The sequence below is a fragment of the Coptis chinensis genome, chromosome 5 (genome assembly GCF_015680905.1).
Source record: "Coptis chinensis isolate HL-2020 chromosome 5, ASM1568090v1, whole genome shotgun sequence".
NCBI classification, from domain to species: domain Eukaryota; kingdom Viridiplantae; phylum Streptophyta; class Magnoliopsida; order Ranunculales; family Ranunculaceae; genus Coptis; species Coptis chinensis.
Window position 1 is genome coordinate 27,618,775 of NC_141460.1, and position 72,089 is coordinate 27,690,863.

Sequence of the window (72,089 nt, forward strand, 5' to 3'; positions counted from 1 at the left end):
GCTAGTTTCTTATAAAACTTACAATGCGATCAACAGTTTACATTACAAACTATAGGATTTGTCATTTGTGAAGCCATATAATAGGAATGGTGCAGATCTGTGGACATGGTTTGTAGTTTCGAAAATCCCAAGCATGTAAACATGTTGGAATTAGAGAGTTTATTCCGCTTGATAAATAATTTATTAGGAAACTTGTATAGCAGGGCTTGAGACTCAACATCTTCTTTATCTCAATGACTCTGATTTTTGTGTTTGTTTTTGCATTAGTTGCTCTGCATCCAATTATAAGTTGCTAGCTTTCAATTATTATCTCATTCCAGTTATTATATACATGTAAGATGGTGTCCCTTGATGTTTTTATTGTAAATGAATCTTTATTACTAATTATTCACCTAAAAATTCCCAAATGAAAACTTGTATTGCAGTTTGTAAGCGGCAGGATGCTATCTCTAAATTGAAAGTTGAGGTTAGTGGGTTAACCTAATTTTTCGTTTTTCTTACTATATAAGGAGTATCTGAAAAATGTGATATGTTGTTTCAAAAGAGGGAGCAATTAGTGGAGAGGATGGATTCATTTCTCAGAGTGGTGACTTCCATACCTGGGATTGACAAACATAATGCTAATGCGGTAATTTTGTTCTGTCATTATGTTTAACTGGTGAACTGAATAAGACTTTTACTGTACATGCATGTTTATAAGAGGCAACTGCATCTATGAGAGGAATGAATTTCTTATCTTTCATAGTTGACCTGTACCCCAATAGGGGACTCACTTATGAGTTATCCCCGATGAAGAAGCCATCCTTAGAATACTACGGCAAGTAACTTATCTTTTTATATAAAAATTAAACTATATAAAAAAATTGTTTAAAAACATTTGACATATCTTTGTTTTCTTGTTCCAAATATAATGATTTGGGAAGTCAATATCGATTTTTTCTTGTTCAAGTATCATTGAATAATGTCGTAGTGGTGTATTGACCTATATTATTTCTTGCCAATTTTAATCATAATTTATAGACTAACTTAATTATTTATTTGAAATCCTTATACCACACGTCAACTTACCTTATCTGTCAATCCCATGTAGTCTTCATAAGAAATAGTATTCTGGTTTTTCTTGTAGTAACAGAGTCTATTTTGCTCAATTGTATTCCACGATCATTTAATGTTTCACTAATCATCATTCCAAAGATTTATTGATCCAATTAGTTAAGTCCCACATCTATGGTATCCATGTGGTTTACCTGCAGTATTTTAAATAATCTTAGTAGCTATTGATAGAAAATTATAATCTTATAATACTATAATCTTAGTACAATAATAATTATTAATTCACATAAAAAAAAAAATCTTGGTACTTTTGCTTTGTAGCTCTTATTTTTGGTTGGACTTGTACTTTGATTAGAAGTTTTATTAATTAATACTTATCTAAATTAGATAGATATCAAAATTAGATATTTCACTTTGATTAGAAGTCTTATTAATTAATACTAATCTAAATTAGATAGATATCAAAATTAGAGGTTATCAATTGGTAAAAGATAGATTTAACAATAAAAAAGCTACTTATTGACATTCTTTCCTTTTTTATATGGCAAATATTGTTTGAGCATTGTTTGGATTATTTTTTGGATTATTTGATATTGAATATTTATATCATAATTTTCCAAGGTTTATGTGTGATAGATAACACATCTTTATTGTCAAAGATGTATGCTACTTATCATAATGGGATCGGAGTCTGAACTGCATTATCTTCATTCTATATAATGATCTCGACTCTGACATTATTATCAAAAAAGTAATGAATGTATTATAATATCTTAATGATTAAGATAAAATCCTAATAAAAAAAAAACAATTATTCAACTACTGAGAATTATTTATTCCTCTCCAAAAGATTCTTCATTTGCTTGATACTCTGCTGTCCTCATCACTTTACTCTTTATTTTTTTAGCTTTCTTTGATGGTCGAATTTCTTCAGTAATTTCTTTGGAAATCTGCTGCTTCATTTTAACATAACAATATATTGGTTATTTATTTTCTTAAAAATAGTAAATAAAATATTTAGAAGAGGAATTCTAATAAAATTTGAACATACCTTTGCATTTTCTGTCATTGATTCAACATCTTTATTATCTTCAGATACCATATTTGTTATGGTAAATGATGGAAACTTTTCATGCATACTATATTTATTGAGTTTGACTTGAAATATCCAATGACTACCAGTATTTTTTTCAAGTTCTTTTCGAATGTCATCAAAATCTTGACCACCGCAAATTATATAATAAATAGTTAATAATAATTTAATATTGAAATAAAATTAAATGTGTTTATGCTTTACTTGCCTTTTTCTCTAAATCAAGAACTTTTGCAATTGGTACTTTCACAATATCTTACGCTTTTGTTACCAAAAGCTACGAAAGCAGTCATTTCAGTTTCATCCTCAACCCGTAGTTTTAAAAGATATCTGTAAATTAAAACATTTAGAATATTTGTACTCAATATCCTTTTTATTAGACATTTGTTGGAAGACTTACCTTTTTTTTGGTCTTAAATATTTGGCTCCACAATCTGTGCATGTATGTTCTGAACCACTATCAACGTGTTTTATAGTACATTTAACGCAAATTTCGTAGTACCAGTTGGTCCCTAACAACTTAACAAATTTTCCTCTGCATGTGAAGACCTTTCCCTGTAAAAAGTTATAGATTACAAAACTAACTATATAAATCATATGATATTTGAAAATATATGACAAATAATGTAATAGTAAATGGCTAACCTGATTTGTTGGTTCCATCCCATATCTTATGAGTTCTTCTATTGTTATCCCTCGTCCTTGCTCATTTTTTCCTCTAATGAAATTGGTTCTTCGTTGTATGCGTTTCTTCTATTCCAATTTTTTTTTCGGGGGTCTTCAAATCTTCACAATTGAAAAAGAGAATCATTATAGAAAATATGAATAATTGAAAATTTTGTAAATAAAACTGATCATAAATTACCTTTTTCTCATTTCATGAACATATTTTAAATCCAAATTTATGTAAAGCTTTGTTGCTGATGAGACACATACTTGGAATTGCACTATTAAATTGGAAATAGTTTAGTATGATAAGAATTATTTTGGAAACTAATACAAAGATGATGTTAAAGCTTAAACTTACTTCCAATCTTTTTGAGAAATAGGGATGTCAGAATGACAATAACATTTTCTTCCTTATTGCTTATATTAGCAATTGTATCAGACATTTCTCCCCATAAAGCCACGGTCTTCTCATAACCCCTGTTAATTATCTCAAATTGTCAAATACAATTTAATAATAGAAGAAAAAAATTGTGTACTTATGAATTAATGTTTACCTTTAGTCTACCAAAGTAATTTCTCTAAACCTTGTGGTTTTTATTACCAATTTTTTTCAAAATTGTTATGATATCTGTATTACAAATATTGTTAGATCATTCAATATGCATTATTAAAATATACAACAGATAATAAGTTTATAAAATACCTTTCAAGTCACATGCTGAGGCATCTTCTGTTGCAAGGAATTTTTCGAATTCAACAAAAGTGAACTTGTAATTTTCAATACTCTTGTCATCTTCATTGGTAGGAGTTACTATAGTTGCTTTTGTAAACAAAATTTTGCAATTAAATCGTACAGGACGGTAACTCTTGTCTTCTTTGTCCACTTCAAATTTCTCAAAAGTATAAATTTTTCCCTCTTCCAGTTTTTCTCTAAATTTGTCTTTTAGGCTGTCCTATACCTTGGCATGGATTTGATCTCCCTATGATTACAAAATTAAATTATTAAGTAAAAAAAAGTGATTATTAATTAAATGTATATTTCTGACCTTTTCATCAATGAGAAGCATGTCTATTCCAAAAGTTTGTTTTCTGTTTCAACGGATTAAAAGGGAACCACAATCTGGCGACACGCTTTTTACTATACACTTGTCTGTTTTTTGGTTGAGCTCGGCAAGTCCTGTGTATTTATTTTCCATAGTGTAATGCCTGCGAAACAATATTATAACATTGTGAATTAGTTCCTTAACAAAAAACTATCAATATATATTGATTGAGAAATTATTAGCGTAATAAATCACAAATAGACACTTGGGCACCGCCATCTTGAAGTTTGATGACTGGCATAAGATTCACGTCCAGTTCAAAAAGGTATTATTATTGTTTAGTGCTTGTGCTAAGGAGTTAAACAGCTTGACCATAGGGAAAGTAGTCAAACTGGATTGAGATCGGGTCGCATCACCGTAAGAGATTGAGCTAATTATATTTGAATCATCATCGATTAAGCAGAGGTATGGGGAAGGCGAGGAGTAGGAGTTTACCCGGTGGGTTCGAACTGACTGTGTCTTGCTTGCCACAGATCTTGTGATAAAACTCACCGCTTCGAACTGCAACTGGGATTGATGTGACTCCTTTTACACCTGATGTACCTTCAAAGACGCATCGATGTGCCACCCAATATCTGATCCGGTTCTAACACGGTATTTATATGTGTTTCACGGTTTTGCTTTGAAGCCGGGCTAGTAAGCTTTTTACAGTTGTCATATTACAATTGATCGACACGCCTCGATTGGGCCTTAATTTGATATTTCTTTTTTACGCCCACACACAATTTGTAAGAGTGACGCAAACTACTAAGGTCACTGTTCTTAAAATTGGTCTAGGTGGTCTCTTGGCGCTAGCGGTGTCCAACCGACTTGCCTATGCCCAAATCATTTAAAAAATTTGTGGACCGATTCGACGGGTCTAGGTCGACTGATTAGGCGGGTCTAGACGACCTCTAGGCGGTCTAGTCATTTTTTTTTATCTACTGTGATATAGCCAAGTAACTCAAAAATGACCACTTAGAGTAGTAAAACAAATGTTATGGTTAGTGTGTTTGGCCTGAGTAGGGAGGTTACCTGAAGTCTATAAACTACATTTTGAGGCATCGGTAAAAACAAAAAAATGATGGCACAACAGGGCAAAATAGAAAAACCACAATAACAACATGACTACGAAATCCAACTAATGCTTTTAATATAGTAAGACAATAGTCACCAAGCATCCGGCTTGTGAGCACAAATACTCTAAACAATGCAAATGTAAAAGTAGCAATGGTGATTGTGAGGCATCCATTATACCTCATTGGCAGCAAGCAATGGCGAGAAAAGTGATCAAGCGTTATAGTGGACCTGCACCGGGATCTGGTTCCTCTTCCCGAGGGTAAGAAAGTTATAGGGCTTAATTTGATACTATTCTCACCTATCCTTTATTGGCAGTTTGAGAGCACATTGCGGGGGCACTTTTAGCGTCCTGTGGGGGGAGGTAGCAAGTGTGTCTCTCCCAAAGGATTACGAATTCGATGCTTTGAACGGGTATGTAAAATTTATCCTTGTTATTTTCTAGTTATGAGATATTATTTTTACTACAATCTACACTTGCAATTGTGGCTGTAGCGTGTAATTAAATCTAGGTATGATACAAAGTCTATTAGAAATTTAAAATAAGTTACATATGTTATCCTAAATAAAAAAAGTTACATAGAAGTTACATAAACAAAAGTTGAAGAAACAAAAGAGGAACATGTTACTTTATAAATTTTGTTAATTAGAGGAATATGTTGTACCTGTATGATTGCTTAACTTGAATTATAGAATAACCTGCAATATACAATAGAAGAATTTAGAAACTGTCAAAATATTTTGATTAATCGTAGGATTTATATTTATAGTTCTTGTTTTTTCTAATAATACCTTTGTTAATTTGAGGAGAGAAGCTTTGTAGATTAGTGGAGTATGGTTTTTGGTTGTGATTTATAGTTGTTTTTTGGATAAACATCCGTAGGTAGTAATAGAGTTCTAATACTTCTAAGACTGTGAAGTGTTGTGTTAGTTTTAGAGTTTTAATTGTTTAAGACTTCTAATTGTCTAAGAACTGAAATGATAGATATCTGGAAAAACTGAAATGATAGATATCTGGAAAAACTCACGATTCAATTGTAATTTAGGACAGCTTACAATTGTAATACCTAAAGAAATCATTCCAAGGCATAGTAAAAGACCTAGAACCGATAATAAAGACATTATGTTCAAAATAAAAGGGCCAACACTGGAACTGAACAATTAGTATAAATTATGCTTAATTAATCGGTTATCGATTTTTCAAACATAATGTGAACATGACAAGAAATTGTATTACAACCAACGGACCGGATACCTGAATTGATGCCTAAGCCCTATGTAACAAATAAGTGCCTAACAATTATGATTCGAGGAAAGCTCGATTAATCTTTTCTTCGGGAATCATAACAGGCCAAGTCTCATTATTATCCGCGATACATTTGCTTTCGATCTCTAAATCGCCCCTTCTCCAAAATCATCTATCTAATGCTCTGTGTAGATGTGTTGGCGGCATCAAAACTTGCTCAACTCCGTTAACAAATGTGACTTTGATTTACGGTGGATGGTCATCGGTTCATCTTTGCACTTGAAGTTGACAGGCTGGGTTGGATTCCTTGGCTTTTCTAGCATTGCATTGGGTTAAAATTCCAAATCTTGATAAGAAATTTAAATAAAAACTCACTTACGGGGAGTGATGTGCATTGTTGACTAACTTGTTTAAGATGAACAAATTTATTACGATTAGAGAGCTAGGTTATTGGTTAGAGTAACTGATAAAATAAACAAACATTAAAAAATCAAGTGGCGAGATAAAAAAGCAAGCAAAAAACAAGTAAGTACCGATTTCGCAAACTCAACATTATGTCACATTAAATACAATATCGATGCATCATATATATACATATATATGATGTTCACTGAAATCCCTTTATATACAGATATATCTTGTATTGAGTGTAATGTTTCTTGCCTTAGACCCGCTTTACTTGGGTCGACAAATGAAGAGTAGTTCTTCTTCTTGAAGTTACAATCGGAGGATAGATCATTTCTTTCGTCAGAGCTATGAATTAAGGAAAAATATGGTAACCTTGTATAAGATGGTAAACTTGGACTATCGCTGTAAATGTAACTAAAATTGAGCAATTGTGCGAACCCATCATTTTGACCACACGTGAAAACTTCAATAATTTGTCACTCTGGTCGGTTTTCATGTATGCGTATATCTCCTCATGTACTTGTCGGTTGCTAGTCTAATAAGAGTGTGTCACTACATGGCACACTAATATTTTGCTCATAGTGTGTGAAAAGACTCTACTTAGTAATTACTTAAGGTTTACCATTAATCTATTATACTTGAGAAATCATTGAACCCGTGGATTGGACAAAGACATAGGAGGTTGTGTCCCGTGATTCTAAATTTTTTTGAGCCATTGCCCGTGGTTTGAGGAGTGCATTAGTCCTTACGGTCGCGAATGTAAGTGGTCAGCTAGTGTATGCATCCGATATTTAATTTAAAACCTTTGGGAGCACCGTGCATGTGTGTATGATGGTGGTTTGCTACCTTTGGGACGTCTTGGACCAACTCTTGTGGTCCCATAATAATGCCGGGAAATTCAAGATTCTCGAGACACGGAAGGTAAAACCAAGTAGATTAGTTTAGAAATTTGTCTCATTACCCGGTTAAATTTAAGTTTCTTTATTTGGATATGCATAGCACCTTGAAAACCCTCATGCACAGTTCTTGATGTCTAAATTGGATTGGGCAAGGCTCGGTTGAGTACACAGTCAAGTTATTGAAGTACTCTTTTGAGTTCTTTGATTATCTAGAAACCATAATAACTGCCCCCATCCTTAACTATCTTTGAAGACTATAAAATAAACAAACATTAAAAAATCAAGTGAAGCGAGATAAAGAAATTCCAAAAAATATTGTGATATTGTACCGATTTCTAAATTTTGCAAACTCAACATTATGTCACATTAAATATAATATCGATGCATCATATATATACCGATTTAGGCACAATATATATATTATGTTCAATATCTGATGAATCCCTTTATATACGGTATATATCTTGTATTGAGTGTAATGTTTCTTGCCTTAGACCCATTTAGATTTGGTCGTTCGGACAAATAAGAGTAGTTCTTCTTCGCGAGTTACAATCGAGGAGGATAGATCATTTCTTTGTCGTGAGCTATGATTTAAGGAAAAATATGGTAACCTTGTATAAGATGGTAAACTTGGACTATCATTTGTAAATGTAACTAAAATTGAGCAATTGTGCGAACCCATCATTTTGACCACCGCGTGAAAACTCGGTAATTTGTCATTTCTCGGTCGGTTTTTCACGCGTCGTATATCTGCCTCATGTACTTGTCGGTTGCTACTCTAATAAGAGTGTGTCACTACATGGCACACTAATATTTTGCTCATAGTGTGTGAAAAGACTCTACTTAGTAATTACTTAAGGTTTACCATTAATCTAGTATAGTTGAGAAATCATTGAACCCGAGGATTGGACAAACATAGGAGTTTGTGTCCCAGATTCTAAATTTTTTGAGCCATTGCCGTGGTTCGAGGAGTGCATTAGTCCTTACGGTCGCGAATGTAAGTGGTCAGCTAGTGTATGCATCCGAGATTTAAATAAACATTTAGGAGCACTGCATGTGTGTATGATGGTGGTTTGCTACCTTTGGGGCGTCTTGGACCAACTCTTGTGGTCTGTCGAGTGCGAGGGAAATTCAAGATTCGAGACACGGAAGGTAAAACCAAGTAGATTAGTTTAGAAATTTTTCTCATTACCCGATTAAATTTAAGTTTCTTTATTTGGATATGCATAGCACCTTGAAAACACAGTTCTTGATGTCTAAATTGGATTAGGCAAGGCTCGGTTAATTACCGGTCATGTTATTGAAATACTCTTTTGAGTTCTTTGATTATCTAGAAACCATAATAACTGGCCCTGTCCTTAACTATCTTTTCGGAGCTATAAAAAGTAAGTTGATTAGAATGGTTTCTTGCTCTTTGCTTTAGAACTGTGCTTTTATCCACTTTGCAACATGAAAGGGAGAAAATAATAAAACAAAAAGTAGTGGAACCATTTTGGTTTATTTGCCAATTGAATAAGAAGTCGGAGGTTGTTGAGTTCGACCTTATGTAATCATCTGCTTGTTATTAATTCAATTAGAGCGAGAATTCACTGTTACGTTCAAGAAGAAGTGTAAAAGTACCACTATACTGCCTGCTGCGGCATATGCACTTTGTAGAAGTTAAATTAGTGGTGGTACATCTTTGTAGGTCAATGATGAGGAAGTTGAAGCCATCCCGCTTGCTGCGTCATATGCACTTGCAAAAATTCATATGCATCTTGTATACATGGTTAAGACCACCATGAGTTAGGGGTTTTCGGTTACTTTGCGATGGGCAACACTTTTCTGGAAGGTCTGTTTTCATTGTAGATAGTGACATGACCTTATCGGGAGAGAGCATGATCGTTATCACGATCTTGGTTTTACTGATTTCATTTACATTCCATCTTCTTTCTTTTTCTCGGTACCTATTAGATTACATTTACCACAGCAAGGGGAGGGTTCTACTATTCAGAAGAGAATGTTTTCGAATTTGGCACAGGTAACATCCATTTTCCATCTTTACTTATATCTTCTATGTGGTCCCATGTATCTTAGAAATTAGTTTTACCATTTCCTTAAATTGTTAAGCAAGGGGCATTGGCTTCCAACTTGAAATAACAAATCGTTATAATAATACAACAGCTACAATAAGGGTTTACAATATAATTGATTGGAAAAATTAACTATTCAAACTACTGATATTCTCTGAACAAATAGTTAGAACTAACTTCAACTCTCCAAAAGCCATGTAGTTGACATCTTTGCAACCCTTTCTCTATAGCTTCTAGCTCCTGAAAAATAACATAATTCCTTCGGAACCACCACAAAAGCCAAGACAACTTCACCTAGATGGTAAACTTGCAGCACCACCATATCCAACGCCAGATGGACACTGTTTAGATTAAAGTAAACACTTTTTTACAAATTGTATCCTAGACTTCTGAGATGAGACAATCAATCTAATTACCGGAGATCTGCTGCCCATGCCATTGTATGATGCAAGAAATTAATATATATTTATTTAACTTGTTTTATTTTAATCTTGTATGTGATTCATCTTGAATGTAAAATAGCTATATTAGGACATACCTTGAGTTGATATGTTCATATTGAATTGAAAACTTCTTTATACACGATGTTCTTCTTGTGCACCCTTCGTTCATTTCAGATCCTTTTTATTAGAATTTCAATCCCTTTCTTGAGGTGGTTCGCGAGGCGACAACATATAACTGGCCATGTGTGAAAATTGGTCTTGGTAAATAAACACCAACCTTATCAAAAGTCTGACCTTGACTTTTGTTTATAGTCATAAGCTAAAACAAACTTTGACAGAAACTGTTTCCTCCGAAGGCGAAAGGCCATTTTGTGTCACTTGGAGACATAATCATTCTCAGGAATAAAACCTGGTTCTCCTATCTTTGTTCTAGTAATAATTGTTGCTTCTATGACTTTTGGAGCAATATTTGTCACCGTGAGTCTAGTACCATTACCGCGTCCTTCACTTTGATTCATGTTTCGCATCAGCATAATAGGGACTCCACGCTTAAGCTTCAGATTGTGGTTTGGTACTCCGGAAAATTCCAAGCTGTTTAAAAATTCTGTTGGATACAGAACATCTTGTTCTGCGCACTTTCCTGGGATTGGACATAGAGAGTCTGCACTTAAGTAGCTTTTTAAATCTCCAGGAATTTTTGAAACAACTGCAGAATTTATTTCATCTACCGTGTCATTCTTCGGTGCTAGAATACTCCTCTCTTTCAAGTACTTAACTTCTGTATACTTATTCACCAAATCTGGATAAATGGTGCTGATGATATCTTCAACTGAGTTGTCACTTTCTGAAATGAGTAAGTCATCAGGTATTTTGATCCAAGTCGGCTCTATTTCTTCATTCATCGCCTTTGTAGGTAGGTTCCCATCTCCTAAATCTAGAACCCATTTGCTAAACTCATCTACAGAACTAATAGTGTCATAGTCCATCACGTCACTCTTGAGTCTTATGTTTTCACTCAAGTGAAAAACTTGGCAGTTTTTCTAAAGTTTTGATTTGTTAATCGAAGCTTTAACAACATCAATTCTTTTACCTCTTGGTATGGTAGCAAAATTTGTGCGAAATCTCCACCCATGAGAAATGTCTTTCCACCAAAATCTCTAGTATCTTGGTTTCAATAAGTCTTTCAGAGTGCGGTCAACGGCCTCAAAGCCGTGCCTATGAGTCATTGGAGCTTAGGTCCCACACAATAAGGTCAGACTTTTGAAATAAGCTTGTGTAGTTTTGAACCATGAGAAATATCACAACTTGTGGTCTCATCTGTAGGTATCATAATTTTAAACCTTGAATGTGTTTGTTATCCACCTCGTAAAAGAAGTGATGCTATTCGAAGAAGCAACTGCAAGAACAATTTTACTTTCGAGCGGAGTTTTGAAATGATAGTCTTAATAGATATGCTTTCCCCAGTTCCCCACTTCCGAACAAAAAAAACACCTCCGGTTAAGCCTCAACCGCATTAGTTACACGGTTGTAAACATTTTTTCTGTTCATTGTTGAGACCGTTATAGAGTTTGATATGTTAGTTGTGCAACTTTAAGTAGTTGTAATCAATTCTTTAGCAATCAATTTGTTACCATAGGATGCTTGTGAAGAAATATTGAATTTAGGAAAACCTTCAATATCGTAAGTGTTTTCCCCTGAACCATGATATTCTCAATCTAAAAAGAGTATCATTCTTTATCACGGTCATCACTTAGGCTGGGAGACTTTGGTTGTGGTTGGTTTTTCTGTAATCTAAACAAAATATCTTCACCAAGGCTTTTCGATGATTTTCAAAAGTATTTCTAGAGATGTAACCTCACCACGGCAAGATTAAAGTGACAAAAAGTTCTCTTAAAGAAGCCGGATTTGCCCACTCGCTTGCTTGCTTCATAGCATCATTCCATTCACTATAGATCCTCTAGCAAACCGTATGCACAGAATCCAAAAATGATATAATATAAAATGAAAAAAAACTTGATATTAAGAAATAAAGTAACAGGACTTAAAGTAGACTCTTCAGGAATGCCACATCTCAGGCAATGAAAGATTATGGACTAATGTCCTCATTGCAATCAATGTCTTGTGAGTATAAAATATTTTGAAATTGTATTGTTGTATTTCTGCTATGATAAAAGTTGAAGTGCACTTGATTGAGTTGGTGCTTCAGGGGCCATTTTTGGAGTGGTATGTAGTCTTGATTCAGTTTTGTTGCATAATTCATACTTTGTTTTATGAGAATAGGAGATATCATTAAGTAATGGCGAATATATATTTTGTTGTCAAATGACATATAACTTTAATAATAATGTTAGACTTTTATTGGAATATAATAATGGTCCTTGGGATACTTTACTTAATATGTTACTTACTATATCACAAAAAATTGTTAGTAGTAGATGGACAATTGAAATAGTTGAAAGATTACGACCGACACTTTTACTTTAAAAGTTGGATGTGGGGTTCCATTAACTGCACGGTAATATCTTCATAACTTCATAGGTCCTTTAACAATATTAAGCAACATTCTTAAGTAGAACTTTTCACGATGTAGGATGTGCGTAGTAAACTCGGTCCAACTGATATTCCTCGTTTTCGTAGAGTCCACTTATTATACTTTTTTTTTTTTTCCAAACAAATTTAGTTGGGGAAATCAACATATGTAAGTGTCTGGCTAATTCATACTCTTCATTTGCCTTGAACCATTCGTAAAACTTTGTTTTGGGCTTTTTCTCGGCCTTTACTACTTTTGGATCATCTTTCTCATTTTGTAGTATACAATATTCTCACCTTCAAGATGGAATGGCGGCCGCTCGACACTCGGATTTACATCTTGTATATCAAAATTTAAAAGCCTCCAAACTCCTTGAAAGAAGAAAGAAATCGACGATCTAAGAAGTTTGATATTTCATCAACATCCCCGACAATTTGTTCCCTTCTTCATTGTCGAATCCACTACATTCTCAACAATCATTGCGGATGCTCTATCCTTTCCCTTGTTAATATACTTGAATAGGTACTTGATTGACCTTGCTTTGTTGCGGTGTTCAACATTTATGTGGGCTTGGAACTTCACAATCAAGTCCACATTGTGTGGAATGACCCATTTGTTATCAAGAGTTATTCGTCTTTTTGCGCTCGACCATTGTCTCTCCCTCATATAGGCGGGTGAAGTCATTTTCGTCAATCGTTGTCTCGCTTCTGAGAATGGTTTCGATAGTGCCTAGAACATTTTGATTCCCATCATCGGTTTTACCATGCAAGGAGAATCTGGTTTTAGATCGCCACATGGACCGTGAATCATGAATTCCACAACCGCATTATCTGTAACTTTGTCGGCGAGGTCGGGCAATTCGCGATATAACTCGTTGACTTGTGAAGGGGTGGAAGGCTTTGCTTTGAATTTTCTAAAAAATAGCAAGATATGAGCATGGGGCAATCCTCTTTTGGAACTCTATTGTGTAGAGAGCTGCAATTAATTGGAAGTTAGTATCGATTTTTCATACTTTAATAATATAATATTTACTAAAAGTTAATAGTAAATATAAAGACTTTGCAACAAATTGTTTACACATGTTATGTAAAGAAGTTGCAAACTAACAGAAGCAATGGAAATAAACTAAGAAGTAGACCACTTCACCACTCTTTGATTGACTGTTCCTTTTGGTATATTAGTTTCAAAATGATTAATTATTCATTTTAATTTCTTATGTTTTCGATTGATTCTCAGCATTTTAGAATTTTCTATTCATTCCCTATTGAAGGGGTAGCTTTTCTGTTGCACTTATGAGTTTTGACAATTATTTGAAGTATGTCGAAAGGAATCTAAGAAATAACAGGGTACATGGCTATCGTGTTTAAATCTTCTTGATCTGTCTTTGGTCAAAGACAAAAAAGGTGGACTCGTCCTATTCCTTTGGAGATTGCATCGGCACTTGTTTCCTAATCGACCTCTATTCTTAGGTACCCCATGCACGTGGATTAAGAATATAACTCTTGTTGGTTCTATGTATGAGAGGTCAAGTGAGGTAAAGCCCCAAGTCTTGAGAATGGTGGTGTAGTCTAAACCCCTAAAACATTTGTGTCTAAGTCATGTTGGATTTCAAAATTGGATGCTTTGGTAGTAGTGTGCTAACCTCCTCCTACTCTTTATTTGCTATATAAACAAAGCCAGCATCAATCTGAACAGAATGGATCATGGTCACTCGCTGCCTCTCAGATATTCTTTTGTTCTCCTGTAAATCGGGAGAATATTCAACCTTAATGAAAAGAAGCTGCTCAGTTTTTATTATTCAAGATTGATTTTGTATCCAAGAGTTGTTTTTTTGTTATTCTAGTGTTCAATCTATTGACTATTTTATTTGATTTTTTATATAGGTACGGTTCCTTGGTGGAGTGTGGACTTTGTAAAGATGGTGGTGTCCTTAGGTACTTCATTGTTAATAAACTTTATAGTTATTACACTAAGGCAATGATAGAGCTAAGTTATTATCAGCCAAGGTGTATTAAAAAATTTCAAGTGCTTTGACTGCAGTATTTGTACGTCAAATTTGATAAACTATTAATCTTTTCCAGGGAGTGAAGGGAGCAAGGTACAACATGAAGATAGAGCTAGAAGACATGTAAATTGGCATTTGTTAAGTTTGTACACTACTTTTGGTATGTCATAATCTATGAAGGCTAGTATGTGATGGTCAAATCATGATCCTTTTATCGAGTATATTGGATATATACTTTTGATAGAAAACTGTTTAAAATGTTTTTCTAACTGTACTGTTATCTGGACAGTTTACCAACAGTTCAATTACTTATGTTATTAAAACTATAGTGAAAAGGATGTTTATTTTCTTTATATGGAAACGAAAATTTGTGCTGTATGCCTGTATCTTGATCATTGCTATAATATATTTAGGTGTCTCTACTCTCAAGAATACATCATAGAAATCTGGTCCAATTCCTTGTCTACTGCCAAGAAGAAGGAAAAAGTATCCTTGTTTATGACTATATGCACAATGGAACTCTCAAGGAGCATCTATATGGTGAGTGTGTCCTATCTCCAAAACTGCCATCTTATTTCTATGGTCTAATGATTATTTGTATTCAAAGGACCCTTGTACGGGGAGAGAAGTATCGATTAGATCAAGCGTCTTGAGATTCTTTGAAGATGCAAAGAAAGGTTCAGATCATAATAATACTTTACTATACCATTTTTCTTTTTCCGGTCAAAGGAGCAAGTAAAAGTCTAATTGGTTTGCATCAACTCTGCATATAACCATATAGAGAGGTCTATGTAACTCTTTAAAACCCTCAAAATTGTTTCAGGATTGAGTACTTGCATCACGGGGTGTGTTCCACCCATTATCCATAGGGATTTGAAAAACAACAACATCCTTCTTGACAATCACATGAGAGCAAAAGGTGTCTGATTTTTTGGTCTGTCAAAGCTTGCAGTAGATGGAGCTACATGTGTCAAGCATATCGAGGGACTGTTGGAGTAATGTTGACATGGCATCCTAATGCATGTTATTACACTTGCAATTTTGAGATTTTAGTCACACTAATTAGCTAAGTAACATGGACACACCATATTTTGAAAATAAAATTGCGTCGGACATGACACACGGATATATTGTATGTGATATACCTCAATTTTTAGTATTTCGCTGTGTTGGATACTGATACGCATACACATGTCAATGTACCTCAGCTAATAAGTGTATAGTAGGGAATGGAGATAAATTGATTAAATTGTGGGTTTGGTCCCAACTTTTACATTTGAAGCACACATCGAGGTCACTTATGTTTCTTATTGTTTGTAGGTTTCCCCCTAAATCCAACAACTAACCCAGATGCTGAATTGGGTTATGGTGGTGGAAATATTGATCCTGTAAAGGTTGTAGGTCCTGGCTTAGTCTATGATGCTATTGAAGGCGACTACCTAAAATTTCTATGCAGCATATGGTATACTACTTGGACGACAAAACTCAGATCATTCATGTATATTTCAAGATCTCAAAGATAGGTATGTGCCTGCCTATATTACAAATAGTTATCATAGATCTTTCTTGTTTGGATCATTTAGGGCATTTTTTTTTTTCTATATTCAGCATTTATTTATAGATTAATTATATATTTGAAGGGGAGATATTTTTTCTTAGCAATATGATAGCCATAAAGTCTACAAATGAACTAAAAGTTAAAAATTACGTAAAGAATAAGTTATAAAACAATTGAATTAGTAAATACTTAGAGTAGTAAAACAAATGTTATGGTTAGTGTGTTTGGCTCGGTAGGGAGGTTACTCAAGTCTATAAACTACATTTTGAGGCATCGGTAAAAAACAAAAATGATGGCACAACAGGGGCAAAATAGAAAAACCACAATAACAACATGACTACTTAAATCCAACTAATGCTTTTAATATAGTAAGACAATAGTCACCACAGCGACGGCTTGTGAGCACAAATACTCTAAACAATGCAAATGTAAAAGTAGCAATGGTGATTGTGAGGCATCCATTATACCTCATTGGCGCAAGCAATGGCAGAAAAGTGATCAGCGTTATAGTGGACACAGACCGAGATCCGGTTCCTCTTCCCGAGGGTAAGAAAGTTATAGGGCTTAATTTGATACTATTCTCACCTATCCTTTATTGGCAGTTTGAGAGCACATTGCGAGGGGCACTTTAAGGTCCCGTGGGGAGGTAGCAAGTGTGTCTCTCCCAAAGGATTACGATTCGGATCATGCTTTGAGCGGGTATGTAAAATTTATCCTTGTTATTTTCTAGTTATGAGATATTATTTTTACTACAATCTACACTTGCAATTGTGGTCTGTGGCGTGTAATTAAATCTAGGTATGATACAAAGTCTATTAGAAATTTAAAATAAGTTACATATGTTATCCTAAATAAAAAAAGTTACATAGAAGTTACATAAACAAAAGTTGAAGAAACAAAAGAGGAACATGTTACTTTATAAATTTTGTTAATTAGAGGAATATGTTGTACTGTATGATTGCTTAACTTGAATTATAGAATAACACCAATATACAATAGAAGAATTTAGAAACTGTCAAAATATTTTGATTAATCGTAGGATTTATATTTATAGTTCTTGTTTTTTCTAATAATACCTTTGTTAATTTGAGGAGAGAAGCTTTGTAGATTAGTGGAGTATGGTTTTTGGTTGTGATTTATAGTTGTTTTTTGGATAAACATCCGTAGGTAGTAATAGAGTTCTAATACTTCTAAGACTGTGAAGTGTTGTGTTAGTTTTAGAGTTTTAATTGTTTAAGACTTCTAATTGTCTAAGAACTGAGCGATAGATATCCGAAAACTGGCGATAGATATCTGGAAAAACTCACGATTCAATTGTAATTTAGGATGACTTACAATTGTAATACCTAAAGAAATCATTCCAAGGCATAGTAAAAGACCTAGAACCGATATTAAAGACATTATGTTCAAAATAAAAAGGGCCAACACCGAACTGAACAATTAGTATAAATTATGCTTAATTAATCGGTTATCGGTATTTCAAACATAATGTGAACATGATGAAGAATTGTATTACAACCAACCGCACCCAGGATACGAATTGATGCCTAAGCCCTATGTAACAAATAAGTGCCTAACAATTATGATTCGAGGAAAGCTCGATTAATCTTTTCTTAGGGAATCATAACAAAGGCCAAGTCTCATTATTATCCGCGATACATTTGCTCGGTCTCTAAAACGCCCTTCTCCAAAATCATCTATCTAATGCTCGTGGTAGATGTGTTGGCATCAAAAACTTACTCAACTCCGTTAACAAATGTGACTTCGATTTACGGTGGATGGTCATCGGTTCATCTTTGCACTTGAAGTTGATTGAGGCTGGGTTGGATTCCTTGGCTTTTCTAGCATTGCATTGGGTTAAAAATTCCAAATCGATAAGAAATTTAAATAAAACTCACTTACAGGAGTGATGTGCATTGTTGACTAACTTGTTTAAGATGAACAAATTTATTACGATTAGAGAGCTAGGTTATTGGTTAGAGTAACCGATAAAATAAACAAACATTAAAAAATCAAGTGAGCGAGATAAAGAAGCAGAAAAACAATGTAAGTACCGATTTCGCAAACTCAACATTATGTCACATTAAATACAATATCGATGCATCATATATATACAAGATATATATATGATGTTCATCGAAGTCCCTTTATATACGGTATATCTTGTATTGAGTGTAATGTTTCTTGCCTTAGACCCCGCTATTGGCTGTTCGACAAATGAAGAGTAGTTCTTCTTTTGGGTTACAATCGAGGAGGATAGATCATTTGCTGTCGCCAGAGCTATGAATTAAGGAAAAATATGGTAACCTTGTATAAGATGGTAAACTTGGACTATCATTTGTAAATGTAACTAAAATTGAGCAATTGTGCGAACCCATCATTTTGACCCACGTGAAAACTCGATGAATTTGTCACTTCTGGTCGGTTTTCATGTAATGCGTATATCCGCCTCATGTACTTGTCGGTTGCTAGTCTAATAAGAGTGTGTCACTACATGGCACACTAATATTTTGCTCATAGTGTGTGAAAAAGACTCTACTTAGTAATTACTTAAGGTTTACCATTAATCTATTATACTTGAGAAATCATTGAACCCGTGGATTGGACAAAGATAGGAGGTTGTGTCCATAGATTCTAAATTTTTTTGAGCCATTGCCCGTGGTTTGAGGAGTGCATTAGTCCTTACGGTGCGAATGTAAAGTGGTCAGCTAGTGTATGCATCCGATATTTCAGAAACCTTTGGGAGCACTGTGCATGTGTGTATGATGGTGGTTTGCTACCTTTGGGCGTCTTGACCAACTCTTGTGGTTCTCATAATGCCGTGGAAATTCAAGATTCTCGAGACACGGAAGGTAAAACCAAGTAGATTAGTTTAGAAATTTGTCTCATTACCCAGTTAAATTTAAGTTTCTTTATTTGGATATGCATAGCACCTTGAAAAACACAGTTCTTGATGTCTAAATTGGATTGGGCAAGGCTCGGTTAAGTACCGGTCAAGTTATTGAAGTACTCTTTTGAGTTCTTTGATTATCTAGAAACCATAATAACCTGGCCCTGTCCTAACTATCTTTCGGAGCTATAAAATAAACAAACATTAAAAATCAAGTGAGCCGAGATAAAGAAGGCATAAAAAAAAATGAAGTACCGATTTCGCAAACTCAACATTATGTCACATTAAATATAATATCGATGCATCATATATATACAAAGTATATATATATGATGTTCACTGAAGTCCCTTTATATACAGTATATAATGTATTGAGTGTAATGTTTCTTGCCTTAGACCCGCTATTTTTACGTTCGGAAAATAAGAGTAGTTCTTCTTCTGCGGTTACAATCGAGGATAGATCATTTCTTTGTGAGAGCTATGATTTAAGGAAAAATATGGTAACCTTGTATAAGATGGTAAACTTGGACTATCGCTGTAAATGTAACTAAAATTGAGCAATTGTGTGAACCCATCATTTTGACCACACGTGAAAACTTCGGTAATTTGTCACTCGGGCAGTGGGTTTTCACGCCCCAGATATCTGCCTCATGTACTTTTGTCGGTTGCTACTCTAATAAGAGTGTGTCACTACATGGCACACTAATATTTTGCTCATAGTGTGTGAAAAGACTCTACTTAGTAATTACTTAAGGTTTACCATTAATCTAGTATAGTTGAGAAATCATTGAACCCAGGATTGGACAAAGATAGGAGTTTGTGTCCCGTGATTCTAAATTTTTGAGCCATTGCCCGTGGTCGAGAGGAGTGCATTAGTCCTTACGGGTGCGAATGTAAGTGGTCAGCTAGTGTATGCATCCGAGATTTCGTGAAACATTTGGGAGCACTGTGCATGTGTGTATGATGGTGGTTTGCTACCTTTGGGACGTCTTGGACCAACTCTTGTGGTCCTGTCGGTGTGGAAATTCAAGATTCTCGAGACCACGGAAGGTAAAACCAAGTAGATTAGTTTAGAAATTTTTCTCATTACCCAGGTTAAATTTAAGTTTCTTTATTTGGATATGCATAGCACCTTGAAAACACAGTTCTTGATGTCTAAATTGGATTAGGCAAGGCTCGGTTGAAAGTACCGGTCATGTTATTGAAATACTCTTTTGAGTTCTTTGATTATCTAGAAACCATAATAACTGCCCCCGCCCTTAACTATCTTTCGGAGCTATATAAAAGTAAGTTGATTAGAATGGTTTCTTGCTCTTTGCTTTAGAACTGTGCTTTTATCCACTGCAACATGAAAGGGAGAAAATAATAAAACAAAAAGTAGTGGAACCATTTTGGTTTACGCTGCCAATTGAATAAGAAGTTGGAGGTTGTTGAGTTCGACCTTATGTAATCATCTGCTTGTTATTAATTCAATTAGAGCAGAATTCACTGCTACGTCAAGTAAAGAAGTGTAAAAGTACCACTAATACTGCCTTGGCTGCGGCATATGCACTTTGTAGAAGTTAAATTAGTGGTGGTACATCTTTGTAGGTCAATGATGAGGAAGTTGAAGCCATCCCCGCTGCTGCGTCATATGCACTTGCAAAAATTCATATGCATCTTGTATCTGGCGGTTAAGACCACCATGAGTTAGGGGTTTTCGCCACTTGCAAGAGGCAACACTTTTCTGGAAGGTCTGTTTTCATTGTAGATAGTGACATGACCTTATCGGGGAGAGAGCATGATACGTTGTCAGCGATCTTGGTTTTATTGATTTCATTTACATTCCATCTTCTTTCTTTTTCGGGTACCTATTAGATTTCTTTACCGCGGCAAGGGGAGGGTTCTACTATTGAGAAGAGAATGTTTTGAATTTGGCACCGGGTAACATCCATTTTCCATCTTTACTTATATCTTCTATGTGGTCCCATGTATCTTAGAAATTAGTTTTACCATTTCCTTAAATTGTTAAGCAAGGGGCATTGGCTTCCAACTTGAAATAACAAATCGTTATAATAATACTGGCGGCCTACAATAAGGGTTTACAATATAATTGATGGAAAAATTAACTATTCAAACTCTTGATATTCTCGAACAAATAGTTAGAACTAACTTCAACTCTCCAAAAGCCATGTAGTTGACATCTTTGCAACCCTTTCTCTATAGCTTCTAGCTCCTGAAAAATAACATAATTCCTTCGAGAACCACCACAAAAGCCAAGACAACTTCACCTAGATGGGTTGCAGCACCACCATATCCAACGCCTTGATGAGACTGTTTAGATTAAAGTAAACACTTTTTACAAATTGTATCCTAGACCTACAGATGAGACAATCAATCTAATTACCCGGAGATCACTTTGCCATGCCATGTATGATGCAAGAAATTAATATATATTTATTTAACTTGTTTTTATTTTAATCTTGTATGTGATTCATCTTGAATGTAAAATAGCTATATTAGGACATACCTTGAGTTGATATGTTCATATTGAATTGAAAACTTCTTTATACACGATGTTCTTTGTGTGCCCTTCGGGTTCATTTCCGTCCTTTTATTAGGAATTTCAATCCCTTTCTTGAGGTGGTTCGCGAGACAAAGAACATATAACCGGCCATGTGTGAAAATTGGTCTTGGTAAATAAACACCAACCTTATCAAAAGTCTGACCTTGACTTTTGTTTATAGTCATAAATAAACAAACTTTGACAGAAACTGTTTCCTCCTCAAGGCGAAAGGCCATTTTGTGTCACTTGGAGACATAATCATGCGGGAATAAAAACTGGTTCTCCTATCTTTGTTCTAGTAATAATTGTTGCTTCTATGACTTTTGGAGCAATATTTGTCTTTGTGAGTCTAGTACCATTACACGTCCTTCACTTTGATTCATGTTTCAGATCAGATAATAGGGACTCCACGCTTAAGCTTCAGATTGTGGTTTGGTACTCGGAAAATTCCAAGTTGTTTAAAATTTTGTTGGATACGTAACATCTTGTTCTCGCACACTTTCCTGGGATTGGACATAGAGTCCAGACTTAAGTAGCTTTTTAAATCTCCGTGAATTTTGAAACAACCGCAGAATTTATTTCATCTACCGTGTCATTCTTGGTGCTAGAATACTCCTCTCTTTCAAGTACTTAACGTGATACTTATTCACCAAATCACGGATAAATGGTGCTTGATGATATCTTCAACTGAGTTGTCACTTTCTGAAATGAGTAAGTCATCAGGTATTTTGATCCAAGTCGGCTCTATTTCTTCATTCATCGCCTTTGTAGGTAGGTTCCCATCTCCTAAATCTAGAACCCATTTGCTAAACTCATCTACAGAACTAATAGTGTCATAGTCCATCACGTCACTCTTGAGTCTTATGTTTTCACTCAAGTGAAAAACTTGGCAGTTTTTCTAAAGTTTTGATTTGTTAATCGAAGCTTTAACAACATCAATTCTTTTACCTCTTGGTATGACTGGCAAAATTTGTCTGAAATCTCCACCCATGAGAAATGTCTTTCCACCAAAATCTCTAGTATCTGGTTTCAATAAGTCTTTCAGAGTACGGTCAACGGCCTCAAAGCCGTGCCTATGAGTCATTGGAGCTTCGTCCCACACAATAAGGTCAGCTTTTGAAATAAGCTTGTGTAGTTTTGAACCATGAGAAATATCACAACTTGTGGTCTCATCTGTAGGTATCATAATTTTAAACCTTGAATGTCTTTCGTTCAGATCCCGGTAAAAGAAGTGATGCTATTCCCGAAGAAGCAACTGCAAGAACAATTTTACTTTCAGAACGGAGTTTTGAAATGATAGTCTTGTAGAGATATGCTTTCCCAGTTCCCCCACTTCCGTAGACAAAAAAAACACCTCCAGATTGCGTCTCAACTGCATTAGTTACACAGTTGTAAACATTTTTCTGTTCATTGTTGAGACCGTTATAGAGTTTGATATGTTCGTTGTGCAACTTTAAGTAGTTGTAATCCAATTCTTTAGCAATCAATTTGTTACCATAGGATGCTTGTGAAGAAATATTGAATTTAGGAAAACCTTCAATATCTGTAAGTGTTTTCCCCCTATGAACCATGATATTCTCAATCTCGCAAAGAGTATCATTCTTTATCGGGTCATCACTTAATTTGGAGACTTTGGTTGTGGTTGGTTTTTCAGTAGCGAAACAAAATATCTTCACCAAGGCTTTTTCGATGATTTTCAAAAGTATTTACGGAGATGTAACCTCACACAAAGAAGATTAAAGTGACAAAAAGTTCTCTTTAAAGAAGCTGGATTTGCCCACTTTCGCTTGCTTGCTTCATAGCATCATTCCATTCATCGCCGCCCTCTAGCAAACCGTATGCCCTAATCCAAAAATGATATAATATAAAATGAAAAACTTGATATTAAGAAATAAAATTAATGGGACTTAAAGTAGACTCTTCAGGAATGCCACATCTCAGGCAATGAAAGATTATGGACTAATGTCCTCATTGCAATCAATGTCTTGTGAGTATAAAATATTTTGAAATTGTATTGTTGTATTTCTGCTATGATAAAAGTTGAAGTGCACTTGATTGAGTTGGTGCTTCAGGGGCCATTTTTGGAGTGGTATGTAGTCTTGATTCAGTTTTGTTGCATAATTCATACTTTGTTTTATGAGAATAGGAGATATCATTAAGTACGACAGAATATATATTTTGTTGTCAAATGACATATAACTTTAATAATAATGTTAGACTTTTATTGGAATATAATAATGGTCGAGAGGGATACTGCTTAATATGTTACTTACTATATCACAAAAAAATTGTTAGTAGTAGATGGACAATTGAAATAGTTGAAAGATTACCTGACACGCTGCTTTAAAAGTTGGATGTGGGGTTCCATTAACTGTACGAATATCTTCATAACTCATAGGTCCTTTAACAATATTAAGCAACATTCTTAAGTAGAACTTTTCACCTGATGTAGGATGTGCGTAGTAAACTCGTCCAACTGATATTCCTCGTTTTCGTAGAGTCCACTTATTATACTTTTTTTTCCAAACAAATTTAGTTGGGAAATCAACATATGTAAGTGTCCTGGCTAATTCATACTCTTCATTTGCCTTGAACCATTCTGTAAACTTTGTTTTGGACGCTTTTTCTCGACGCACTACTACTTTTGGATCATCTTTCTCGCTTGTAGTATACAATATCTTGACCTTCAAGATGGAATGGCAGCCGCTCGACACTCGGATTTCTGTACTGTATATCAAAATTTAAAAGCCTCCAAACTCCTTCAGAAGAAGAAAGAAATCGACAGTCTAAGAAGTTTGATATTTCATCAACATCCCTGACAATTTGTTCCCATCTTGTTATTGTCGGTCACTACATTCTCAACAATCATTGCAGATGCTCTATCCTTTCCCTTGTTAATATACTTGAATAGGTACTTGATTGACCTTGCTTTGTTGCAAGTGTTCAACATTTATGTGGGCTTGGAACTTCACAATCAAGTCCACATTGTGGAATGACCCATTTGTTATCAAGAGTTATTCCGTCTTTTTTTGCGATTCGACCATTGTCTCTCCTCATATAGGCTGTGAAGTCATTTTCGCCAATCGTTGTCTCCATTCTGAGAATGGTTTGGATAGTGCCTAGAACATTTTTGATTCCCATCATCAGTTTTACCATGCAAGGAGAATCTGGTTTAGATCGCCACATGGACCGTGAATCATGAATTCCACAACCGCATTATACTTAACTTTGTCAGGTCGGGCAATTCGGAGATATAACTCTGTTGACTTGTGAAGGGGTGGAAGGCTTTGCTGAATTTTCCAAAAACAGCAAGATATGAGCATGGGGCAATCCTCTCTTTTGGAACTCTATTGTGTAGAGAGCTGCAATTAATTGGAAGTTAGTATCAGATTTTCATACTTTAATAATATAATATTTACTAAAAGTTAATAGTAAATATAAAGACTTTGCAACAAATTGTTTACAGATGTTATGTAAAGAAGTTGCAAACTAACAGAAGCAATGGAAATAAACTAAGAAGTAGACCACTTCACCACTCTTTGATTGACTGTTCCTTTTGGTATATTAGTTTCAAAATGATTAATTATTCATTTTAATTTCTTATGTTTTCGATTGATTCTCAGCATTTTAGAATTTTCTATTCATTCCCTATTGAAGGGGTAGCTTTTCTGTTGCACTTATGAGTTTTGACAATTATTTGAAGTATGTCGAAAGGAATCTAAGAAATAACAGGGTACATGGTCGGTGTTACTTAACTTGATCTGATCTTTGGGGGTAAGACAAAAAGGTGGACTCGTCCCTATTCCTTTGGAGATTGCATCGGCACTTGTTTTCCTAATCGACCTCTATTCTTAGGTACCCCATGCACGTGGATTAAGAATATAACTCTTGTTGGTTCTATGTATGAGAGGTCGAGTGAGGTAAAGCTCGGGTTAGTGTGAGAATGGTGGTGTAGTCTAAACCCTAAAACATTTGTGAAGGAAGTCATGTTGGATTTCATTTGGATCTTTGGTAGTAGTGTGCTAACCCTCCTACTCTTTATTTGCTATATAAACAAAAGCCAAAGATCAATCTGAACGAGAATGGATCATGGTCACTCGCTGTCTCTGTATATTCTTTTGTGCTCTGTAAATCAGAGAATATTCAACCTTGACGAAAGAAGCAGCTCAGTTTTTTTATTCTGAAGATTGATTTTGTATCCAAGAGTTGTTTTTTTGTTATTCTAGTGTTCAATCTATTGACTATTTTATTTGATTTTTATATAGGTACGGTTCCTTGGCTGGGAGTGTGGACTTTGTAAAGATGGTGGTGTCCTTGGGTACTTCATTGTTAATAAACTTTATAGTTATTACACTAAGGCAATGATAGAGCTAAGTTATTATCAGTTAAGGTGTATTAAAAAATTTCAAGTGCTTTGACTGCAGTATTTGTACGTCAAATTTGATAAACTATTAATCTTTTCCAGGGAGTGAAGGGAGCAAGGTACAACATGAAGATAGAGCTAGAAGACATGTAAATTGGCATTTGTTAAGTTTGTACACTACTTTTGGTATGTCATAATCTATGAAGGCTAGTATGTGATGGTCAAATCATGATCCTTTTATCGAGTATATTGGATATATACTTTTGATAGAAAACTGTTTAAAATGTTTTTCTAACTGTACTGTTATCTGGACAGTTTACCAACAGTTCAATTACTTATGTTATTAAAACTATAGTGAAAAGGATGTTTATTTTCTTTATATGGAAACGAAAATTTGTGCTGTATGCCTGTATCTTGATCATTGCTATAATATATTTAGGTGTCTCTACTCTCAAGAATACATCATAGAAATCTGGTCCAATTCCTTGTCTACTGCCAAGAAGAAGGAAAAAGTATCCTTGTTTATGACTATATGCACAATGGAACTCTCAAGGAGCATCTATATGGTGAGTGTGTCCTATCTCTGAAAACTGTCATCTTATTTCTATGGTCTAATGATTATTTGTATTCAAAGGACCTTTTGGCACGGGAGAGAAGTATCGGTTTAGATCAAAGCGTCTTGAGATTGCTGAAGATCAAACAAAAAAGGTTAAGTATCATAATAATACTTTACTATACCATTTTTCTTTTTCGGTCAAAGGAGCAAGTAAAAGTCTAATTGGTTTGCATCAACTCTGCAGTATAACCATATAGAGAGGTCTATGTAACTCTTGCAACCCCTCAAAATTGTTTTCGTGGATTGAGTACTTGCATACGAGGGTGTGTTCCAACCATTATCCATAGGGATTTGAAAAACAGCAACATCCTTCTTGACAATCACATGAGAGCAAAGGTGTCTGATTTTGGTCTGTCAAAGCTTGCAGTAGATGGAGCTACACATGTGTCAAGCATAGTTCGAGGGACTGTTGGAGTAATGTTGACATGGCGCATCCTAATGCATGTTATTACACTTGCAATTTTGAGATTTTAGTCACACTAATTAGCTAAGTAACATGGACACACCATATTTTGAAAATAAAATTGCGTCGGACATGACACACGGATATATTGTATGTGATATACCTCAATTTTTAGTATTTCGCTGTGTTGGATACTGATACGCATACACATGTCAATGTACCTCAGCTAATAAGTGTATAGTAGGGAATGGAGATAAATTGATTAAATTGTGGGTTTGGTCCCAACTTTTACATTTGAAGCACACATCGAGGTCACTTATGTTTCTTATTGTTTGTAGGTTTCCCCCTAAATCCAACAACTAACCCAGATGCTGAATTGGGTTATGGTGGTGGAAATATTGATCCTGTAAAGGTTGTAGGTCCTGGCTTAGTCTATGATGCTATTGAAGGCGACTACCTAAAATTTCTATGCAGCATATGGTATACTACGGAGCCGACAAAACTCGTATCATTCATGTATATTTCAAGATCTCAAAGATAGGTATGTGCCTGTCTATATTACAGCGTGTTATCATAGACTGCTTTCTTGTTTGGATCATTTAGGCATTTTTTTTTTTCTATATTCAGCATTTATTTATAGATTAATTATATATTTGAAGGGGGAGATATTTTTTTCTTAGCAATATGATAGTCATAAAGTCTACAAATGAACTAAAAAGTTAAAAATTACGAAAGAATAAGTTATAAAAACAATTGAATTAGTAAATTACTTACCCGCCCAAGCTTTTCCGAACCTTTTACGTTTTTGCAAATCCGTCATAAGTTCATGCAGCTTGATCTCAAAAACTCTAGAGACAATTTCAGGGAAATCGACGTGTGAATATCCAGGAGCAATCTTGTCAATACATTTTTGAACTTCAGGCCATTTAGGATTGCAAGTAAAAGTTATGAATAGATCAGGAGATCCAGCCCATCGACAAATCGCAATAGCGTCTTAGTAGTTTTGCAGCATATAACGTGGACCTCCGGTGAAAGAAGATGGTAAAACTATTCGCCTTCCAACAAAACCTGGTTTTGAATCTCCAGAAAGTACTGCATCAATTAATCCTTGATAAAGCTCAGCACGAATAGTCTGCTGGTTATTTCTAACCCAATCAACTCTAATATGTTCTACAGCACAGTAAGAATCAACAATAAGTTGTTGTTTCAAGCGTCCACCAAGAACAATTGTTTTTCCTTCTTGTAGTCTCATTTGCAACCTGAAAGCATAGAACTCCCTCATGCTTATGTTTGTCCTTTTCCCAACTTTGACATTATTCCGACAAGGGATATCAATCCCTGCACCGTCTTCAAAGATGAGGAAACAAAAGAGGATATTGCATGGCCATGAAACTTGGGTGCAATTCATTTATTCTTTTCAGGCCATATCCTTTTTTGTCCACCACAATATCACGGTAATTACCAAATTCACTCTCTTCCTCAACAATTAGTGCAGCAACTTCAGATGATGTCGGCATGTTATAAAGTCTTCCATCCTTTTGTCTTGTACTAATAAGCTTTATAATCGAAATCACCTACTTCGGACTCTTTTAAACCTGTCCCTTGCCATTCTATAAGTCTCAGTAAGTTTGTTTGTATTGTTTAACATATCTATCAGTCCCTTCACAATATCTGGATCCAACTCTTCTTCGGACCCGTTTGTCAAAATTTTCTTACTAAGAGAGTTCATTCTGTTCACAACTTCATTATCAGTATCATATATGTAAAGTTGGGAAAACTTAGGGGTAAACCTTCAGGTGGAAGCAAGGTGCCAATTTTGTGGTGGTTTTGACCTTTTATCTTGTAGACGTAAGGACCATGACCATTGTTTATTGATTCTTGAACATCACCTCCTGTTGATGTGAAAGCAAACATGCTGTTCTATACTCTGATATTTTTCATAAACTTTTTGGATCTGGAGCGAATTGCGATCCATAAGCTCATTTAAAAAATCAGGTGTATCTTTCAAAAAAGGTATTTGAACTTTCCCTCCACCGCAAACATATAGAGAATTTTGGATTTTTAGGATTTTTCGTTCGGTCATTCCTTTCTTCATACCAAACAATGGCATCACAATAAGGACACACTAATGTTGGTTCTCCAAAATCCAATGGTTGGAAACAAATACTGAATTAAAATGAATGTTAAAAACTATAACTAATAATATAAAAATAAAATAATATTAAAACTATAACTAATAGTATAACTAATATATTACTTACTTTCATGCAAAACTTCACTTGGTTTCTCATGGAAACTGCAACTTCCATATGGTCATTTGTATCGTTTTCATCTTCTATACGAATCATTCCCACTGATTTGAGAATCGTAGTCATCGTCACTTTCTCCAACACCGTCTGGTTGATATAAGTGATTTTTTCGGGAATAATGGTTGTCATCGCTTGTTTCACCATCACAATTAACATAACCATGATTTTCAACTGGGTGGATTTTTGTATTACTCAATATACGTCTCCTTTTATATCGGCTATTTTTTGCTTTTTCATTATTTGATTGCGGTCCATCCATTGTATAAGAATAAAACATGTTAAATACAACTTAAAGCCAAGTAAAAATGAACAATGAATTATTTGATTGCGGTCCATCCACTGTATAAGAATAAAACATTTTAAATACAACTTAAAGCCAAGTAAAAATGAACAATGAAGAATGTCTTACCAAGTTCATTAGAAAAAGACGGTGAAGGAAAAAAACCATCAAGTTGATGTTTAGTGGATGTAGCATCTGTTGACAAAATTAAAAAACATTGTAAATAAAAGACTTATACTTATTTGATTGCCATGAAACTTAGGTGCAATGAAGAATGTCTTACCAGGTTCATTAGGAAACGACTGGGAACTGTGTTTATCTTTTTTGTATTTGACTCGACTATTCCTGAACCAATTCTTTATATTATCTTCTGAAATTTGACCATGTATTGATAGTTCAGTTGTCAAGAGTTTGATTTCTTCCTTAGTATAATATGATTTTTTTTTATTAAATGCACTTTCAAGTATCTGAAGCTGCATCGCTGTTGCGGACCAACGTTTCTCATAAGAAACGTCAACTTCAATATGGTCATCCACTGTATAAAAATAAAACATATTAAGTAAACAACTATAACTTAAGTAACAATTAACAATAAAGAATGTCTTAACATATGTTGACAAAATTATAATGGAAGACCTTCCACTGGTCCATTCTTTCTGGATCTCTCCCGTTTGTTATAAAACCACTTATGCACATTTGTTTCTGTAACCTCACTATGTTCTTTCAACTGATTTGTGATATCTTGGATTTGCAGTTTAGTAGGTTGATTGAAATGATTGAAGGTCTGCTCCAGTATTTGAATCTGCATCGTTGTAGGACTCCAACGTTTTTTGGTCGTCATCTAACAAATTAAGGCATTGAAAAATTAAATTAGGGAAATTGTCAAGCAAGGTAAGACAGTGAAGAAAGAATTATATTTTATAATATAATGGAAACTCTATTATATATGGACATATATACACACGAAGTGTTTTTGTCTTAGAAGTCTAATACAATGCGAACTCTATTATCTTGATTTTGTCTTCTATTATATCATTCCCAATCTTACCATCCTGCTTCTTTAACAAACCCACCTGCTGGCTTTGTTTTGGACCCTAATGGAAAGGTTGTTTTGGTGTCGTCGAAGCGGATAGTTACCATTGTAAGCTTTTTTCTTTTTTTTAAAATATATAAGTTTCGTAGTTACTGATTAATACATAAGCTACTATTGGCAGGTTGACTCTATAAACAATTTGCCATTGGAGTGTGTAATAAGGAGAGTGTTTAGAAATATACCTGTTTTTTCCTCTATTTAGGTTTTGTCTTGTAGAGGGTGTGATTGCGGTTTCTGGTTGTTCATTGTCTCTTTTGAAGTTGTTATTGTCATTTCCCCGACTTTCCTATCTATTGGTTTATGAATAATTTTTTTTCTTTGATGTTATGAAGTTTCATTGTCTTTGGCAGGATTCTCTTGAGAGCAGAAGTGAAGCTTGTAGAGACTTTTTGGCCGTTTGAAAGAATCATTGGCAGTTTGGGGAATTAGATTACCAGTTGATGCCAGGTATTTACATTGCTGCTGTTATTTGCATTAAATATTTGAACGGTTAGAAAAGAAATGGAATCAAGCCAGATGGAAAGAAGAAGTTCATTAGTCAACTTCAGAAAGATCAGAAAATTGTAGCCATGGTCGGCGATGGAATCAATGACACACGGCTGCCTTTGGCGGGGATATATTAGACATTGGAGTTGCCATGGGTGGAAGTGAAAAGTATCAAAAGGTAATCTATGTGGTGCATTTGGTAGGATAACTTGGCAAGATGGAATACACAATGTCAAGTATGATGTTCGCGATTAGCCACATGATTAATGTTTGATGTTTGTGTTTCATATAGATAAAAAGTCTATTAGAGGTATAATTTATTATTAGAGTTCGGTGGAACCATTCTACTTTGCTAAGGAATAGAGGGTGCTAATCATTCTACTAAAATTTCAATAAACATTCACGGGTAGGTCAGCCACAACTACTTGAACATTTTTTTTTTTTTTCTGATTTCTTTTCAGTTATATTCTTCGTATGTCAGGGGTTCCTCTTGTCTACTTCAAATACATATGAATGTTTGCACATACACATGATGAGGTCTAAGAACGGCATGAGCTAGAAGGTCAGAAATTGTAAACTATTTTCAAGCTTAGATGGTTTGTTGAAACAACAGTCCGATCCTTGCTCATTGTAAGATGAAGAAGCACCAGTACTTGTTGACCCAAAAGAAGTTAAAGCAAGAAGTTGGGGCTCAGGGTGTGTAAGTTGCACAACTGGAAGGATCAAAACAAAATCGGCCTTGCAATGGTAGATCCAAATCTAGAGGAGTCGAGTTCTTCTACCATTATCGACGGACACTGATCTCTATAGTAAAAGATTATTAAAGAATTGTTAAGCTTTATTTTGAGTAGGTTACAACTTATGAAAATATGGTGGTTGTGGACTAATTAACCAAAATTTCCATTATTACGTCGCTTTGTGAGCCTTTACTTGTCGGTAATTTCTATGCTTATTTGGAGAAATTCAGTTGTCTTTCAGTTTTGATTGCAGAAATCAGAAGTCATGCTTAAAGTCTCCTTATGGCTTTGTTTATAATGTTTGATGCACCTGTACACTCCATCAGCCCACAAAAAATGTTATTGTTCTTGTAGTTGTTAATGTCGAGTTCTTTGCGTAAATATTGCCCATTGGATTTGGAGATCATTAGCTTGTATTCAGAGTGGATATCTTTGAAGTGTTATCTAGCATGGAAGTTGCTTCCTTGTTCTTTTCTCTAAATAACGTTGCTCTGTACACAAAAGCCCCATCTTTAGAGGGTAGCTCTGTGCCTTTTCCTTTCCTGGCAACAGATAAAAGCTTTCTCAGATTCCAAAATGTGGGCATGTTCCCCAAATGCATCAATGCTGGTAGAATAGCACTCTGAACTCGACTTTTGGAGCATCCCAGCTTCAATGTACTATACATTCTAGTTAAAGCAGAATGCATGTACTCATCAATCAATCAACCTCTTTGAACTTCCCATTGTTCCCACATATGTGAATTATTGTATTAAAAGTTACGATGGTGGGGACAATTCATTCTCGTAGCATTCGTGAAAATGTATCAGATACATCTTGGAGTTGGCCAGCCTTCCCGTACATATCCATTAAGATAAGTGTAAGATGAAGAAGCACCAAGAGTGTTCGCAATAAAATGAACAAAAAATTGTTCGGTCTTCCCGACAACCTACGCATCATCCCGGGAGGCAATGTTCTTATAGGTTGTTTGTTCAATTCTATATTTTTGCAATAAAATGACCAATAAATTTGTTGTGGCCATGTCAAAAACTGTTCGTGAAGGATCTTGTGGTGTTCGACGGATCTTTGTTTTGTATAATTATTTCGTTTATGGAGAAACATATTTAACACCTACCGAGATTCACTATCCGAATGAAGCTTAATGTTCTTATAGGTTGTTTCTTGATTCCCATGCGGATTTGGATAATTACCCAAGCATTCCAAGTAAAACGGGGATCCGGGTTGGTGTTTCCACCCCATAATCATCAAACAAAAGTAAAAGGAGCATTACAATTTTTACCTTCGCAGTAATAGAAAAGAATTGTAAGCAAATAAACCTCATTGGACATTTCAAATGTACTTTGTCGGAAAATATAGTCTTCTAAATGGCCAAAATCAGTTTGGCTTGAGGAACAATTAAACCGAAAGCATTTATTCAAAACCTCAAAAGACAGAAAAAACGAAAACAAATCAACTTACTGAGGTCGGCAATAAATGGGTATAGTTTTCGGACCAAGACAAACTAAGAACAGAAGGTGCTAAATAGAAGACATATACACAATTTTTGTCACGGCGAGTGTTATGACAAATTCTACAATATATGACCACCAAGCTATATCTGACAGTATTTTCTAAACTGATCTGAAAAAAAAAACGAAATCACCTAGTTGGGCAGACAAAACACTGCTCAACAAACATAACAGAAGTGAGTATCTCAATGTATAATCTACACCTTAATGTATAATCTACACCTTCTGTAGCGTGCAATCAGGCTTGAAGCAAGGGTTTCCACTTTTCAAGTGAGGAAGTTTTACTCCCCAAAAAGCAAAAATGAGACACCTGAAGAGGCTCGCGGGAGCTCTACCAGCTTTCTTTTGAATTCTTCCATGTCCATGCCATATATTTTTCTAGTTACCCTTTTGATAATCAGTTTCTTCAAAACTATGGCTCTCTTAAGCAAAACCTCCAGAAATGCTAGGGCATCCGTACACATTCTTAGTTCTCCAATCTCAAAGATTTTCACATAATCAAATATGCTCTGCAATGGCATGTTGTCTATCCAATATTCTTCTTCCGTTTCTGGATTCATGTCAATCTATTAAGATGAAAAAAAAGACATGAAATAGCGCTCAATTGTTAATAACTAACTCAACTAAGGATGTACATGTACCTCAACCTGGTAACACAAAAAGAAATATACTGATATTAGCAGGAGATATACATTTCTTTTAAAACAATATACTCTAATCATGGTTAATACCTGATCAAGTCGTTCCCAGGCAAGAGTTTGGTAATCCAATTTCAGTACGCATAGGAGTCACCATCTTCAGCAAGGTCTCTTGTCAATACTTCGTTCAATTCGTCGAAAAATACTCCGTCAGCCACAAACGGTTAACCCAAAATGAATAAATTTGAAATAATAATAATAATGAAAATTTCACAGGGAAATACCAATTGATAGACCTAGTATTGTTGGTCTAGATTAAAATTATGACTTTTAGGCTCTACAAACTAAAAATACAAATACAGCCATTCATTAACTATACAAACCACATCTCCATTGCAACTTCAACATTTTTGCAATGCTAAAAATTTCTTATTCTTTTTGAAGATATCAAAGCGTTCTTATGGGTGATGGCTCTGAGGGACAATGTAGGATGGCCTTCCCGAACTTACTTGCATGGGTAGGATAACCGTGATTCGGTAATAAGGTGTACAATGTAACTTATTATCAAGGTCACGGTGTGAGATACTGATCTTCTCCAAAGACCCAATTTCATGCTATTTTGCTTTATTGCATTAGCATCATCAAATACCAATTCCTGCACTCTGTATTGCAATAGTCTAGCTCTCTCAGATCAATGATGTTGTATAGGTTGTATCTTGCTGATTTTTGTATTTGTCCCAATGTAAGTATGTGTGTGTCTTTTGTACGTTCTCTATATTGTAGATTCATGAATTCTCGAAACCCCTTCTGTCAAAGTTCGAACTAAATTTTTCGAGATTATAGATTGAGGAATTCTCAAAACCATTACTGTCATATTCAATTATCAAAATTAAGACCCAATTGATTGAAACTAAATATGGAGGATAGTGAGAGGTAGAATTACCTTCCACACCTTGTATTTGTGTTATTCATATGTAGGTTGTGATTTAAGTTCATTATCTCCTTTTTCAGGATTGGTGAAAAGGTATTTCCCAATGGGGACGAGATATCTTTGGTAGCTTCAAGGGATTGCTTCCACATGGGAAGGGGAAATATACATGGTCAGATGGAACAATATATGATGGCGAATGGGATCGCGGGAAAATGACTGGAGTAGGAAACTTTTGTTGGACTTCAGGGGCAACATATGAAGGTGAAGTTTCGGTGGTTACCTTCATGGCTGTGGTACCTTCAATGGAACCGATGGTTCTATTTACGAGGGGCTTGGAGAATAAACATACAACATGGATTGGGAAGAAAACAAGTATTGTAATTTGGACATTTATGAAGGTTCTTGGAAAGAGGGTGTAAAGGAAGGTAGTGGTAGGTATGACCGAGTACGTAAGATAACGATATTGGGAACTGGAAAGCTGGGAATATGTGTGGTAGAGGGGTTATGAAATGGGCAAACAGTGATATGTATGATGGGTTTTGGTTGGATGGACTGAAACATGGTTCAGGGTTTTATAGGTTTTTTCGATGGGGGTTATTACTTTGGAACATGGAGCAGAGGCCTAAAGGATGGACAGGGAACATTCTATCTGGCGGGAGCAAACTTCCATCTCTACCAAACCTGGTATAGCTCTGCTGGGTACTATGATGATAATTCAAATGCACTTTCCCATTCTTTATCGGTGAAATCAGATAAAAGTAAAGTTAGAAGAGTTTAGTATAAAGCGCAGTCTTCCTGAGAAGTTATCGATTGGTCTTTTCAGAAGTTCTGGTCGAATATCAAATCGGTCTGGATCATTAGAGAAAGATTGGTCCTTTGATGATTCTGCAAAAGAAGTTCCTTCGAGAAAAAGCTCTCGTACGTTGTCATTTAACTCGGAAGAAGGTGGGAGTGAGGCACGGGATGGTAGTAATATAGTTTATGTGAGGGAATATATGCAAGGAGTCTTGATTAAGGACACATCCAACCGGTCAAAGTAAGTTGAATCCCAAACTCTTGGTCGTCAAATATTGGAACTTCAACGTCCAAGTTGGGTTGAGATGCGCGAGCGTAATGTTACACTACTCGCCTCGCACATCCAATCGGTCCAAGTAAGTTGAATCCCAAACTCTTGGTCATCAAAGATTGGAACTTCAACCTCTAAGTTGGGTTGAAATGCGCGAGCGTGATGTTACACTACTCGCCTCACACATCCAACCGGTCCAAGTAGGTTGAATCCCCAACTCTTGGTAAGTAAACCAAAAGACTAAATTTGCAAAACTTAAACTTTGTCTGGGCTTTATACATTCTAAGAATTCTACAATTAGATTGGTGTCCTACGTTGTTTATGAAAACAGAGGATATAAGAGGAGAGGTGGGTGAGCTTAAAACTATGAAAGTGGTAAACGCGTGAGCGTGATGTTACACTACTCGCCTAGCACATCCAATCGAATTTCTTATTTAGTTTTCCTCATTCTGAACTTCTACAATTATATTGGTGTTCTACGTTTTTTATGAGAACAGAGGACATGAGGGTAGGGGTGGGTGACTTTAAAACTATGAAAGCGGTAAAATGAAAATTAACTACGCTTAACTAATTAACTAATGATTAAAACTTATCTAAATTAGATAGATATCGAAATTAGATATTTCACTTTGATTAGAAGTTTTATTAATTAATACTTATAAGCGCGACCAAATCTTAAACTTTGTCTGGGATTTATACATTCTAAGAATCGAACTTCTTATTTAGTTTTCCTCATTCTGAACTTTTACAATTAGATTGGTGTGCTACGTTGTTTATGAGAACCGAGGATATGAGAGTAGGGGTGGGTAAGTTTAAAACTATGAAAGCGGTAAACATGAAAATTAACTAAGCTTAACTAATTAACTAATGATTAATTATACAAAATACGTATAAGCTTGGAAAGTGTTCGTCAAAGAAAGATTGGAACTTCAACCCCCAAGTTGGGTTGAGATGCGCGAGCGTGATGTTACACTACTCGCCTCGCACATCCAACGGGTCCAAGTAAGTTGACTCCCCAACTCTTGGTCGTCAAAGATTGGAACTTCAACCTCCAAGTTGGGTTGATATGCGCGAGCGTGATGTTACACTACTCGCCTCGCACATCCAACCGGTCCAAGTAGGTTGACTCCCCAACTCTTGGTCGTCAAAGATTGGAACTTCAACCTCCAAGTTGGGTTGAGATGCGCGAGCATGATGTTACACTACTCGCCTCGCACATCCAACCGGTCCAAGTTGGTTGACTCCCCAAGTCTTGGTCGTCAAAAATTGGAACTTCAACCTCCAAGTTGGGTTGAGATGCGCGAGCGTTATGTTACACTACTCGCCTCGCACATCCAACCGGTCCAAGTAGGTTGAATCCCCAACTCTTAGTCGTCAAAAATTGGAACTTCAACCTCCAAGTTGGGTTGAGATGCGCGAGCGTGATGTTACACTACTCGCCTCGCACATCCAACCTGTCCAAGTAGGTTGAATCCCCAACTCTTGGTAAGTAAACCAAAAGGCTAAACTTCCAAAACTTAAACTTTGTCCGGGCTTTATACATTCTAAGAATCGAACTTCTTATTTAGTTTTCCTCATGAGAACTTCTACAATTAGATTGGTGTCCCTACGTTTGTTTATGAGAACCTCCAAAAATATGAGGATAGGGGTGGGTGAGCTTAAAACTATGAAAGCGGTAAACATGAAAATTAATTAAACTTTAGCTAATTAACTAATGATTAATTATACAAAATATGTATAAGCTTGGAAAGTGTTCGTCAAAGAAAGATTGGAACTTCAACCCCCAAGTTGGGTTGAGATGCGCGACCAAAAGACTAAATTTCCAAAACTTAAACTTTCTCTTAGCTTTATATATTCTAAGAATCGAACTTCTTATTTAGAGTTCCAACCCCCAAGTTGGGTTGAGATGCGCGAGCGTGATGTTACACTAATCGCCACGCACATCCAACCGGTCCAAGTAGGTTGAATCCCCAACTCTTGGTCGTCAAAGATTGGAACTTCAACCTCCAAGTTGGGTTGAGCTGCGCGAGCGTGATGTTACACTACTCGCCTCGCACATCCAACCGGTCCAAGTAGGTTGACTCCCCAACTCTTGGTCGTCAAAGATTGGAACTTCAACCTCCAAGTTGGGCTGAGATGCGCGATCGTGATGTTACACTACTCGCCTCGCACATCCAACCGGTCCAAGTAGGTTGACTCCCAAACTCTTGGTCGTAAAAAATTGGAACTTCAATCTCCAAGTTGGGTTGAGATGCGCGAGCGTGATGTTACACTACTCGCCTCGCACATCCAACCGGTCCAAGTAGGTTGAATCCCCAACTCTTGGTAAGTAAACCAAAAGACTAAATTTCCAAAACTTAAACTTTGTCTGGGCTTAATCACTTATTTTTTCTAAAAAGAACCGTCAATTATCCGGTGAATTAGTGAATTAGTAGAAAGATACCATGTCAATTAGACAATTAGTAAAAATCGTCTTAGAAATAAAAGTATTAACATTTGAACTAATGAATCCGGTGAACAAAAAGCATTTGCCATAGAAAGATACCATGTCAATTAGACAATTAGTAAAATGCGTCTTAGAAATAAAAGTATTAACACTTGAACTAATGATTTCATACTAACTCCGAGATAAAATCAAACAGTAAAACCCCAAATGACAAAACAAACAAAGAACGATTCAATAAAAGCAATACAACATTAATCTAGAGATTAGAATCATGTTTTTTTTTAATCATTAATAGAACATTTGAAAATAAGAAGATGGCACAAACTATATAGGAATCTATATTGTCTAAAGTATTAAACCACTAAAGAAAAAAAAAATTCTTGTACCTTGATCGATATTGATTTCATCTCAATGGGTGAGGATGAAGAATCTTCTGCAATATCAAAGAACACGTGGAATTAATGTACTTGGAGATAACAGAAAAGATAAAACCAAACACACTATATTGCATTTTAAAATGGTAACTTATAATTAAAAAATAGCATCGAAATCCCGAGGAGATCAAAGGAACTTCAGCAAGAAAGGATTGAGTCCGAGGAGATTGTTTTCTAAATATTTTTTCCGGTGTTGTGAGAATGAGAGAAGGGAAGCTTTTGGGTTCCGAGTGAAATGAAATCAACATGCGATAGAAGCTTTATTGTTTCATGGAGGTGATTGCTTTGCCAAAAAAAATTGGTGTTTTTAAAAGCTAAAATTTGGAGAAGAAAGTACGAAAATTTTACAATTGTTATCAAATGAACTAAAATGGATTAAAACAAAAAGTGAAAACTAAAAACCAAATGAAGAACCAACATACCTCAGCTTCTAGTGATGTTCCATAATCCCCCTTGGTGCCACATAAATCAGCAAAAAGAGTAGCCCACTTGACTGCCTTCCTCAGTCTACCAATAAGGTGCCTTGGCGTGCATTTGGCCCATCTGGCAACTGTTTTTTCTCCATGGCATGACTCCAAGCCCTCTCTGAAGATGGATATACCTATTTCAAAACTTAAAAGATTAAGTACATCAAGATCAAGCATTGTGACAAAGAAAGAACATGACCACTGAAGAACCATGACTTTAAATAGAATGACAGCTTTCCATAATACTATTGCAATTAAAATGGATTAAAACAAAAAGTGAAAACTAAAAACCAAATGAAGAACCAACATACCTCAGCTTCTAGTGATGTTCCAGAATCCCCCTTGGTGCCACATAAATCAGCAAAAAGAGTAGCCCACTTGACTGCCTTCCTCAGTCTACCAATAAGGTGCCTTGGCGTGCATTTGGCCCATCTGGCAACTGTCTTTTCTCCATGGCATGACTCCAAGCCCTCTCTGCAGATGGATATACCTATTTCAAAACTTAAAAGATTAAGTACATCAAGATCAAACATTGTGACAAAGAAAGCACATGACCACTAAAGAACCATGACTTTAAACAGAATGACAGCTTTCCATAATACTATTGCAATTTTGTGTTGAACTATCTAGGCTTTCCACTTCAAAAAAACAAAGATGAACATGGAATAAAACAACCCATTACCTGAAGATGGATTTCACTGGGAAAAAAATGAAAAATGAAAAATAAAAATAAAAAATAACAATAAAAATTCGGCTAACCTGCCTGTGTTTGTCCAAAGAAGAGAGAGAAAGTTATGGGAAGAGAATCCAAGCAATGGATAAGAATCGCAGAGGTTCTTATGTCAGTTTATGTAGCTCTGCACCTCAATGGAATCCAAACCAAGAGCACACGCTTGGCTGCAACCTCGGCTTTCGGCTTTCCAACATCTTGGAGCCTACACCACCAACACCCGTAATCAAAGAAAGCCTTCTACTAAATCGTAAGCAGTAAGTACAGAGTACACATGAAACAGAAAACACAGCACGACATAAGTGTCTAACTATCTAACAGTGTACTTTAAGCCTAAGACTCTTTCAAACAGATCTCTTCATGACAACGTTCCAAGTTCCACGCCCATAGTGGTTATTACTCAACTTTTCTTACTTGACTATCATTTTCCATACTCCTTACCCGTAGACAATCACATACTAAGGAGGCCACAATGTATAAAGACTATTTTTTATAATTTTTTTCCCCTATGAAAAGTCACTTCTTGAAATTAGGAAATAAACGTATTCGAAAGATAAAATAGTAAACGTGAAGAGAAACTGACGATTGAGATTAGTAACTTCAATAGTATCCATATCAATAACATGAAGATTAGTAAAGCCAGATAAAGCCAAATCCTTTAAAAGCTCAAAACCCAATCCACCAGCACCAACTACTAAAACCTTTGTGTATTCCCCACCTTAAACCCAACTCTAATTGGTACAAACCACACTGGTGCATAAACCCTTGAACAGGACGACATATGACGATTCGGGCTTCTGGCGATTTGTGGGAGGAAGATACGGAACATAGGGTTCCACACGTCTCATTTTAAGTAGGAGAAAAAACAAACTTACAAATCAATGGTGGTGCAACTCTTGACACTTTGGGATGAGGTTGATTGAGATCACAACCAAAAAGTTCTCCATAGTCGTCCACAAAGTAGAATTGATAGCCATAGTAAATAACGTCATTTCCATGGTTTTCGTCATGGAATTCGAAAGCGCGTTGTTAAAGGGGGAAGCTGGATCTAGCAATCGACACAAATGGGTTCAAGAGGCGAACCTTGTAATTCTGCAAAACAGTTACCAGCCATCCATAACTAAAACCCTGACATAATACACAAATGGGTTCAAGAGGCGAACCTTGTAATTCTCCAAAACAGTTACCAGCCATCCATAACTAAAACCCTGACATAAGACACAAATGGGTTCAAGAGGCGAACCTTGTAATTCTGCAAAACAGTTACCAGCCATCCATAACTAAAACCCTGACATAAGACACAAATGGGTTCAAGAGGCGAACCTTGTAATTCTCCAAAACAGTTACCAGCCATCCATAACTAAAACCCTGACATAACCTGTTGTGCGGCACTGGTACTTGGAAATCTAAGACTCTTTTCCTGGAGAGATCCTTCATCATCAATGAGAGTTCCTTCTTCGTCTCATTGAGAGCTCTTCAATTTTTTTTTTCAACCGATCATTCAAAACCAAAGAAAACCCTTTATAATTGGATCATCAAGCCCTCCAAGGAAAGTGGAGAAAGGATAGAAAAGTAGGGGTGCGTTTTTTTGTGAATACAGTTGATATCAAGTATCTTCTGTTGGACGTCGCTTGGGAAATCAAACCAATCTTTTTCATTAATAACATTAGAAATCCTAGAAGCCACTTGCTTCATAGAATTCTCAGCCTGACTGTTACTATACATTCCCTTCAACTTGTCCAAATCATCCAGCAACCCATCCTTTTGAAAACTGTCAGCAACCTTATCATACGTTGTCTTAGAAATCCCGGAACCCTTTTTCTTTTTCATAACTTGCAATAACCGCCAAAACTATTTTAATTATTTAACCCAAAGCCTAGTCTTACTACAAATACTATAATGGGATTTTCTCTTAGGCCTCTTAAACTGTCCTTCATCAAGTTTTTGGGCAGATTTTAGAAGTTATCAGTTGTGTTATCGCTTGTTTTTCATTGTAAAGAGTGTTACTCTAGAGACATAGTTAGAGTTCGGAGTCGGTTACAAAATATAGGCTTTAATCTTGAAATTGTAATCACTTGGTTGATTATAATTTACTGTAATGGTTTAATTTCATTGGTATCAAGTTATTGCGAATCGATGATTGATTCGAAAAGCTTCTGGTTTAAATTGAGTCTGGTTAGATCATAAACCCGTCTTGACTCTTCTCTTATAGTATGACTAAAGAGCGCTCTTCTGCTTCTGAAGTAGCAGCCACTTTTTGTCCAAATCCAGTTCCTTCACAACAATCTGGTGATTTCACTTTTCAACCTCTTGGGTCGCCTGTCGCTCGCCTGTAGCAGTTTCTCAGACAGTTCTGAAGCCGAGTGAACAACTGTTAAAAGGTTCATCAATGCAACTAAATAGAACAGTGCAGCTAAATAACGACAATCTGAGCCAACAGGTCTTAGAATAAAACACAACTACAATAACAGCAGTAACAAAAACAACAACTCCTTTCCTAAATAATGATCGATACGGTATAGTCGTGGGGTTTTTTTTTTATTTTTATTTTTGGGAAGTTTTTTATTTTGGGAACAGTCGTGAGTTTATCTATGGCCCGTTTTTTTTATCCATTTTTTTTCGTAATCCCTCTCCTCCTGATTTCTAGTGAGTAAAATAGGGGTTGTTGAAAGTAAGAAGTTTAGGCCTCAAGGACTTCTGACCAAGTACAATCTGTAAAGAAAATTCATAAGCCAACTCCATGTTTATTGATCAGTTATGTTTCAACACCACAGCCTCAAACAAACCATCATCTTTGAATTGTGAATTCCCAGCGAGGGGCTAAACTCTTACTCTTCATCTTGAAGAGACGTGAACAGAAACCATAATATGGACATATAAATCAAGCAATGATATTGTATATATTCAGGGATGTGAAGGCGTGGAGAAACAAATTGAATAAACTTCCTTAGAAAAAATAAAAATAAAATAAGCATAATTAAGTGGAGGAGAAAAATAAGTGGATAACAATCGTACTAACCTGCATCCTTCTCCACCCCAGGTAGAGAGACTCGGAAAAAATAAGCGTCATCACTTATGCCGATGTCAAGTTGACCAATAGATGGTCCAATTCTCCATTCTCTTGCCGTTCCACTATAGACAATAGATGGTGCCAAGGTACAAACCGAATCAAGTATTGAGCGAGAGAACCGGTGTAGCTTCTGCTTGCTCTTTATCTCTTCATCCATTAATCTCTGCCAGCTAACAATTGAAGGACCAATTTTAGAAAACTTGGGATAACCCTATAATTAACCGGAGAAGTGGAAGCATCTCAGTTTGATGATAAAAAAGAAGCACCACAGTGGAGATGTGAGAGGCTGCTGTGAGAAGGTTTAATCGTGCAACCATCTCAATTGTTTCATTTTTCTGTGGTTACTGAACCGTATAATTTCTTTTTTCTCTCTTTATTTCCTTTTTTTCTCTCTTTTAGTCTCCAGATTTCGGATTATGCATTACGGTGGGTTTTGCAGACTTTTTAAGTGGTTCGGCCAGTTTTTTCTCCACTTTTTTCTGAATCCATCCTGATTTGTCGTGAGTAAAAAGGTACTTAAAATTAGCCTACGTGGACACCCTCAGAGAGCAGGAAAAGGGACTGCTATTATATATATATAAAGATGTGGTCTGTTTTAAACTATATATGGTAAACCAATTACATGTTTTGTTTTACCACGTAATCAAACAAGCGAAAACACATGTCCCACTTTTTCACTTTCTGTCAAAAGCCAGACGTGGTACAGTAAGCCATACAACAACAAAAGTCAAACAAAATTATTACTCACTCAAAACTACAAAAATACTGCAGCAGAGTTTCATTCAAAGTTTGATCACACTAACTTCATGTCTAAGGCAAAAGGTCAGGGTTTGTGGTCCTGTGAAATGTCAAGTAGCAAAGAGCGAAACAAATGAATTTTATGTCATAGTTGCAGGTTTTTCCTCAGGTAATTCTATTCATCAAGGTAATTGTTCGACTTTGTTATGGGCAGTGGCAGCACGTGGAGGGGACCACATTTAAGATGGTCGCTATTTGTGGCCTTCATTGTTACACGGTGAAAGATGCTCTGCATCTTATATTTTCCCTCCAATTCTTTTATTTGCTTTGTCCTACCACGTACTTCTAAATGGATCACTCTCCCTCCCTCCCTCTCTCTCTTATTGTTTACCCAATGGTTAAGAAAATATGAAAGAGCATAAAGTAAGTCCAAGGAAGATCATTTTGTACACATTTGCAATCATAAATTGTTTACCCAATCGATGAATACTGTTTGCAAGCATAAAGTATGTAACAAGTCTTATTGTGATTGGAGTTAAAACAGGTCTTATTTGATTGGACAGCTGGGAATTGCACACTTAGAAGGCTAGGGTTATACAACTTCAAACTTTAATTGGACTCAATAACCTTGCAACTAACACACCGGATATTAAAGCGTCTTTGCATTTCGCAAAAGCTCATACTTTTGTGATGAAATTGTAACTGAAAACTACACACGCATCTAATTGGATGAAATCGTTATACCCAATAAAAGGAAAAGAACTGTGTAATTACTTGACCAACCCAGCTAGAAAGGGTTTTTACTGCAAGACTAAATTCATCTTGGGGCTTTCAAACACAATAAAATAGAATAAGCAAGAGCATACAATTTTCAAAAATACAAAGAAAGATGAGCAAAGTTATTTAAAGATCAACAAACTCAAAAAGCACATGCAAAGAACGAAATTGAATACCAGATTATTATGATGCAAAAAATATTATTGTTAGACTTCTGCGTAGGACACTTTGCTCACCCGAATAGTAGGGAAGTGTGCCATTGGTCGTGGGGTATTGGGAATTAAGGGGCCCCACAACCGGGTTTCATTTTGAGGTTTTCCGTATTGTAAGCAAACTATTTTCCTATATAAAAAGCGTGAGAGAAAGCCAAAACTAATTCAGACGTACTCTCTTTTCTCTATCCTTTCTCTCTAAACTTTCTTTTTCATTAGCAATAACATAATTTTACCATTACAGATTAGCTGCAATTGAAAATAAACTAATTAAATGTACACCCAAGTACCTCACATTTTATATGAGAGTCGGACTGTTGATATACGCTACCACACCAATCCAATGCCCAAACATGGCCTCCAACATAAAGCACAAAATCTTTCCTGCAGAAAAGTAAAGCCTTATCCAACTCATACAAATAAAGACCAGTAGATAATTTTTATATGGAGACTAGTAACACTAAATAAAATCTAGATACAAGTCATAAAATCATGTGGTAAACCACTATCCGTCTTAAAGAAAAGGAGTGACTTTTACTTTGAAGTACACCATATCCACTAATTTCCGCCATGATTCATATTGTTATTGCTGAAGTGCTTTTCTAATATGAGGCAATTCCTCGAGGGCGTCTAAAAGGCCTACTATTTTTCTACATACATATATATAAGGGATATAGAGCACCTTAATTCACTAAGGTCGTATACACTCTTCTCTTTTCTTCTCAATATCTCCGTGTTTCTTTCTTTTTCTCATACTCAATAACATACACTCAACCTAACTAGTTGAAAATAAGATTAAACTACATGATTTTTTTTTTTTTTATTTATTTATTTAGATCAGAAAGAGGTTGTGATTATGGTAAAGGCAAGACTTGCCCATTCATTTCCATGGCAAGTACACCATCCTCAAACAACTTAACACATCAGTGACTGAGCACCATTCACATTATTATTTCAGTTTCCATACTTCACCAGCTTCAGTGTTCAGTATATCATCAATAGCACCTGTTTACACTTATATTATATAACACTTGGGCACAAGTCTTTCTATGATTTTGTCATAAGTGCATTTAAACTAGGATGAGGAAGACAAAGGTCAAGGTACCCCCACTGACTGAAACTTGTAGATGCATTAAATCAATCAATCAAGTGTTTTGCATTTATTCTAATGCAAGCTCACTTGTAGATGCATTCAATCAATCAAGTATTTTGCATTCATTCTAATACAAACTCACTAATAGATGCATTCAATCAATCAAGTGCTTGAGGATGACAATGAAGACCAAGAGGACGATCATTAGATATTTAGTTTCTCTGAAGAATACAATGATGATGCAGACAACATTGACGAGTAGATGGTGGGGGTTTACACATACAATCATGAGAAAAATGACATAGTATACATTCATACATATCCTTATTACAATACTTCACAACTATAATCATAAGCGTAAAACAAATCAATGCAACAAAACATACCTAGTTGCTGGAAAACTTGTCTCACCCGACGAACTCTCAATCTTTAACAACAACAACAAAACAGTCATAAACAAAAACAAACAACTTAACATAAGAAACAAAAAATGTACAATTTATTATTACAACTCAGTACTCACCTTAGGAACAGTAGCAGAAGAGAATTGAGGTAAGTTAACTTCATTAGTAACAACCTCATTTCCTCTCTTCCCATTAACTTGACAACTAAACTTTACTACCTACCCTTGGCTTGTAATAATTATTATACTGCATCCATTCCCTATAAAACACATTTTATTTATTCATTCATTACGTAAATAAAATCAAGAAGAGAGATAAAACTGGAATAATAATTTTTTTTAAAAAAAATAATATTACCTTAAAAAAGTGACGTGGGAATTAAAGTGTTGTAATATTTGAGTTACGTCATCATTTTCTTGTTCTGTCTCGTTTATTAGACAGAGTTTACGAATTGTGTTCATTGCTTTGAAATAATTCTCGATGGAATAATGGAATGGTAAAACTGTTATTCCAGAATTTGGTTCATTCATTTTGGTAATTTTCTAAACCCTGACACGTTAAGAATGATATATATATATATATATATATATATAGAGAGAGAGAGAGAGAGAGAGAGAGAGAGAGAGAGAGAGAGAGAGAGAGAGAGAGAGAGAGAGAGAGAGAGGGTTTGGAAATTGGACTGGGCTTAAATTCGGTTTTATAGTGTGATGGGTTGGGAACTTGGGTACACGTACCACCACTAGATGAACAAACAATTTGACCCGAAGACTAGTTTAGCCGTTTCCAGTCTTTCTCGGTTTCTCTACTAGAAGCCTGGAACTGGATGCCTATAATTAGAGCATCTTTAGGACACAAACCAAAAAAATACTAAATTTTTTAACCAAACCAAAAAAACACCAACTAATTTTAAGAGAAATATTAAATTTTAGACATCAAACATTAAATTTTAGACATCAAATGACGCAATTTTAGATAAACCGCGCCACTGAAACCCATCTTAAAAGCTCAAACTCACGCGGTTTGATGTGTCGCACATCAATTTTCTTTTTTTTTTCTTTCTCAATCTCTCGTGCGGTTTTCTCAAAATTGCGCCATATAAGCCCACTTAGAAGCCCAAGCCCATGCGGTGTTAGCAAAACCGTGTGATAGATTTAATACAGCACCAAAGTTAAAACCAAAATTTGAGCAATTTGGTGTTTGGTTTGGTATTTTTTTTGGTATTTTTATTAACATGTGACTCTCCTAAAAATGAAAAAACATCAAATTATTGAAAATTTGGTGTTTCATGCTAGGAAAGTATTTCACCTAAAAATGCTCTTAGCCAACAACTAAAAATCGTTGACTTTCATACTTCAGCCCACAAATCTGCTACATGGGCTTGGAAGATTGGACCCATTGTACCTTGCACTTTGTTTGGTTCGTTGGGGGACTACTCATTTTTCTTGGCTTAAATAGAAAGCATCTGGGGCTGACACGACAACCAGCAAATCTGATCACTTGTCCTGTACAGTCGTACAGGTTACAACACTTTATAATCATAAGCGAGAACTGTACCAAAGAGAAATATGTATATACTAGCTAATATGCTCGTCCTATGGCCGGGCTTACTATCTTTATTTTTTATTTTATTTTATTTTTCTCTATTTATTTAGTATAAATCTAACTTCTTTAAAGAAAACGGATGGAGTAACAGTGAATTCATCACGTCATTAATTTTTGTTTCCTTTATTGCCCTCACTGTATTGCTGAAATTACATATTTGTCCTCCATTATAAATGAAACAATAAAAGACAAGAAAATGGGACCCAATCATGAATGTTTTGAACACTATGTAATTTGGTTGCTTGTAACGTGGCAATATGATTGGCCTATGGGCTTAAGATTTTTTTGCCATACCTATTTAGTTTAAGAAATAGTCTTTTCTATTAAATTGTTGAGATGTTTAATTTCTTAATGCTATGCTTAATTCAACGCTCATCGAGCGTACAGAAATGCTAGTGAAAAATAAACACAAAAACCATTGGTAAACGCCACTATGACAGGCTTGTTACATAAATACTTGTTAATTTGATTTTTTTTCTTAGTTGATATGAAAATTAAATATTATAACAACCATCCGGTAATCATTCGATTTAAACGGAAATGGAAAAGAGATACGTAAATTTTGTTGAAAAATGTGATTAACATAATTTTGAGGAATATCTGTCAAAATGAATATTTTTGGGCTTTTCTATCACTTGCTTAAAAGGTTTGGATGATCGGGTCTATTCAAACTTTCATAATACCCTTGTTTGTGCACTATTAGAATATTCATCTTAAAATTTATGAAGCACATACGTACTCATAGTGCCTTGAGTGTTTGAACTATAGAGACTAAGCAACTATATTTATCAAAAGATTGAATGAATGGTTTCTAAAACTTGTGTTACTACCTACTACTGATATCAAAATAATCAAAACATCAAACAATAAATTACAAAAACAAAGTGTATTTCAATGTGAGGGTGAAATCAAACTTGGTTCAGCAAATCCACTGTCAAAGGGAAATTCTAAAATTTAAATTTACTCATATGACTACAACATCATATATAACTTAGTACACCAAGAACATTCACAAATGTAGATAATTATTCCCTAATATCTCGCACTTTACATATGGATTAGATTAGTTGTAATAGTAGTTATAGCTGGGGTCCTTAAGTCAATGTCTGTGTGTTGGAATTGTGATGGTCATGCATCATGTGGGTGTGCTTGACGTCAAGTTAATCAGCTTTGTGCTTAGCTTTGCTCCATTTAAACTCATCTTTGGTCGTTGGCGCTGCGAGCTTGACATTTTAAGGAACTACTACATGGAAACCTAATTCCTTATCAATGTGTACTACTAATTTTGTAACTCTCCTTAGCTAATTTATTATTGACGCCACATGTACTGTTGCTAATTTATTATCGATGCCACATGTACTGTTCTCTTGGACATGTTGACTATATTTATACTTATCAGAAAGAAGCGATAAGAAATGTGAAATAAATTTTGATTCGAATATGTCAAAATCTCAAACACTAAAACATAAACACCAAAGGGCGCTACTTGGTTTAACACTTCAACCTACAACAAACGTCCTTTTCCACTTCATAAGATGTCAGTCCAATCCTGTTAAAAAAAATGCTAAATATATCAATTCTATTAAATTGTTGAATGTAAGGTAATACAACCAAGCTGCAAAATTCAGAGGGAAAAACTATATATAAGATAAGTCAGGACATTGGATGCTCACCTATATTGAAATAATACATAAATTGAAGAAAACAAATGAAACAATCAGTGGTGTGGTACTCAAACAAACCTCTATATATATAGTGATGGACCACCCATCAAAACACATTAAATACAGAACAAAGAGAAAAATATGAATACAACACCATCCAATAATATGTATATATATATATATATATATATATATATATATATATATATATATATATATATATATATATATATATATATATATATAAACCTGTTCACTGTGTCTCTCGCACATCTCTCTCTCTCTTGACATATTGTCAGACACTCAGACTACACTGGTTCATTCATCTCTCTCTATGTTGTTGTCTGATTGCAATAGTATTTCCTTTAGTAGTTTCTTCTACTCTTTGTCCAATCTTTCTTCCCGAACATCTTTCTGCTACTTTCGTGCTTATTGCCGAGCATAAGCTGAAAACTTGAAACAACAATAGTCTAGCCTCTCAAAAAAGTCAGAAAAAAATATCTAATAATACATGGGCTAGTGCTAAACTTTTTAATCTAGGGTTAACTAGTATTACCCACTAGATGGGAAATTAGGGTTTCCCCCCTAAATACACACAAAAAAAAGTCAAAGTGGGTTGACCGAATTTTTTTTGTGTGTATATAGGGAGGAGACCCTAATTTCCCATCTAGTGGGGGGAAATTCTAATTGGCTCATCTAGTGGGGGGGGGGGGGGTGTAATACTAGTTAACCTTTTAATCTATATAAGTGGAAGACCCCCATAATATTTGGCACTAGACATTATTCTTACTACTTGAGTCATTATCCAAAACTGCAATCCAAGAGGTCTAAAACTCATTTTCGTATAGTTGATTCCCCCAAGCTATAATCTCACTCTCAGATCATATTCTAGTAGCACATCGAAGTGTGTAACCCCATGCATATAAAAGAATATATGCTTTAATTCGTTCAATGTGTGTCTAAACCATAATGCAAGACAGATATTGTATAGACGGATAAATAAACATCTTCGACTTGTATAACAAATCACAAAGTTGGGCACAGTTCATGAAAAGCAAATAAAGCTTCAGGTTTGTAACCAAGTTTATTATGATAAAAAGAAAATGTAGGTCCAAGATCACACTAATACAAAGAAGAAACACACACTGCTGTAGCTTTTAGATACAACCACTACTCGCAGTTTTAAGAAAATCCAAAATCCAGTGGGGAAGCCTGAAAAAACAAAAATAAAATATTTAGCTAAAAAACAAACCCGGCCTTAGTAGTTTTACAGATGAAAGTTCTTCTACATATATGTTTTTTTTTGTTATATATCTTTTTTCTGATAATGGAACCACAGATACTCTTTTGAAATCAAACCCATTAGAAGTCACATATTATGACTGTAGACGAAGCACCAATGGTCATGTCATGTCCATGTTCATGCCCATATGTGTAATCATCATGACCCTCTCAAGGCACTAGTAGAAAAAATGCTTTTTGTGACTGTTTTAAAATGGTATTTGTGACTGTTATGTTCGAAACGGTCACAAATGGCAGAAAAGGGTTTTTGTGACTATTTTAAAAAGTTTTTAGTGACGTGCGTTTTCGAAACGGCCACAAATGGTTTTTTTTTCTAAAGATGGTGTATATGTGTGGAGAACTATTTGTGACTATTTCACTAAAATAGTTACGTATTATCCGACTCTTAAGTGACCGTTTGACCATTATATGACCTAGGTAGTTTTTGGTCCACGCCCACAGCTCCACTAAAAACAAAAAACACAACACACTCATGTTCACTCAACTCCCTCTTCGTTCAAACTCTTCAAATTCTCTAAGTATACAGACACGAAAAAAAAAACACTTTCGCGAGCTTTCTTCAATTCAAACTCTCATAGGTACATAACCAATAAAAAAAAAACACTTCGCGACTCTATCTTCACTCTCTCAACCTAAATCAATTCCTTATGACTCTCTCTTCACTCATTCTTGATCTAAAATTTATTACCTCTCCAAAATTCAGTGCGGTAATTGAAGACAGACAAGGTTAGTTCTTTATCTCTCTTCGATTTTGAACTTTTTGCAGTAAAAAGTTTTGGTTTTTGAGTTCTATACCAATATTTTTTTTGGAATAGGGGAATTTCAATTGATTGTGATTAGGATTTCTACGTGTTCACACCTCTATCAAACAACAATATCCATTTAAATCAAGTAAGGTATGGGTTTTCATTTGATTTGATTTTTTTTTTACAATTTGTGTTTTATTCCTGATTTGAGGTGGTCGTTAGTGTTTTTTTTTGTTTATGAAAAGAAGGTTTACTTTAGGGGATATACAAGGTTTCACAAATGGTTATCTAACATGATTTTTTGTTTTTTCATTTTAAACTAGACTATCTTTTTCAGTTAACTCTATTTTCATATTTGCTTGTTTGTCGACGATAAGGACTTATCATATTTTGTTTTGGTAGCCTGAGATGGACAAGTCATGGATGTCGAGAGATATATTTTCTACTGAATATGTAGAAGGCGTTAAACAGTTTCTTACATTTGCTTTTGATAATGCAAAATGTAAGAATTGTATACCTTGTCCATGCATTGAATGTGGGAATATGTACGAATTTGATATAGTGGAGGTGGGACGTCATCTGAGAACGAAAAGGATTGAACAAACGTATTGCACATGGGTGTGGCATGGGGAAGATGCTCCAAAGGAGTCAGCATCGAGTAGGGAGTCAGAGGAAGGTTTTGATGAGGGTGGACTAGATGAGGCCGCAAACATTGCAAAAATGTTTGAGGCCACTCAGGAGACTTTCATGGGGAACCCTGAAAAACTTTGTGAACTGATTGAAGAAGCTGATTTACCTTTGTACGACGAGTGTAAAAAATACACCAAGTTATCATCTCTGGTTAAGCTTTTCAATGTGAAGGCAATGAGTGGGTGGTTTGATAAAAGCTTCTCTATGGTGTTGGCTCTGTTTAAGGATATGCTCCCAGATTGCAATGAGTTGCCTTTGACCATGAGAGAGGCGAAGGAAACTTTGTCTGTTTTTAGAATAAAGCATAAGAAGATTCACGCATGTCCCAATGATTGTATTCTCTATAGAGGTTTAATAAACAAGGATATAACTACTTGTCCTACATGTGGAGCGTCAAGGTATAAGGTGAAAAAGAATAATCCTGACCAAAATTATAGTGTTCCAGCAAAAGTACTATGGTATTTCCCAATAATCCCTAGACTTAAAAAAAATGTTTCAATCTGTTGAAACGACGAAGAATTTGGTATGGCATGCGAATGAAAGAGAGGTAGTTGATGGTCAAATGAGTCACCCAGCTGATTCCAAAGCATGGAGACACGTCGATCAATCTTGGCTAGAGTTTGCAGCTAATTCGAGAAGTCTTCGATTTGCACTTTCAACCGATGGCTTCAATCCACACAGTTTTCTTAGAAGCAGGCATAGTTGTTGGCCTGTTATATTAGCGACTTGCAACCTGCCACCATGGCTGTGCATGAAGAGAAAGTTCTTAATGTTAACATTGTTGATATCAGGTCTGCACCAACCTGGTAACAACATTGATGTTTATCTTGCACCTTTGATTAAAGATCTTCAGTTGTTATTGATATGGTTATATACTAAAAGCATTACTTTTGTATTAACTCTAATTCTTTATATTTTGAATCATAATCATATGGACAAATGTTATGCATATTATATATGTTATTAGTTATATGCATGTGTCTAATACTTTATGTTGTAGATGATATGGTGTGAACACACAGAAGATCATATCATCAGTACCTTATAAAGTATAAGTAATCGTTCACAACTTAGATGGATTTGGACAAACCATTGGTACGGTTGTAGTATAATATGGTATTAGTCTATCTTGACTATAGGATTACACTAGTACACTTTGTGTGTATTGAACAGGACCAAGTGAGGTTGTTTCTCCTTATACTGACTATATAAGAGGACAAATGCCTCTGTTATTATGGATGCTTGTCCTCCTAATCCGGATATAATAACGGGCACTTACGTGTATTGTACATTACTTTAAATCACCAATGAGTGAGATTCATTGGTGAATCAACAAACTCGATGGATTGGGTAATGACATTGTATGTAAGGTGTGCTATTGATTATAGAAGGAATCCGTGTCCCGCAAGAAGTCGGGTTGATGATGTCCCCTTGAGGAGCTCAAAAAGATTGTCATGTAAACCCCGCAGTGGATTTATTCCGACATGACAATGAGGTTGAGTGGTACTACTCAAGGATATAAGAAGTTGATTAATGTAGTTGTCGAACTTGACTTAATCAGCGGACATTCGATATCTTAAACACGGGGAGATCAACGAGCATATAATATGGAGTCCATAAATGCTGACACGTAATTTGGGATTAGGGCAGTAGTGCAACAATGTCCTTTAGTGGAATAAGCCATTTGTTGATGGACTTGGGCCGTATGTTCGGGGCGAACATGGGAAGCCCAAGCCCGTTAGAAGGCCCAACCCTAATTTCTCTTCATGGTCCCTGTTGTAGCCTATAAATAGAATACTCTTTCTCTCTGGCCGAAATTCACTATTCATTGTTCTGAAAAAGAGGCAAGAAAAGTAGATCTGAATTCGTTTTCGATCTTGAGAGAAAGAAGGGGATTGGTAGATCGTTGTCCACACAACGTCCAATCTATTCTAAAGGAATACAACAGAATATCAAGAGGTTGATTGTTGATTTCGGATTTGATAAAGCTTGGATTCGCTGAGTTATCCAAACCGGATCTAAAAGGTATGTTCTCTATCACAAATCGTGGACACCCATTGATTCTGCTGCGCATGGCGTTCGCGGTTTGTAGAAATATTTGCATTCTGAATAACGGTTCCTACAATATGGACTACCTAAGGCTTCAAAATCATCGCAAGGGTGTAAAATGGATAAAAGCTGAGCATAATCGTACCTTTATTAATTGGCTTCGCCAAAAGGTATGTTTTGTTAACACTCCATTGTTACTTAAAAAATTAAAACACTGTTCTTAACATGATGTGTTAAAATATTCTGGATATGAAGTTAAGGGTTTTCGCTATCACACAAAGGACCAAGAAGCTAAACTAGTCAACCAAAATAATGGAGTCAGTGTAGTGGCCTCAGCAATGCAGATTTCTAGTGCTAAGGACAAGAATCCTGTAGTTTCGGATATGTGCTTTTATGGTGTGCTTACTGAAGTATGGGTGTTGGATTACTTGACCTTCGAGATTCCTATTTTCAAGTGTGATTGGGTTGACAGCAAGAGAGGCATTAAGGTTGATGAATTGGGTTTCACATCTGTGCAACTTGGTAAAGTTGGCCACAAGTCCGACCCTTTTATTTTAGCGTCCCAAGCCAAGCAAGTTTTTTATGTGATTGACCAACTAAATTTGGGATGGTCAGTTGTCCTTGCAACTCCTGAAAAAGACTATCGCAATAAGAACGATGATGCTGGGTTCGATGATGATTCCATTACAGACAAGGCGCTGCCAACTATTGACTTCTTTGATTTAGCTAATGAATTGCCATTGCCTTATGCTCGTGAAAATTGTGAAGGGACTTCTTACTAGTCATTATGGGACTTTTCTTTTCTTTTTCTTATTTTTTTTGTTGTTTTTTTTATCAGGTTTTAAGAATGCTTCAAGTTTTTGTGTTAAACTTACAGCTAAACTGAGATGACTAGTGATGTTTACATTTGCATGTTTACATTTCTAAATAATTAAAGACCTTCTACTTGGTGGAAGCTTTATATATATATTGACAAAACTTGCAAAAACAAAAATGGTCTTTACAGGTATACTCATGGATCCAGAAGAGCATTCAGAATCACAAGAGTATTCAGATTTCGAAGAGAATTCAGACTCGGAAGATGGCTCAGAAGAACATTTGAACTCCAAAGATGGTTCACAAGGGCATTCAGACTCGAAAGATGGCTTTGAAGACCATTCAGACTCAGAGGAGCGGTCGAGCTCAAAAGATATGGAAGTTGACGAGGCAGTAGCAAAAGGTTCAAGCAAAAAAAGGAAAGTCAGAAGAGCGGCAAAGTGTGTAAAATTAAAAAAATTGAAAAAGGGTGAATATCAAGGAGTTGTTTATAATGAATCTGGGCAACCAATTGGTCAAGGTGGAACTGACATTGGTAGTTATGGAGGCTACTTGGTGAGGGTAAGAGTAAGGATTATAATAACTAATTGGAAAGATGTATCGCCAACATTGAAGAAAAATTTGTGGATCTCTTTGAAGGTATATTAATCTAATGCTTTATAAGCTAATTTCATTTTGTTTACATGATTAACTAATATGCTACTTACAAATAGGAAAAATTTAAGTTGGACACAAACGAAAGATTTATTCGTACAAGTGCGATGGGCAGGTTGTGGAAAGCATTCAAGTCTCGTCTTACTAGACGGTACATCTTAACTTTTAAGAATAAACCGAAGCGACTCAAGAAAATACCAAAGTTGTATAGAAAAGTAATCAGTCAAGAAGATTGGGATACTTTTGTAAAAAGTAGACTTACACCTGAATTTCTGGTACGTATTTCTCTTAATTTTATTTTGCTTTTGTTTGTACATGCATGCAAGCTATTGTTTTCCTGTCTTAGTTTCTCAAAAGTTCTAAAGAGGCTAGTATCCATGTACTAGTGGATTCCAAGCAAAGAGGTTGTGCCTGGGGAGGTTGACTTGTGGCAGAAGGCCAAGTTTAGTTTGAGTGGATTTTGTTGATTTGTGGTTTCTTTTTTTTTGAGATTCCAGTAGGGTTGATCATACAAGAGAGCTTGCGAGAATTTATCTTGTAAGATTCTAGGTGGATTCCCTTGCATCATCTATTCTTGGTTGCATGTCATCCTTAGCTGTTGTAGTCTCCCCTTTCGAGTTATTAGTTGGCATGACTAAGTGTTTAAACCTGCTATCTCCATACTGCAACAGTAAAAGTCTCGCTTTATCTCTCTATGCTTCTACTTTAGATTTGTCATTTGGTTTCGGTTCGTCTTCATTGCTGCTGCTGCCCTTTGTATTCCTTGTCAGAGTTTTTCTACTGCTACCCTTTGTATTCACGCTTAAGTCTGCAATTGTTTACACTACTTTAGAATTGGGTGTTTTTTGTTTCCTATTTCATTTTTATTTTGTAAATATTATCTAACATATATAGCCGAAGAACAAGGAAGAGAAGAGTCGTTTGTCGGAAACAAACTCTGAACCTGATTTTAGGAAGGTACATGCTAAGGGAACAAGTCATTCCCCACTTCCAAATCCTATGCTTCCTCTTGGAAAGGTATCGTTGTCACAATCCTTGCAGTATCACATTTTACTTAATATAATAGATAGGTTCTGAATCTGATTAGCACATAGTCTTCTAATCCACTTCGTTATTTCCATATTGTTAATTATTAAAAACTCTGTATACAATTAGGACCTGAGTTGCAGTTTGGCTATGGGTTCCAAGTCCAATATTGTTGCTAAGGGTAAGGTTTACGTGGAGCTTGGACTAGAGACTAAGTTGCACAATGTTCCCTTAGGGCCAAACAACGCACGCGTATCAGTTGATAAGATTTCGGAAGGTAAAGATTATGTTGCTCTTCCTATACCAGTTCGCGATGAACTGGTAATTTTGAAAGATGCTCTTGGATCACAAGTTGCTTGGCCAAAGCACTTAGTAGTGGATTCAATTGAGGTAATTTCATTAAGTTTTAGTTTATTTTGAAGTACTTTAAAATATTTTTTTTGAGTTCTAAATATTCTCACCTAAAAATATATAGTTGTAGACCAAAAAGACTAATTCTCCGATACCAGCAAAAAATTCTAAAAAGGAAAATGCTGAAGTAACAAGTCATGCACCAATACGAAATCATATATTGGATCTTGGAAAATTGAATACTAATGCCTGAATCCCTGTTTTATGTTGTATTTGCAATTAACCCATTATGACTTTACAATTCATCTTAGGGCCGGAGTTGCAGTTTGGCTATGGATTTCAAATCCAATGTTGTTGCTAAGGGTATAGTCTACGAGGAGCTTGGACCGGAAACTAAGTTGCACAATGTTCCCTTAGGGCCAAACAACGCACGCGTATCAGTTGATAAAATTTTGGAAGGTAAAGATCATGTTGCTCTTCCTATACCATTTCGCGATGAGCTGGTAATTTTGAAAGATGCTCTTGGATCACAAGTTGCTTGGCCAAAGCACTTAGTATTGAAAGGCATTGAGGTAATTTCATTAAGTTTTAATTTATTTTGAAGTACTTTAAAATATTTTTTTTTTTTTTTTTTTTTTTTTTTTTTTTTTTTTTTTTGAGTTCTAAATATTCTCACCTAAAATTTGTTGAAGACCAAAAAGGCTAATTTTCCGATACCAGCAAAAAATTCTAAAAAGGAAAATGTTGAAGTAACAAATCGTGCACCAATACGAAATCATACATTGGATCTTGGGAAGGTGAATACTAATGCTCGAATCCCTGTTTTATATTGTATTTGCAATTAACCCATTATGACTTTACAATTCATCTTAGGGCCGGAGTTGCAGTTTGGCTATGGATTTCAAATCCAATGTTGTTGTTAAGGGTATAGTCTATGAGGAGCTTGGACCGGAAACTAAGTTGCATAATGTTCCCTTAGGGCAATACAACTCACATGTAGCAGTTGGGAAGATTTTAGAAGGTAAAGAACAAGCTCTTCTTCCTGTACCAGTTGGTGATAAGTTGAAATTTGTGGAGGACTCTATTGGATCACACGTTGCTTGGCCCAGGGAATTAGTGGTGAAAGCCAACCAGGTAAAAATATCGATAATTGTAAATTTATAAGAATCCCCCTTTAGGATCGGACCTCTCCCTTTCTCTGTCTAGCTCCCTCTATTTATACATTTCTTCCTTCTAATCCACCTCATGATCCTTACACAACTCAACATTCCACCTCCAATTTGTGTAGATGTGCATCTAGCACTTCCACTCCACATACACATAGGCCATAACACAGGCCACTGCAGGACACTTCAAGCCACTGCCGGCCACCTACAGACCACTTCCAGTCCATGTACACATAGGCCATGTTGCGGCCACCCTTGCTAGACATGACATTATAATTTTTTATGCTTATCTTTTATTCTTTGGTTTCTGAATCAGGAAAAAATAGGGCAACCGAGTAAAAGTAAAGGCGAAAAAACTAAGTCATTTGGCCACAGCAAAAAAAACGATCTATGCACTTCCTTCGGTGCCATGATTGGTACAATTATTCAAAGTGGTTGACTTAAGTTTCCATATGGACAAGAATTATTCGGAGATAACATAGAGTTTTCATACATAGAGACAAATGATGTGAAGGATGTTTGTAATCTTGAATCTGTCGAGTCTCCTTGTATGGTTGCATATATGAGGTGATAAAACTTACGTTGTTACTAACTATTTTATTGAATGTTTACTGCGCTTATAAAATGAGTTGTGTTTTCACATTTTAGATGCTTGTATGAGAAATTTGTTTGTTCTAGAGATGGATATTTGTTTGTCAACCCGGCTGTCTTTAGTGTTGTGGATTCAAAAGAAAAATCTAAACTTGTTCTTGATAGATTGAGAGAAGCAAACATGAATGAAATTGTTTTCATTCCTTACAACCCATGGTATGGACATATATTATATTGGTTTTGTTGAACTCATATTTGGTTACAAGTACATATTAAATGCTAGTTAATAACTTGTTTGGTTTTAGCTTCCATTGGATTGTGATTGTCATCGACTTGTCTAGTATGGATGTTTATTGGTTGGATTCGTTACATGGTAAATGCACCGATGACATGGAAATCATTATCAACACGTACGTAACTATTTCCATGCGCATTTATTGGTATATTTTTTTTTATTATATATGTAGACTTTTTTATTTCTTATATTGACATTAATTGCTTAAAATTTTAACTTGAAGTGTGTTGAAAGCTTTAAAAGGGATCCAAGTGAATAGAAGTTCTCAAAAACCATGTTGGCACCACATCAAGGTAAACGATTACAGTTACTATTTTTTTTTTTGATAAGCAAGCGAGGTTGTTTGAGAGGTCCCCTACCCCTTTTCATTAATAATTGTAAAAATTGTATTACATCCTGACATACACTTTCCCCATAGCATCATCATAGACTATTTTCTTTATATCCTCAGAAAATGAGCTAGGGATAACTTCTATGTATCTTACATCGGGTACATTACTTGTTAAAGCATCAGCTAATTTATTACATTCTCTATAAACATGTCTTATAGAAAACATTTCCATTTGACCCATAAGTTCCAATGCATCTGTAAGCTTCCTTACTTGCCACAGGGTGTTGCTCCTATTTTTAGTGAAGGAGATATATTGGGTACAATTTACGAGTAGATATGATACTATAACTGTCATACTTATATGTTATGTCACTTCTTACAACATACATCTACAGACTACTCAAACCTTCTATTCGGAAACATAGAGCCGAACAGTACCATTTCTACATATAACAACTTAAGTTACATATCTCTAACTACCATACTGCAATATATAATATACTTTTATGTTAGAATCCCCCATATAATATGTAAAACTATTTGAGATACCCCCCCTGTAAAACTCTATAACGGTTAAATCATCACATTTGTTGGTTAGATCAATAATGCTACTTAAATGATTACGTGGACAATTAATCCACGTTGGCAAACTCCTTCAGGTGAAAAAGAGGGGGATGTGAAAATTTTCACCTCCTTTTGGTGCAAAACTAGTGCCCAATGCAGAGGTGAAAAAGATGGTGACTATTTTCCCAAGTCATTCCCAGGGTGAAACCTTCAACCGAGATAATGGCTGACTTGTGAACTTCGGACGAGATGTTGGATTCCGTCTGGATTACAAAAATCAGCAGACGGAATCCAACATCCCGTCTCGCTATATTTTTTTTCCAAACGGAATCTAACATCCCATTCGGAGTCCTAATGGCTAGTTCACCAATGGTCAGAAAGTCAGAACGGTAAAAAACGGTCAAAAATAAAAACTTTGGTATATATACAACATTTGTTCCATTACAACTCACACTCACTTCCAACAATCATATTTCTTCTTCTTCAAAATCAGTTCTTCAAAAAAAAAAAAAAAAAAAATCAAACGGAATCTCAAGCATCTCAAACAACTCAAGCAAGTGGTAGCACTCAAGCAAAAACAAAGATTCACTTTAGCATGTCCGAAGATCAAGCTCTATGTCTTTCTTGGATAAAAATTAGTGAAGACTCTATTGTTGGTGCTTTCCAAAATGCAAAAGGATTTTGGAATCGTATAACAAACGAGTTCAATCAAACATGTGGGTCGGATAGGTCTTCCGATTCAATTAGCGGTAGATGGAAATATATTTCGAAAATAATGAACAAGTTTGTTGCAATTGTGAATGCGGTGGAGGCTCGACATGCAAGTGGTACAACAATATAAAGCTGGGTAATTACAACTTCGTCAATTTGTCAATTATTGATTATCTTAGTCTTAGTCTAATTATTTCCGTCTTAGTCTAATTATCTTAGTCTAATTTTTATTTCAATTTTAGTCTTAGTCTAATTATCTTAGTCTTAGTCTAATTATTATCTTAGTCTAATTATTATTTTAGTTGAATTATTTTAGTTTTAGTGATTATTTTAGTCTAATTACCACTATTTTATTTTTTAGTTGTCCGAGGCAAGGATGACGTACCATGATAAGAGCCCAAAACTGTAGTTTTAACCCCCTAACAATAATACTTTTAGACCAATTATGTGAGTAATAAATAAGAGTTAATGCTGATTACGTGCTTTTATGTATTTCTGGCATTAGAGTCGATTATGTGCAGAAATGTGTCACTTTTGTGAGATAAAGGAGCAAGGGTTGGTTGCTAAGAAGTTATGTGATTAAAGGACAATATTCAAGGAGAAAAAGCCTTTTTAAAGCCCTGTCAAAGCTGAAATTTCAAAGTCAACGCGGGCATAAACAACGCACAAAAGTCAGCAGAACTTCCGAAGACTGTATCGTTTGACTCAAACCTCAGAATTGGGCCTACTTTATGTCAAAACGACCGTCTTGGAAAGAGATTTCCAATGGTCCAAACCTCAACCCAATCAGAGGAGCTGAAACATCTGAAAAGTCTATTGAAGTAAAATCCAGATGAAAAGGCCTCTGTGGACTGAAGAAATTGGGTTTTGGGCTCGATTTTCCGGCCCAAAACATGGCTCCTCAGCCCATGCACGAAAATGTGGATCTTGTCTCCTCCATTTTCAAGACACAAGACTTAACTCTTAAGCATCTAGTTTTTTAGGTAGCCATGAGCATATAATTCTAGATCTAGTTTTAGACTCCATTAATTAGTTTTAATAGCTTGTTTTAGATCTAGTTTTTAGTTTTCAATTAATTAGTGTAAGAACAAAAGTAGATTATTATTTAGAATCATTATTAGTTTTATGATAAATTATTAGTTTTCATCTCAATTTAGTTATTTGATTAAATTCTTATTTAGTTTTAGTATTGTTAAATTCATAAATAAGGTTGTCTTCATTTGATAATTAGTTAAGTATAATCTAGTTTTAGTTATTAAATTACTTAGATCTAGTTTCGATCATTTAGTTATAAATTATTTCTAGTTGTTAATTTAGTTTTGAATTCTTGATAGTTCAAATTAGTAAATTTACAATCTTTATATCATGTCTTGCTTAAATTCATATAGGAATGATAGCATAATGATTCTAGGCTAAACCCTCCATTAGAGGGGGTTGAAGAAGCCTTGATGAAGTTTGATTTTTGTTAGCGTAGAATAGTTTGTGATTTTCCCTTCCATTCTAGAAAACAATTAGTTCACCATGAGAATGGGTTTGATTGTTTCACATACTAGTTGTTAGTTGGTAGAGATTGTCATGAACAATTATGGATTAGGAAGACCAAATTGCTATGTGAAAGCATTTCAATTCAGATTACGATATTTCTTCGTTAGTAAATTAAGTCGAGTTAAGGTGGAATCAATCCCCCTTAATTCCTTATCATAGTATCGATTTAGTATTCCGTAGTTGAATCATCGTATTTTGTTAGTATAATTTCCATATTACTCTCATTGACTTTGGATAGACCGATAATCTTAGAAAACGTAAATTCTAAAGAACTAGGAGTGGAACGATTCTTCTACTGCAACTCTATTGCGATAGCATCGAGAGTAGAAATCTTTGATAACACAATTTGAATTTGTTTTAGTTTTACTTACTTTTGAGTCTTGTTACTTATTCGTAGGTAAAACTATATTTTTACATTTATCTAATGGCGTTGCTGCCGTCTTAGTTCCCTTTAGAATTATTTTCCTTAGTATTGTTAGTATTCTCAAAGTCCCATTAAACCCACCCACCCTTGTTTGTTCTAATAATGATTGTTTGGTTCAGAATTAATTTTTTTCAAAGAACAAGCCTGAGCATGACCCGCGCCCTACCAAGGCTAAATTCGAGCGCCCCTAGCGTTGAAGTGCTTGGAACTCGAATTGGACTTGAGCGTGACCCGTGCCCTACCAAGGAAAATTTTGAGCGCCCCCCGCGCTGAAGTGCCTGGAACTCGAATTGGACTTGAGCGCGACCCATGCCCTACCAAGGCAAAGTTCGAGCGCCCCCCGCGCTGAAGTGCCTGGAACTCGAGTTGGACTTGAGCGCGATCCGCGCCCTACCTAGGCTAATTCTGAGCGCGACTCGCGTCCTATTCTAAACCACCCGATTTCCACAGGTTAGTTCAACTTCCATTTCTTCAAGTTATTCAGTGTTCTAACTTGTTAAATATACTGAGCTCGCATATACAAGTCGCTATTCATAATCGAAGCAAGGAGGCATTCAGGTACTTCCTTCTTCCACTTCTCGTGTCTCCTATTAGAGGTTTATACTAGCATATCAGGATTGTTTTGAGTGTTGTCGTGTTTAGTTAAGATTGGTCTTAACCTTGCATGAGATTAAGGTCAGGTAGAAGAAAAACACCTAACGTAATCAACCGACAACGTCAACAAACACGCATTTTTAGTATACCACTTACTACACCTCTAGCTAGCATACCACACATTCCACCTGATATAATGGCTGAAGAAAGAGAGTTTCCTCTCTCTGACTTTTACAAAGCCTTGAACGATAGCCCAAAATCTTGCATCATTCTTGCAGACCCAGTGGGGGATTTCCAAATCCCCCCAAATATATTTAATTTGTTACCCGTTTTTCATGGGTTAGACCATGAAAAACCTTATCAGCATATGTGTAGGATTGAACAAGTCCTTACTACATTCTACCATTGATAAGTGCTAAAAAAAGTGCTATTTAACCCTCGATTATGCCTCTTGTTTAGCCATCTTAGTGGACTAATAGTGTTTGTAAGTTATGTTTTAAGATTCTACAGGTGAAAAAGAGAGTTTTGTGGAATATTAGAGAAAAAAGGGTAAAACGGAGCAATTCGGAGCATTAAGGATCATATGGGAAGCCCATGGACAATCATGGAGAAGGCTAAGGAATTGGAGCTATTAAAGATGCGACTTAGACCTATTTTAAAGCCTATTTGGAAGCCCAAGGCCAAAGGATTCGTTGCTTGGACCAAAGCCCGCAAAAGAGGATAGAAGGATAGAGCAGAAGAGACAAAATTGCCTAACGCGTCTGGGACGCATGGATCGAGCGTCCAGACGCATTTATCGCGTCTGAGACACATGAATAGTGCGTCCAGATGCATGGATCGACACTGTAGCCAATTTCTTCTCAGTTTTGGAGATGAAGTTGGACTCTGAAAGAAGTTTATTTGTATTAGGAAACAAATGACGGTTTGGAATGCTTCTAGAGCTCATTGTAACCTCTATAAATAGAGGACCTAAGTGCCTTATGTAATTGGCCAATTCACTTATATTCTTGTCTCCAGAACTTGAGGCAGAGAGAGATTAATAATAAAAGACCGGTTTTAACTAGCTGAGTCTTAATAAATTAGTCTTTCTAGTTTTATGTTCTTCGACTCTTCTTCTTCTCGTTCTTCGTGTTCTTCCTTCTTTATGGAAGGCTAATCTTCTCTTTCAAGGGAGGAGATGAAGCCAGTGCTTAAGGTTTAATGATTTTTCTGGTTCATGGTGTTCTTCAATCAGGTTAGTTCTTTATGTTTTTAGTTATTAGTTACATTGCCCACACCAGGGGATGGAAGTATAGAATAGGGTTTATGTTTTGCAATATTAATATCATGCTAGTGTTCTTTACTTTTCTTCTAGTAGTATAGTTCTTTAGAGTTAGGGAAGTATTCTTTGTGTTGCCTTAGAAGGGGTAGCTCAGGGAGTGGCTGCCTAGGGGAAGTATTCTTTGTGTTTGCCTTAAGTGGTGATTCGTTGAATGGCCGCCCTATTAGGAAGTACTCCTTGATATTGCTCTTGGTAATACATTGAATGGGTGCCCGAGCTTACATAAAAGAAAAGAAGATATTAATAGCATGAACATAGGAACAACCTTAAGTAGAGTTAATTGTTAACGATGTTTCGTCTAAGAAGGCATCGGCACTCGCTCGATTGCCTAATTATAGTCTACTTGTAAGAACAACCATGAAGCAGAAGGTCATAGATTAAAAGTATTGGTAGATTCTAATCTCTTGAATTCCCTCTTTTATAAATTCTCAATAGTTTAGTTAATTTAGTTTAGTTTAGCATTAGAATCTAAAATCTCTACAATCATAGTTTTAATCCCTTTAAACCCCTTTCCAAATCCTCCGTCCTTCACATAACATACACTTAAAAGTGGAACGATACCCTACTCATCCTTTACTTATTAAGGGATAATTAGGTTTTGATACGCTTCTGTTTTGTTCAACAACCATACACCATCTACATACACAAAAAGAGGCTTGTCAAATGGCTCCGCTGCCAGTTTATGTTTAACGTTTTCTTTCAAGATTAGAACTTTGGATATTGAGGTAATTTTAGCCGCATCATCCATCCTTTTGAGAAAGAAAGAAGCTTGAAGGACATCTCGAAGACAAGATCTACCATCCAGGTTAGTTGAATCTTCATTCTTTTTATTGCTTTTTTAGTATAGTTGCATTGTAGTTTAGTTTTATTGCTTTCTAGTATAATTGCATTTAGGACCTTTTTAACAATTGAAGTTGTAAGCCAACAAAGCGAAACATCAAACTCTAGTGTTTCTTGTCTGAATCTTAACAAACGGACTATCGTCTGTGGGCAGTGGTACTTAAGCAATCCAAGTGATTCACCATAACCCTAGAAGAGAGCTTTAAACAACGGGTGAGATACTAGCTGCAAAACCCAACCCAATTAAAGGAAAGTAGTTTTACATTTTAGTATAACTTAGAATAATTGCATACTATTTAAGCATAGTAGGATAGTTTTTCGTTATTTTCGCATAGCATTTTCTAGTGTATGCCCCTTCGTCCATATCATCATCTAGTAAGAACACAACAGTGGACAAGGTTTAACAACTGACTCACAAGAATACTAGATGAGATTGATACAATGGCCGCACGCAATGATGGAGGTGTTTTGGACACCAATAACTCTGAAGTTATCCCACCCATGCAAGCACAACAGAGGAAGAAGCTGAGTGATTTCTATTCACCAATCATTGGAGACCCACCAAGCAGTATTGTTTTTCCAGAGACAGAGCTAACTAGTTTGAACTTAGAGCATCAGTAATCTCTTTGCTTCCAAAGTTCAATGGTTCAGACAATGTTCAACCTTATGTTCACATGAACAAATTTCTATCAGTCCTCAGAACTTTCAAGAACTAGAATATCAGGGATGAGAGTATCAAGTTAATTCTTTTTCCACTCTCACTTGAAGGTAAAGCATCTGAATGGTTAACTGCACATCCGATCAATTCAATCAACAACTGGGAGAAGTTGAGAACAAAGTTTATGAACAAGTTCTACCCATCCCAGAAGACAGATGCCATGCAGCAAGCCATCAGCAATTTCAAAGGGAAGGTGACTGAAGAATATCATCAAAGTTGGGAGAAATTCAATAATCTGCTAGTCTCATGTCCACATCATGGTTATGAAAAGAGCACACTGACTCATTTTTTCTTTCAAGGATTTTCTACTATGAACAAGCAGATGATACAGTCAATGCATCAAGGTAAGTTTACATCATTGGATGGAGAGGAAGCCTACAACTTTCTCGAGAATTTAGCTGAAGACACTCAACAATGGAGTACTAGCAACGAGGACGTAGCTAGAGTGGAGGGGGTGCCGAAGCAATTTGGCAACCAAATTCAAGAAGACCCAAATCAAGCGATGATATCAATTATGGCAAGCCAATCGACAGGACTTGAAACTTTGAACAAGAAGTTTGATCAGTTCTCTATGAATCCTCCAAAAGCAAACAATTTCCAAGCTAAACCTCAGCCAACCAAGCCTTGTTATGCCATTTGTGACTATGTTCTGATGAAGGCTACACCACTGAAGAGTGTTCGTACTATTTGCATACTAATGCAGAGGCATGTAGTATCAACTCTTTAGGAAGAAATAACCAGTTCAATCAGGGACAAAATTATTGGAAGCCACAAAATACAAATCAGAGGAATTTTCCTCCAGGATTCCAAAATCAGTCAAATCAGTTCCAGAATAACCAAGATCGGTTCAATACCGCCAAAGAACCATACAGAAATCAACAGTCATACTAGAACCAGCAATACCAAGCCAACACAAATAGAGAGTTAGTACTAGATCTTATGAATGGATATATTGCCCCTACGCCTCAGTCGAGCAAAGCAGTTATCCCACATCTGGAAGAAGCTATCACCACTATTGTCAATGAGCTGAAACAGACAAATCAAAGAACCCAGAAGTTGGAGAGTAACTTTAGTGTCATTCAAGGCCAAATAGGGTAAATCACTGCCGCCCTGAGTGAAAGATCGAAAGGAGCATTACCAAGCCAGCCGGAGCCAAATCCGAAAGGAAGAGGTGTCCTACAGGTGGATAACCTAGAGATTACTCATGAACAAGTTAATGCTGTCACCTGATAAGAGCCCAAAACTGTAGTTTTAACCCCTTAATAATCATACTTTTAGACCAATTATGTGAATAATAAGTAAGAGTTAATCGATTCGTGTTTTTTATGCATTTCGGGCTTCAAAGTCCATTATGTGCGAGAAATGTGCCACTTTAGCGAGATAAAGGAGCAATGGTTGGTTCTTGAAGGAGTTCTGTGATTAAAGGCCAAGATTCAAGAAGACAAAGCCTTTCTAAAGCCCGGTCAAAGCTGAAAAGTCAAAGTCAACGGGCGTAAACAAAGACACAAAGTCGATTAGAACTTCCGAAGACCATATCTTTGGACTCAGACCTCGGAATTGGGCCTATCTTATGTCAAAACGACTGGCTTGGAAAGCGCTTTCCAATGGTCGAAGCCTTCACCCAATCAGAGGAGCAGAAGTGGACGAAACATCTATCGAAGACAACTGCAGCTGAAGAGCCCATTTTGGACTAAAGAAATTGGGTTTTGGGCATGATTCTCTGGCCCAAAACATGGCTCCAAGCCCATGCACGATTTTTGGATCTGAAAGTATAAAAAAAAAGCTTAGCTCTTTGTTAATGGTAGATAGTTAGACCTAGATTAGAATAGATTAGTTAGCCTCCATTAATGAGTTTTAGAACTTAGTTTTAGAATTTCATTTCTTGTTTTAGATTAATTTCTTGAATCATTGAATATCATTCATTAGATAAATAAAATAGTTATTATTCTTGTCATTTCGATTTTTGTTATTTCAATCTATTAGATCTAGTTTTAATTATTGTTGGTTACCATTTCTTAGTTATTAATTAGATTTTAATTATTGTTTAATTTAGATTAGTAAATTTCGAATATTGATATTATGTTTAGTTTAGATTCATATGGAAATGATTGCGGAATGATTCTTGGCTAAACCTCCATTAGAGGGGGTTGAGAAGCCTTGATGAAAGCTTGATTCCGATTATCGTAGAGTCGTTGTAATTTCTATTCCACTCTAGAAACGATTAATTCGCCATGAGAATGGGTTTAATCGTTCACATGCTAGTTATGAATTGGTAGAAATGTCATGTGTAATTAGGGATTAGGAATAACCAATTGTTCTGCGTAGCAGTTCAATTCGGATTACCACGATTCGTCATTAGTGAGTTAAGTTGAGTTAAGGTGGAATCAATCCCCCCTAATTCCTTATTATAGAATTAACGTAGTATTTCCGTAGTTGAATCAATTATAGTTTGTATCTTGTGGGTAGTTGCATCGTAGTATAATTCCCTCGTAAAACTCTCATTAGACTTAAGACCGATTAGTTAACTAGAAAACATCACATGCTAAAGAACTAGGAGTGGAATGAATTTGTTACTCCACTCTATTTCGATAGAATTGAGAGTTGAAAACTTGATAAATATAGACTCGTATAAGTTTTAGTTTACTTACGTTTTGAGTTTCATCGTTCATTTCGTAGGTAAACCATCATTTTTATGTTTAACAAATGGCGCCGCTGCCGTCTTAGTTTCACTTTAGCATTGTTTTCATAGTATAATTAGTCATTTTTAAGTCCCATTAAACCCACCCACCCTTGTTTGATTCATACTGTGGTTGTCCATTTCAGCATTGAAAAGTTCCGCGAAAAATAACACGGAGCGCGACCGTGCCCAAAGCGAGCGCACCTGCGCCCAAACGCCTGGAACCTTGAGCGCGACCCGCCCTAAAACACTGTAACTTGAAGTTACACGGAGGTAGCCATCACCAAAGCGCACTCCACGCTAAGCTAAATTTTTCCGGATTTCTACAGGTTTGTTTCGCACTTCGATTTTTTAAGTTTTTCAGTGTTCTAACTTGTTATATACACTGAACACGCGTAAACAAGATGCTATTCATAAGCGAAGCAAGGACGCAATTAGGTATTCCTTTCTTCCATACCTCGCATCTCCAGTTAGAGGTTTATACTAATATATCAAGATTGTTTGGAGGGTTCTCGTGTTTAGACTTAGTCTTGCATGAGATTAAGGTCTGGTCGAAGAAAAACAACTAACGTAATTACACGGCAACGTCAACAAACAAGTCTATCTAGTTTCCCACCCACTACACCTCTAGCTACTATTTAACACACACCACCTGATATTATGGCTGAAGAAAGAGAGACTCCTCTCTCTGACTTTTATAAAGCCTTGAGCGATAGCCCTAAATCTTGCATCGTTCTAGCAGACCCAGTGGGGGATTTCCGCATCCCCCCAAATATATTTAATTTGTTACCCGTTTTTCATGGTTTAGACCATGAAAAACCTTATCAGCACATGCGTAGGATTGAACAAGTCCTTACAACATTCCACCATCCTACGGTTGGTGCGGAACAAATTAAATTGAGGGTATTCCCTTTCACCTTAGCCGATAAAGGCGTCTTGGTTAACTGCCCAAGTGTAATTTCGTGGACTCGTGGGCCAAACTTGTTCAAATTGTTTATGGAACATTTTTACCCCCCCTAAAAACGGATGAAATGCTTTCCAAGATTCACTTCTTTTCGGCGTAATCCTCATGAATCATTTTTCAGAGGCTTGGAATCGTTTCACCGATCTCCTTATAGAGTGTCCACACCATCACCTAGCAAAAGACACGTTAGTTCGTGCCTTTTTCAAAGGACTTCTACACCACCATAAAGAAGTCCTAGACATAATGAATGGGGGTAGTTTCCTAAGTAAAGGAGCCTCAGAGGCATATAAATTTTTGGAAGATCAGACTAAGCGTAATAATAATTGGGGGGGTAGTGACGATTACTCCCGCTCGCTAGTTCTTCTTCAACAGATTTAAGGCTACCCGGTATGTTTGAGGTTAAATCAGATCCCGAGCTTAAAACTCTAATTGAATCCCTCACAAAAAGGTAGAGGCCATTTCGTACAACAAAAGCCTATCCCCGTCATGAATGTAAATTCAAATCCATGTAGTTTTCATTTGGAGTCCCGAAAGCATCCGACTCCCATCGTCCTATAGCCTATAAACATTCTTGTTCCATTAATAGTGAACCTAACGCCCCTTGGAGACAAAATCCCAACTTCGGTTGGAGAAATAACCAACAAGTCACACCTACTGGGTACAATAATCAATATGTTAGGCCAACGCACAGTTATAATCAAGCTCCACCACAACAAGGACGGGATCGGGTAATTATAATAATTATAACAACCCGTTTAAACCTCGACAAGGTCAAGCACAAGGTCAATGTAGTTATAATAATTATAATGCTAATAGAGGTATCGTTCCGGTAAATAATAACTATCACAATCCGCCCATAAATAATCAACGCGAGATAGTTCCAGTCACACCATCCGTGACTACTACACCCACACAACCGGATCGTCTTGACACCTTCATACAAGTGAGCCAACAACTTTTCCAAACCATGGCTCAATCTAACCAACACATTCTACAATCCGTTAATAATTTAAACCAACAGTTAGCCCAAGAGAAAGCCCAACCAAAAGGCGTGTTTCCAGGGCAAGCGATACCCAACCCTAGAACAGCAAACACAGCCTTTGAGGTAAACGGTAATACTAGTACGGAAACTACAACTGTAGGTGAGCTAAATGCCATCACCACTCTCCGTTCTGGAAGAGTGGTTGATAACAAAGTAACTATGCCTATAGTTACCCCATCAGTACTCCCTACACCGGATATCGAAGTAGATATCGAAATAGAAACTGAAGAATCTACCACTGTAGAGGTACCAGTTAAACCACAACCTAAGAAACAGAAAGCCAAGGTTACACATCAAGTTGAGCCATACACTAAATATAGAGCGAAACCACCGTTCCCTCAGAAATTAGCCATGCTAACCAGGGATACTAACTTTGAGGAGATTAGGAACGTTTTCAAAAATCTAACGATAAACCTTCCTTTTCTCGAAGCTATAAAAAAGCTACCTAACCACACTAAGTTTCTTAAGGAGTTGTGCACTACTAGGCGTAAGACCAACATACCTAAAGACGCCTTTCTAACTGAATAGTTCCCAACTTTATCGAAAAATAATGGAATTGTTAAGTACAAGGACCCTAGTCGTCCTATTGTACAATGCACCTTAGGAGATTCTCACACGATGACCACGCTACTAGGCCTGGGGGCTAGTGTTAACTTACTCCCGTTTTATTTGTATAAACAAATAGGTCTAGAGGAGATGCAACCTACTAAAATGACATTGCAATTAGCTGATCGGTCTATTAAGTATCCTAAGGGTTTGGTTGAAAGCGTCTTTGGTTAAAGTCCAAAATTTTTACTACCCCGACTTCGTTATCCTCAACACGAAGTTACTAACGACTATGTACCTATCATTTTAGGGCGTCCCTTCTTGCTTGGCGCAACTGGCGGCTCATAAACCGCCGCGATGGTTCGATATCCTTGTCCTTTTGGCCATCTTTACGTTGAGGTAAATGTTTTCAAAAGCGAGGACACGATCCCGATTCATCTACAAATGGAGAGGTTAGCATGATCGAGAGCTTAGCTCAAGATTACTTCA

The 72,089-nt window shown here is 35.9% G+C and overlaps 1 protein-coding gene and 3 long non-coding RNA genes across 8 annotated transcripts; 2 read left to right on the top strand and 2 right to left on the bottom strand.

Annotated features, from left to right (window-relative positions):
* Positions 1-10,416: 10,416 nt before the first annotated feature.
* LOC147497231 (uncharacterized) lies at positions 10,417-11,028 on the bottom strand. Its single transcript, XM_086562814.1, has one exon. It carries the CDS (start codon positions 11,026-11,028, stop codon positions 10,417-10,419), a length of 612 nt encoding a protein of 203 aa, XP_086418940.1.
* A 14,804-nt stretch (positions 11,029-25,832) lies between these two features.
* On the top strand, positions 25,833-26,500 carry LOC147497232 (uncharacterized). Its single transcript, XR_015195061.1, has 3 exons — positions 25,833-25,888; positions 26,036-26,119; positions 26,373-26,500. It is a non-coding gene; the product is annotated as an uncharacterized LOC147497232 (long non-coding RNA).
* Positions 26,501-30,065: 3,565 nt separating this feature from the next.
* Positions 30,066-32,040, top strand: LOC147497233 (uncharacterized). 3 transcript variants are annotated; one of them, XR_015195058.1, is made up of 3 exons: positions 30,066-30,682; positions 30,985-31,081; positions 31,582-32,040. It is a non-coding gene; the product is annotated as an uncharacterized LOC147497233 (long non-coding RNA). The 3 variants fall into 3 exon arrangements; XR_015195059.1 differs by having other exon boundaries at positions 30,067-30,682; positions 31,602-32,040; XR_015195060.1 differs by having other exon boundaries at positions 30,068-30,432.
* A 1,289-nt stretch (positions 32,041-33,329) lies between these two features.
* LOC147497234 (uncharacterized) lies at positions 33,330-43,717 on the bottom strand. 3 transcript variants are annotated; one of them, XR_015195056.1, is made up of 7 exons: positions 43,097-43,717; positions 40,107-40,282; positions 39,659-39,837; positions 39,303-39,481; positions 38,833-38,879; positions 34,097-34,184; positions 33,330-33,931 (listed from the first exon to the last, which is right to left on the bottom strand). It is a non-coding gene; the product is annotated as an uncharacterized LOC147497234 (long non-coding RNA). The 3 variants fall into 3 exon arrangements; XR_015195057.1 differs by lacking the exon at positions 39,303-39,481; XR_015195055.1 differs by lacking the exons at positions 38,833-38,879; positions 39,303-39,481; positions 39,659-39,837; positions 40,107-40,282; positions 43,097-43,717 and having other exon boundaries at positions 34,097-34,507.
* Between the last annotated feature and the right edge of the window lie 28,372 nt (positions 43,718-72,089).

Excerpts from the sequence above, each read along its gene's own strand:
- LOC147497231 (XM_086562814.1), bottom strand. The coding sequence starts at position 11,028 with ATGGACTATGACACTATTAGTTCTGTAGATGAGTTTAGCAAATGGGTT.